Source organism: Chlorocebus sabaeus, chromosome 17, assembly GCF_047675955.1.
Source record: "Chlorocebus sabaeus isolate Y175 chromosome 17, mChlSab1.0.hap1, whole genome shotgun sequence".
NCBI classification, from domain to species: domain Eukaryota; kingdom Metazoa; phylum Chordata; class Mammalia; order Primates; family Cercopithecidae; genus Chlorocebus; species Chlorocebus sabaeus.
The window spans coordinates 1,241,282-1,312,427 of record NC_132920.1 but is presented as its reverse complement, the minus strand read 5'-3'; the positions used below and the strand labels follow the sequence as shown (position 1 = coordinate 1,312,427).

At 47.9% G+C, this 71,146-nt stretch overlaps 2 protein-coding genes across 2 annotated transcripts; one reads left to right on the top strand and one right to left on the bottom strand.

The window, feature by feature from the left end:
* Nucleotides 1-31,648: 31,648 nt before the first annotated feature.
* FOXF2 (forkhead box F2) lies at nt 31,649-37,670 on the bottom strand. Its single transcript, XM_007973864.3, has 2 exons — nt 36,131-37,670; nt 31,649-32,566 (listed from the first exon to the last, which is right to left on the bottom strand). Exons 1-2 carry the CDS (start codon nt 37,296-37,298, stop codon nt 32,403-32,405), a joined length of 1,332 nt encoding a protein of 443 aa, XP_007972055.1. The 5' UTR covers nt 37,299-37,670; the 3' UTR covers nt 31,649-32,402.
* A 124-nt stretch (nt 37,671-37,794) lies between these two features.
* Nucleotides 37,795-48,191, top strand: LOC140708812 (uncharacterized). The gene is given in 7 exon segments (XM_073005614.1): nt 37,795-38,267; nt 46,377-46,521; nt 47,406-47,507; nt 47,509-47,576; nt 47,579-47,718; nt 47,721-47,756; nt 47,759-48,191. Coding segments are annotated over 6 exon segments (450 nt in total). The 5' UTR covers nt 37,795-38,267; nt 46,377-46,462; the 3' UTR covers nt 47,804-48,191.
* Nucleotides 48,192-71,146: the final 22,955 nt, after the last annotated feature.

The following is a 71,146-nucleotide window of genomic DNA, read 5'->3' as shown; positions in this document are numbered from 1 at the left end:
GTAGGCAAGATATTGAGACCCCTGATTTCTACATTTAAAAAAAAAAAAATTGCCAGCCATGGTGGCCTTCACCTGTAGTCCTAGCTACTCCAGAGGCTGAGGCAGGAGGACTGCTTGAGCCCAGGAGGTCGAGGCTGCAGTGAGCCCTGATTGTACCACTGTACTCCAGCCTGGGGGACAGAGTGAGACCCAGTCTCTACAAAGAAAAGAATTCTATGGGGTATACGCATTTCTCATTGAAATAATTCTTTGTGCTGTGGTGAACTGCAGAGTCAGCCAGCAGCTCACGTTAAACTCAGCCCCTCTCCTGGGTGACTGGCTCATTGTCTCACCCGGGCTTGCGTGCTCATGGCCCCGGCGGTGTGTGGCGTGGCTTGCTTCCCTGTGCACCTCCCTGAGGCACAGCCACTCCCTCTGAGACTCCGTCTGTTGGCATCAGAGTCTTCATATATGAGCACACAGGAAGCATGGAGCAGAGGAGTAGCACATTATGTAAAATAAGACGTATGTTGGCATAAACTTCGCTGATTTTGTGCATAAGAATAGAGGGCTATGTCCTGGATTTTAAAAGTCCTACGTTAAAATCTGTCATTTTATTTTATTATTCTTATTTATTTATTGAGACAGTCTTGCTCTGACCCCCAGGCTGGAGTGCAGTGGTACCATCACGGCTCCTTGCAGCCTCGACTTCCTGGGCTCAAGCGATCCTCCAGCCTCAGCCTCCGGAGTAGCTGGGACTACAAGCATGTACCACCACACCCAGCTAATTTTTTCTATTTTTAGTGGAGATGGATGGGGTCTCACTGTGTTGCCCAGGCTGATCTTGAACTCCTGGGCTTAAATAATCCTCCCACCTTGGCCTCCCCAAATGCTAGGATTATAGGCCTGAACCACTGCATCCAGCCTTAAAATCTGTAATTTTGGCTGGGCACGGTGGCTCACGCCTATAATCCCAGCACTTTTGGAGGCCGAGGTGGCTGGATTACCTGAGGTCAGGAGTTCAAGACCAGCCTGGCCAACATGGTGAAACCCTGTCTCTACTAAAAAATACAAAAATTAGCCAGGTGTGATGGCGGGCGCCTGTAATCCCAGTTACTCAGGAGGCTGAGACAGGAGAATTTCTTGAACCTGGGAGGTGGCAGTTGCAGTGAGCTGAGATCTGAACATTGCACTCCAGCCTGGGCAACAAGAGCAAAACTTCATCTCAATATATATATATATATATCTGTAATCTTAATTGACTTCTGTTATCTGCACAATGTATGTAAAAGATGTTTCAGTGAATTGTGTGTGACTGTGCATTGGTGAATAGGAGCACTGTGAGTTGAATGATTAGTCCTGGCCCTCAGTTTCTCAATGAGCACTTCTTCCACTCAGTGAGTGTCACAGAAGGAGAAGGGAATATTTCACCTTACAGGCTCCACGCTTACTTGGAATGTCTGAGCTCCTTCTCTCCCAACATCTTCTTCAGGGGCTTCTCCCAAATGCTTGGAGAAGTTGGAATTCTGGCTCTCCCACTTACCCACTCACCAGCTGTGCAGTTGTAGATTTGCCTGAACTCTCTGACCTTTAAGCCCAAAGGGGTGAGATGAGGATTACATGAAATAACATGTGCAAAGCATTTGGCGATAGAATGTGCTTGCTGTTCTGTCTGGAGGGCAGCTGAGATGGTTATCCTGAGAGTGGGCCTGAGTGGCAGACTGGCTTCCAGGAATATGTTGTCGTGGTTGTCCACGGTCACCAGGCGGAGCTGGGTTTAAAAACACGTGGATGAACTCCTTGACTTTGGAAGTGTATTACGTAGCAGGGAGAGACATGTACGGCTTCTCAGGTCTCCGTACCCTTGGTGGTTTCGGGAAGGATCCTAGAGTTGCAGAGTTGTGAGGAGCTGTCTCTTGGGTTCTGAAAGGAGGAGTTGTGGCTGGGAAGCCCTGGCCTCAACTTTGGTGGCCATGGGCACAGCTCTTCCCATGGATGGCCCAGGCTCAGCTCCTGGGAAGGGGTGGTAACCAGGAGGTAGGGCCTGGGCGGCCTGAAGCATGTCCCCTTCCTGTTCCTTGAGCAGTGAGTCCATTTTTGGATAGGCTGCTTGTGAGGAACCATGGCCAGTCTCACACACGGAGAGTGGTGGAAGAAAGGACTCCTGCCACTTCTTTGTCATCTCTAACAGATGTGGTAGACGGGATGCAGCCATTGGTAAATGTGACTGATTTTGTAAGCATTTAAGAGAAAAATTAAACAATTGAAAGAGGGATGATACTTCGGATACTTCTCTACAAAGTGGAGTTAGCTACTGGAAACACAGTGATCTTATTTCTATAATAAAAGACTCACGCTTCAATTATAGTAGGTGTATACATGTATGTGCACATGTATCTGTATATGTATACATGCATGCATACATGCATGTGTATGCATGTGTACATATTTTATATTTGCACATGTGCACACATGTATGACATGCACACATACACAGAGGTATGATTTGTGCACATATATGTCCACATGTATGTGCACGAGTATGGTATGTATACAAGTATGTGCACATGTATGGTGTGTATACAAGTATGTGTGCATGCATGCATGCATGTATACTGGAATGTATACATGTATGTATACATGTATGGCATACATGTTTGATATGTATACATGCATGTTATACATGTATGGTGTGTACATGTATAGTGTGTCTACAGGCATGTGTGCATGTATGACATGTATACATGTGTGCATGTATGGTGTGTACACATGTATCTATGTATGCATGTATATACGTATGGTGTGTATACAAACATGAATACATGCATGTATATGTATGATGTATACATTCATGTATACATGCATATATACTATGCATACATATTTGTATAATATATGCATGTATGTATGTCTGATATGTGTACATGCATGTAGCATGCATGTGTGCATGTTTCATATGTGCACATGTATTTATACATGCATGTTTACATGTTTGATATGCACGTGTGTGCACGCACATGCATACATGCATGCACACATGTGGCATGTGAGCATGTATGTGTACATGTATGTGCACGTGCATGCATATTCACACGTGTGTGCATGTGTAAATGTGTGCATGCATGATCTATGCATACATGCGTGTGTGCATGTATGATATATATCCGTGTGTACATGCATGAGATATATACGTGTGTGTACATGTATGAGATGCGTGCATACCTGCACACATGCATGTACACGTGTGTATAGTATGTATACTGGTATGCATGCTGGTATGTATACATGTATGATATACGTGCATGCACATATGCACGTACACATGTATTGCATGCAAAATGCATGTACACATGTATGTACGCATGCATATTTATGCACACATGCATACGTGTATATATGTATACATATGTACGCATGTATGTACACCTGTATGTACACGTGTATGATTCATATTTACACACGTGTATACATGCATGCATGCAAGTATGCATATGTATGCTTGCATACATGTATTTATACATATATAATGTGTATGCACGTATGTATACATGCATGTGTACATATTTATACATATAGCATGTACGCATTTATGTTTACATATGTATGCATATATAATATGTATGTATGCATGTATGTATACATATTATACATATATGTATACGTGTATATGTATACATTTATAGTATTTATACACATATATTTATATATATTTATACATTCACATACATATATACATACTGATACATATATTTATACATTTATATAAATATATACATATTTATACATACACATTTTTATAAACATATTTATATGTATATTTATATAAATATATACATATTTATACATATGTAGTATTTATATATTTATATAGATATACATGTATAATATGTATATATTTATATAAACATACTATACATATATAAATAATAAGATATCAATAAATTATATAAATACATTATATAATATAAATATTTATATATAATATAATATACATATTTATATTTGTTGCTATTATTAAATAAATAATATATAAATAAATAATCTGAAAATGTGATTGATAAAAGAATTTCAGTTACATGAGTATCAAAAAGAATAAAATACCTAGGAATAAATCTATGAAAAGAAGTGTAAAGCCTATTATTCTTAAAACTATAATACATTGTTGAAAAAAATGAAAGACCTAAATCTTTAGAAAGGTATCTCATATTCATGAATCAGAAAACTTATTAGTGTTAAGATGGCAGTAGTCCCTAAATTGATGTACAGATTAAATGTAATCCCTATCAATATCCCAGCTGGCTTTGTTATGTAAATTAACATGCTAATCCTGAAATTTATATAGAAATGCAAGGACTGACTCAGGATAGCTAAACATTATTGAAAAAGAATAAAGTTGGAGAATTCAGACTTCCCAATTTCAAAACTTACTACAAAATTACAGTAATCAAGACAGTGTGGTACTGGCATAGCGACAAATGTGTAATCCAATGGTACTAAATTAAGAGTCCAAAAATCAACTTTTACATTTATGGCCAATGCCATAAGAGACTAGCCTTTTCATCAAATGGTGCAAAAGAATAGGGTTGGACCCCTACCTCAGGAAATGAATAAAAGACCTAAATATAAGTGCTAAAACTGTAAAACTCTTAGAAGAAAACAGGTGTGAACCTTGTGCTCAAAAAGCCTGCGTAGGTGTGACTCCAAAAGCATAATTGAGAAAAGACAATGGATGAATTGGACTTCATCAAAATCAAAAACTTTTGTGCTACAAATGATATCTCCAACAAAGTAAAGAGGCAACCCACAGGAGAAAATATTTTCAAGCTATGTATATAGAAAGAATCTTGTAGCCAGAATACATAAAGAACAACTTAACAATAGAGAGATAATTTTAAAAGGGCAAAGAATCTAGACATTTCTCCAAAGAAGATATACAAATAGCATATAAGATGCTCAGTGTCAGTAGCCATTGGGGAAATGCAAATCAAAAGCACAATGAGATGCTGCTTTACACTCACTAGGTGACTATAAGCAAAAAGACAGATAATAACAAGTGTTGACGAACACTTGTGAGGAAATCAGTACTCTCATACATTGCTAGTAGGAATGTAAAATAATGTAGCCATTTTTCAAAAGACTGTCAATTCCTCAGAAGATTAAACTCTTCTGAGTAACCATATGACCCAGCAATTCCAATCTTAGACATATACCCAAGAGCAGTCAAAATAGGTGTCCATACAAAAACTTGTACATGAACATTTATAGCAGCATCGCTTACAATAGCCAAAAGGTATAAACAACCCAAATGTTCAACAACTGATGAATGGATAAATAAAATATAGTATATCCATACAATGGATTATATGGCAATAAACAAAAGTGAAGTACTGATGCACACTACAACATGAATAAACCTTGAAAACATTATGCTAAATGAACTAAGTCAGACCCCAAAGCCCACACATTGTATGATTTCATCCCACATAGAATGGTCCAGAATAGACAAATCCACAGAGACAGAAAGCGTTGCCTGGGGCTGGGGTTAAGATGTTGGGGTGATCTGGGGAGTCACTGCTAAAGGGAACACTTTTGGGGTGATGATGGTGTTCTAAAATTGACTGTGGTGATGGTTGCACAATTCTGAAAATACTAACCACCACCGAGTTAGTTACTTTCTCTGGTAGGTGATTACAGCAGGTCCCCCTTATCCATGGGGACATGTTCCAAAACCCCTAGTGGATGCCTGAAAGTGAGGATAGTACAGGACCCTATATATACTATGTTTTTTGTGATACATACCTATGATAAAATTTAATTTATAAATTAGGCATAGCAATAGATTAACAGCATCAACTCACAATAAAATAGAACAGTTATAACAATATACTGCAATAAAAGTTACATGAATGTGGTGTCTCTCCACTCCCCTCAACAGCAGCTTATTGTACTGTACTCACCTATTTTCAGACTGCAGCTGACCATGGGTAGCTGAAACCGTGCATACAGGGAGGCTGACTGTATATGTCAGTAAAGCTGTTACATTTCAGTTCGCTTGTACTTGACACCAACTGCCTGGCTTTGTGGTGGACATTTTCACATTGTATTCTATAATACACTCGAAAGCTCCCAAAAGGAACAATCATCACCGCCATTTTGGAGATGAGGAGGCTGAGATTCAGCGTGATATGCCCAGAGTTCCACAGCAGGTGTGGGGGGGGCAGATGAAGACTCTGGTTTTCGTTTGCCAATGGGGGCCAGCCTGAGTGTGGACTTGGAGCCCATCTGTCCAGTATGACCCCTCCTGACTCTTCAACGCTGGGCAAGCCAGTTGTCCTCCCCTAAGCCTCAGTTTTCTTCATCTGTAAAGTAGGAATAATAATAGTAGTACCTATTTCAGGTACTACTATTATTGTGCAATTGTGCAGTTTATTGTTTAATTACTATCTAAATTTTTATTTTTAGGATACAAAAATGAAACAACCTGCCAGCCAGGTTGAAGTGCAGTGGCTCTGTCACAGCTCCCTGCAACCTCGAACTCCTGGCTCAAAGGATCCTTCCCACCTCAGCCTCCCACAATGCTGGGATTGCAGGCATGAGCCCCCACACCTAGCTTGTTGAGCAGTTTAAAACAGTAAGTCCCCTACAGTGCATATAGTAAACACTCAATAAATGGCATCTATTAATATTCTGTCACCATAGCATTATCTGTTGTTTATTCAACATACTGCAGTATTCCCATTGTGATATGTAGGTATAGATACCTGAAAGCTACATGTTAGGGCTGATAGTCAACATTTGAAGTGCACTAATCAGCAGTTTGCACTGGTTCACTTTTGAAGGATCGCAATCAAGAATCTACCCCCCAGAGCAGGGCTGGTAGGCCCACTTTTGTAAACAGCATTTTGTTGGAACGCAACCAGGCCATTTATTCGCATATTGTCTGCGACTGCTTTTCCACCACAGTGGTAGGGTTGGCTGGTTGCAACACAGACCGCACGTCCTGCAGAGCTAAACTCCTTGCTAGCTGATTCTTCACAGAAAAAGCTTGCATGTGCCTGTTCGACAGCAAGCCTTTCAAACGCCACCATCTAAATCTGCACCTGAGAGCTTGTTATTTAGCAATAAAGAATGTTAAAAACTAGTTTCCCTGGTCAACTGAATGGTGGTCAAGATACGTGTTAGTTGCAAAAGTCCTGTGAGCCCAGAAAGGACAGAGGCCGAGGCAAGCCCGGGGCCTCACACTTGGTGAGAGCACCCTCAGCCTGGCCTCTGGCCGGCCCTGCATCCCCAGACCCCCAGCCTCACAGGGACTCCAGATGCCGCTGGGGAGTTAGTCCACGTGCTGCCAGGCCTCAGAGCGTCCTTCCCTTCACGGGGCCAGTTCACATGTCTGGAAGGACAGAACGCAGGGACCTCATCAATCTGCAGCAAACTCAGGAAGACTAGCTAATCAGTGTGTGTCTATGTGTGTATGTGGGGACAGAATGTGGTAGAAACTGGTTCAGGGCAGCCTGACGTAATTGCCTACCAGTTAGTTGTAGTTACTAGGCACTGAGCACCATGGGAGGAATTGTTAAAACGTATAAAATACAAGGCCTGGCATGGTGGCTCACACCTATAATCCCAGTACTTTGGGAGGTAGAGGCCAGAGGATTGCTTGAGGCAGGAGTTTGAGACCAGCCTGGGCAATGAAGTGACACCACTGTCTCTACCAAAAAAAAAAAAAAAAAAAAAAAAAAAACACACCGGCCAAGCGTGGTGGCTCACACCTGTAATCCCAGCACTTTGGGAGGCCGAGGCGAGGCCTGAGGTCAGGAGTTAGAGACCAGCCTGGCCAACATGGCAAAATCCCGTATCTACTAAAAACAGAAAATTAGCTGGGCATGGTGCAGGCGCCTGGAATCCCAGCTACTCGGGAGGCTGAGGCAGGAGAATCCCTCCAACCCAGAAGATGGAGGTTGCAGTGAGCCGAGATTGTGCCATTGCACTCCAGCCTGAAAGACAGAGCAAGACTCCATCTCAAAAAATAAACAAACAAAAAACCACACACACAAAATCTCTGCAATCAAATTATGTAATAGTTGGAGAATCGTTCAAGGTGGGATTTTGAGACCAGCCTGGGCAACAAAGTGAGACCCCTGTCTCTACCAAAATAATAATAATAATAATAATAACAACAACAACAATAAATAAAAATAAAAAACCAAAAAAACCACACACACACACACACACACACACACACACAATCTCTGTAATCAAATTACCTAACGGTCTAAGTGAGATCAAATCAGCACAGAAGAGACGGTTGGGGGCATTTCCATGCTCACCTGTGCAAGGCACGTCACTGACGTCTGCAGTGCAGCTGGAGCTGGGACATGGAGGTTTGGGTCTATGAAGCAAGTGTCCAGGGGAAATGTGCGTGCTGGGCTGGAGGTGAGGAGGACTGCGGGAAGAGAGAGGAGGCTGCTGTGACGAATGATAGCAAGGTAGGCGAGGAGGATGTGCACAGGGACAGTGGGATCACGGAGGCCCTCCGAGAAGGCAGAGGTGCCGGGTTTTTGAGCCTCTGAGGACATGAGAGGCCACACTGAGGGAAACAGGCGGGGCAGGGCACTGGAGGCAGAGCCGGGAGTGGTCCTCGAAGGGAAGCACAGTGGGTGGGAGGTGGCGGGGAGGCGGAACACCTGTGCATTCTCCAACGTGGAGTAACAGGACTTTGTCCACAAGACCAAGGGGCCCAAAGAGCAAGACAGAGGCTCCCTTTCTAAAAAGCAAACTCTTGCAATGCCTGCTGGCACCCCAGTCCCTGAGTCCCATCAGCCGCTGGGCGCCCAGTCTCACAGGACTCTTGGGGAGCACTGGGCCAGGCCTCGGCCAATTAGAATTGTCCCTTTGATTGTTTAGCTTTTCCTGTGTTTAGGTCTGTTCTCCTGTGATCTAGAAGTGAGACAGCCAGACGTGGCCCATGGTCACGGCTAGATGCCCGGTCCCGCCACTCGCTTGCTTTGTGGCCCTGGCAAATGCGCTCCCTCTCTGAGCCTGTCACTTCCCCTGAAGACCCGGCTAGCGGACACCGCCTCAGGGGGCAGACGCCCCGTCAGGGTCACAGTGGGTGCTCTGTAAAGATCTGGTCATTTAGGAGTTTATGGAAGAGTCGAATCATGACCTCAGGCTGGGAGAGTGGAGTGACAGCGTGCAGAGCCAGAGGCTAGCTCTGGGGAAGAAAAGGGAGATTTTTGTTTGTTTGTTTTTGTTGTTGTTCGTTTTTTCAGTAGAGATGGGATTTCACCATGTTGACCAGGCTTGTCTTGAACTCCTGGTCTCACGTGTTCTGCTCACTTCAGCCTCTCAAAGTACTGAGATTACAGGCGTGATCCATCGCACCCGGCGGAAAGCGAGACTCTGACTGAAGGGGCTATGACCCTGCTCTGTGCCTCTGGGGGGAGTTACCTGCAGGCCTCCGGGCCGGCACCCCGTTGCATTCCCCCAGCAGCTCGCTCCCTGCTTGTGGGAGTTGCCTTGGGCTTCTGCCCAGAGGGGAGGCATGGAAAGCATTTCACAGAGGTGACTTCTTTGTCAGGCGCCCCCGTGTCCTCCGTGCTGGGAAGCCTGGTCCTGATTAGGCCATCCTGTGGGTGGCCCAGCCTCACAGGCCTCGGGCTCTTTCCTCCTTGGTGGTGGATGGTACTGGCAGCCTTGGTTTTTCCAACCATGAGACGTTACACGGGGTAAAAATTTGAGAGTGGCTTTTCCTCACTGCACAGTCAGCATCAACAGCCTCCCTGCTCACCTTCATGGGTGATGACTCCCCCAGGGGCTGTGTGTCCCAAGCTGCCTCCTCCACGTGACGGGTCAGTCCATGCAGCTCACAGCACATGGTCCCCGTCACCCACACCCACTCCTGGGAAGCAACTGATGAAAGTGGCTTAGTGTATTGTCATTTGGTGAACTTTAATAAAAATTCCTCCTGTGAAAACATTCAACAAACCCTTGAGGCCCGTGACATGGTGAAAAGAGAGCGGCTTTGGAGCCTGCAGACTTGGTGCAAATCCAGCCTGCACTACTGAGCATGAAGGTAATAGCTGTGTGACCTTGGGCAAGTCACTTGCCCTTTCTGAGCCTTGTTTCCCTATCTATAAAAATCTGCTTGACATATTATTGGGAGGATTAAAGAAAACATACATAAAACACCCACTGTGGTATCTAGCATGTGTTAGAGTATGGCAATGATCATAAAAATAAAAACGATTATTTATGTAAGGGTGACGAATTATGAATTACTCATTTTTCTTGCCTGGTGAATGGAGGACCAGTTGATGCTTTCTGTGATCTGTGTTGGCTGAGATGCTTTATGCCCCCACACGAGTCAGGGATTGTGCTGGATCTTGGCATCCCATGAGTTTGTCTGAATCACACTGCCGCATTTCATTCTGCAGCTTGAGATCCTCGTGGGGAATTGGGCCTCTGCCATTTCAAAAGAAATTTCTGTTCTGAAAGCCCTTGAAATGGGCTCTTGTCCTCAAGTTATAGAGTTTTAGAGCTAGGAAGACATTTAGAGATGACCTGGCCCAGTGTCTTTGCTTTTAATGAAGACTCAGAAAAGTGAAGTGACTAGTCAGGGAGGGCTGAGTAGGAATGGTCTTCACGGCTCAATGCATCGGGCATTTGCCGCGTCCCGGGAGCGGTTAGAAGCACCTGACCTGAAGTGTCTTCTTGAATCTTCTCCAGTCTGTTTTGTCCCCATGGTATGGTGAGGAATAGGGACAGTCAAGTCTTCAGTCTTCAGCGCCTGTGTTTTTCCTGTCGCAGATGCCACCTCTCTCCAGCTTCATGGAAGCGACTCGAACGTTGCCGATGTTCAGCTGCTGTGTCCTCGGCTTTCTTGTAGCTCCATAGCTGTGCTGCGGCTGTGGAGAAGGAGCCCCTGAGAAGCGGTCATCCGCACGGTCTCTGGCAGCCCTGCTAGGATCATATTGTGATTGGCCACGAAACAGCCCAGGGAGGAAACAGCCAGATTCTTGTTTAAGATCAGTGTTGGCTGTGAAAACCACACAGCCTAATTCTCGCCTCCATTCATGAACAAGACGGAGGGGAATTACAGAAAAAGCTTCACATTTCAGTCCTTTACATGCCTGGAGTTAGCGTGAGGAGGCTTTACGGCTCAACACTCCATAGCACCTCATCGACTATCCCTAGCTCAAAGCATACATAGCAGGAAACAAAAATAAATCTTTATTTGGGTATGCTCCTGTTTTACGTTCAAGGGTTAGTTGTCCATGTGTCTTCAATAGCAAATCATCCTGGTGATGATAGATCATAAGCTCAAGAGGAAATTGCCTCAGAAGAACAGGTACTTAATCAATCGCTGGGGTTGGATGAAGGTTGCCTCATCCTAGAGTCTGGGGGTGGGGGATGACCTCCAAGGCCTGCTCAGGACTAGCTGTCTATTCTAAAGCACCAGCCTCTGTTGGGACTTAACCGGCCCAGCAGCAAGAGTCATGGTCACTCTGCCCCTTCACCCCCAACCTGCTATGTCATTGCTATGGAAAGGGATGGTCACTGATATCCTCTGGTTAGGGTATCCTGAATCTGTTTCGATGTGGTTATGAGTGGCTTCTTTCAAATGGTGTAATTGATTTTAATGTCAGCATGTACATGATTAACAATGAGGCACTCACCTTCATACTCTCAAGGCTGTCCCGCTGAAGAACCTGTCTGCCTTTACTGCCGCAGGCAGGAGTCCTGGGCTGTGGAGTGGTGGACGTTGCAGTACCAGCCCCCATGGTTGGTTGTCCTGTTTTTTTTTTTTTTTTTTTTCCCACTTATTTTTAGGCTGCTTGTGCAGATGGATCCACAGGCATTTCTATAGGCTGCTTGGTGCCTCCTTTGCACTTTCCACTTTTTCAGGCTTATCTAAGTATTTGGATACTTGTCTTTATTTCACTTTTTCTCTACCAGATCACGTGCCCTATCTATGGTGTTCATCTCTATATTCCCTGGTTTTAAAACATCAAGGATGCTCAAAGAGTAATGAACAGGTAAACAGTAGTTCCTGAGTGAACTCGAGTTATGAGGAAATAAACGTAGAACTCTATGCTATGGCAGATACCCTCTGCTGTGTGTGCCTGAAATGGCCAAGATTGTTCCCCTACAGTGAAAATGAAATCTGTTTGCAGAAGTGAGTGTGCAACACAGTTACTTGATAGTTACATTCACTTCTGAAGTGGGCTATAACTTAATTCCTGTGTCTTGAGCATTGAAAGGGGATTTTTATTATTCCTGATAATCTAATAATCCTTCAAAGGTATTCTATTCAGTTGTGTTTGCACCAGGATCCCTGCCATACAGTATTATAGTGACTTCATGCTCAAGAATCTTCTCAATTTCATCCTCGGTTAATACACATTTGCGTTTCTATTAGGTTCTCTTGTTAAAGATAAATTTATAATTCTGCGCATGTAACTATGTTGGATCGAGACATGTTTTCCTGGTAAAAATACGTAGTAAGGAGTTTTGATTCACCAACATCTTTTCTTTAGCTACATTATTATTTCAGTATCCTCTTAATATGTTCGAAAGCTGCAACCCATTAAGATTCTTGAGAATATTTCTTCAAATATGCTCTGATTATTAAAAGTGTAAAATATATAGACTCACACCAATTTCTTCTGTTCACTCTTGTTTGGATGCAAAATTATACATGAAGGGTTTTAAACGGTGGCCTGTCATTTGCGTTCAATCTGCAGATGTGTTTTATTTAGCTGGCATGGTGCTTATAAACTATGAGTCAATATTTAAAAAGCAGGAGATTTTGCATGAGAATCTAGATTGCTGGAAAATTTTTGTAAAGTTGCCCTGCCTGTCCACAGCAGGCTGTGATGGAGGGAGCTGCGTCGGCTTTGCAGGCTCACCTCCTGCTCCTTGCTCCTTCTGAGTCTCTTGTTTAAATTCCCGGAAATGTGGGATTAGGGGTGATCTAGGTTTTTTTTTTTTTTTTCCAAATTTTATTTAATGTTGTTTCAAAAATTTTTATGACATTAAAGAAAAATAGCTTTGGAGAAGCTTAAGTTGTTGCCTGAAGGATTAGTCTGTGTATATTCTTCTTAGTCAAATTGCACTTTGAGAATTTGTGAAAATTTTAGAATGAAACAGTGAGAAGAAGAGGAGCGAAAAGGTTGTGATTACATTGCCAGAGGCTTTCTTGGTCATTTGTTTGTGAGCTAGTTGAGTTATTCTGTGTTTGACTTGCGGTTTCTAGTGTTGCCAGATGTAAGAATGCCCCGAAGTGCTGAGGTGGGAAGCAGCTGCGTTAGGAACATCTCCTTTTTCATCTGGGGCAGGATGAGCCATCACTGTGCTGGGATTCCGCCTGAGTCCCTGTGGGTTTGTTCACCTGGAGCAGCATCCGCGTCTGGGATGGATGTGGAATGACGATGAACTAGCTGCCATGGAGAAGTGACGTTAAAATGTGCAGTAAGCCCAGAGAGCTCTGGAAACATCATTTCATCGAGTCCCAAACAATTGCTATCATTCGAGGTTTCAGTGTTTCAAAGTCAGCGTGCTTCCCACACGAGCAGTGCCCTGTCATGCGGGTCTCCCGTCGCTTCTCTTGCTGAATGGCTCAGATCATGGCCAGCTGGCATCCATATTCATGCGAAACTCCACTGTTGGCACGTTGAACACATTTGTAGCCAAACAAGGATTTTTTTTTCTACAGGTAGATGTCACTGAGAATATACTTATTTGGGCAATAAGGTCTCCCATGACAGGAGATGGCAGGAGCACACCTTTCACCAAGAGACACAGAAAATTTAATTCTTGGAATCCAAGGTGGCCACAGGATGCATTTTCTCCTTAAGGATTTATAATACTTTTTTTTTTTTTTTTTTTTTTTTTGGAGACAGGGGCTTGCTCTGTCATCCTGTCTGGAGTGCAGTGGCATGATCATAGCTCACTGCAGCCTTGACCTCCCAGGCTTAAGCAATCCTCCCACCTCAGCCTTCTAAGTAGCTAGGACTACAGGTGTGTGCCACCATGCCCAGCTAATTTTAATTTTCTTTTTTTAGAAATGGGGTTTCACTATGTTGCCCAGGCTGGTCTCGAACTCCTGGCCTCAAACAATTCCCTTGCATCTGCCTCCCAAAGTTCTGGGACTACAGGCATGAGCCACCACCCCCAGCCTACAACACTTTTTAAAAAAAATTTTTTTTTGAGAAAGGGTCTCACTCTGTCACTCAGGCTGGAGTGCAGTGGCTCGATCACTGCTCACTGCAGCCTTCACCTCCCTGCCTCTAGTGATCCTCTCACCTCAGCATCTTCTCTATCTGGAGTAGCTGGGACTCAACTAATTTTTTTTTTTTAATTTTTATTTTTGTAGAGACACGAGTCTCACTATGCTGCCCAGGCTGGTCTTGAACTCCTGGCCTTAAAGAATCCTCTTGCCTCAACCTCCCAAAGTGCTGGGACAATAGGTATGAGCCACCTTGCTTGGTCAACACTTCTTAAAATGTGTTGCAACAGTTATAAGATATGACTTTTTAATGGCCATAGACCAGAGCTTCTCCACCTCTGCCAACCTCTATGCTGTTTTGGGCAAACTATTGTTTTAATGGCTGTGCTGTGCACTGTGGGATGTTTAGCAACATCCCTGGCCTTTAGATCCATACACGCCAGTAGCCACCACCCTCTTCTGCAGTGTCACAGTCAAAACTGTCCCAGCGTTGCCAAATGTCCCCTGGTGGGCAAAATCGTCCCAGTGAGAACTGCTGTTGTCAACCTTCTGAGATCTTTCGATTTTGCCAGAATGGTTCAGAATTTTTCATCAAAGATCTCAAAAGGGACTTGGAAGTCTGAAGAACTGTGTTTCCTCCCTGGATCCCTGAAGGACAAGGGGCTCACTTTCAGAATCAAAGCACGGAATATGCTTCCCTCTCCTGTTCCTTTGGGAACCAGCCCTATTTCTTCTGTGCAAGTTACTTCATCTTTCTTAGCCTCATTTCCATTTATTTATTTATTTATTTATTTATTTATTTATTTATTTATTTTGAGACAGAGTCTCGCTCTGTCACCAGGCTGGAGTGCAATGGCGCAATCTCCGCTCACTGTGACCTCCGCCCCCTGGGTTCAAGCGATTCTCCTGCCTCAGCCTCCCGAGTAGCTGGGACTACAGGCGCCTGCCACCACGCCAGGCTAATTTTTTGTAGTTTTAGTAGAAACAGGGTTTCACCTTGTTAGCCAGGATGGTCTTGATCTCCTGACCTCGTGATCCACATGCCTTGGCCTCCCAAAGTGCTGGGATTACAAGCGTGAGCCACCATGCCCGGCCCACCTCATTTCCTTTTCTTAAAAAATTTAAATACCACGAGCCCTATCTGAGAAGTGTTAAGGGAAGCCTCAGTGAGATAATGTATGCGAATGGCTGCCATGTTGGAGGGCTTGGGTTCTTCGCACTCCTACCCCTATCCGCTCCCCATCAGCTCCAACATGGGAATCACCTGTTTTTCAATCAAGCACAGTCCCCCAGGTTAGACAACAGGGTCCTATCTCCACTTCCAGGCAGTCGAATTTCCTGGAACCTGGGTGACACAGCCACCCAGACTAGGAGACTTGAAGCTCTTCTCTCCTCAAACCTGGGCTGATTTGCTTGTTATTTTCTCAAAGGGTAGAGTAAGGACTGCTGACATGCTCCTGGAACAGTCACCGTGATGATTCAGGGCTCTGCTGGCACCCTGGGTACACAGGCGGTGCTGTTGCCTGCCCTCCCGCACCCTCCAGAGATTGCCATTTTCTAACGCAGTTCAACGGTTTCTGCATCTACATATAAATAAAGTGTATTTATTTTTCTGATTCTCGTAAGAAAACCCAAAGCCACAAGACCGTGTTTGAAGCTCCAAAACCCATGACTTGAGGTTTCCCTCCCATGGTGCATTTCCTTCCACCGCATGGACCGGGGCTGCACAGATCTCTGCTGTGCTCTAGAGGGCCCGAGGCTGAAAGGCGGGCAGCCTGAGGGAACACACCAGCTGCAAGTGTCCTTGCACTTCCTCTGCTTCTATTCAAAACCACCACGTTTTCAGAGAGGCAATTGCTTTTGTGATCTGCAACCGTGGGAGGCTCCAGGGGCCATGGGGCTTCCTTTGCTTCATGTTCCTCTCCTTTCTTTTAGAGATGAAATATTGTTTGGGTAACAGTTCAGCAGAAAGAGTGTTGACCACTTCTACACGCACAGAAGTGATTTGTGTATGCTGTGTGTATTCAGGAAAATTTACAGCTCTTTTCCATTAGGCATTTAAGACCTTATCAGTCAGTGCATCAGAGTAAAAAGGAAAGAATAAAGAAGTTAAATTCATTTACATATATAGGCTTGTATACCTGTAGAGTATTTTGGAAGGGCTCACAAGAGACAAAACAGAGATTGCCTCTGTGATGGAGGAAGGGAGATTTGGTTTCACTCTCCATGTCCATGCATATAAACCATTGCATATCCACAATATGCATGTATTTATTAAAAGGAGAATACAATTTCAAACATAAAATAACAAATTGAAAAAACTAAAGACCGACACACAAGCTTTCTAAGATAAGGAGGGAAAAAAGAAAGAAAGAAAGGTTGAGGCAGCTTTTGGAGATAATTTAACAGCAGAGAGGAAGTCGGGGGCGAGGGAGATGCACAGGACCAGTCTGACGCAGCATACCAAAGAACTCTACAGTTACAGGAGGCCGGGGGTAGGGGGTGGGGGGTGGGGGGGCGCTGAGTGCAGGGATAGCAGACTCTGAGATGTGACCACTGCTTACGTGATTTGAAATCCACTGGTTAGAAGCACACTGGTGCCTAAGGGCACACACAGGGACATTACAGAGATGACTAGGCCTCCTCCAATATGCCAGTGAGCATCAAATAGTCATCTCTGTAATGCCCCTCCACGTGAGCTCAGGCTCAGGCCCAGGTTTGACTCAGAGAGGGCAACTGTGTGTGCCAAAAATTCTTCCCTGAGGACTTAGCCCTCTTGTGGGTTTGTGAGCAAAGGATAGGATTTTCAATAGATGGTACATGTCTTTGGGTACACTTTCATGGATGTCATGATAGTTCTTAAAAATCAGCTTTGTGGTAAGACCAGGCAGCAGAGCTTAAGATTCTATTCTTTGGCAGCAACCTCAGTACGGAGGAGACTCAAACCTGCCAAAAAATAGCAAATCCACACCCTCAGATGATCGACCGCAGCCCACCTCGACTGCACAGATTAATGTGCAGCTGTTGGACTTTCCCTCACATGGAGAGGTCCAAAGTGGAAAGCGTTCGTTTTCTTTTCTTCTTTTTTTTTTAGATGGAGTCCCGCTGTGTCACCCAGGCTGGGGTGCAGTGGACCAGCTCCGCGCACTGCAACCTCTGCCTCCTGGGTGTTCAAGCGACTCTCCTACCTCAGCCTCCCGAATAGCTGAGACTACAGGCGCCCGCCACCAGGCCCGGCTAGTTTTTTTGTATTTTTAGTAGACATGGGGTTTTACCGTGTTAGCCAGGATGGTCTCGATCTGCTGACCTCATGATCTGCCCGCCTCAGCCTCCCAAAGTGCTGGGATTACAGGCGTGAGCTGCCGCGCCCGGTCAAGTGTTTGGTTTTTAACCTGTCAAGGGCAGGCCTCAGAAAGCTCTTGACAACGTGAAAAAACCATGCTATGCTTTTTTTCCACAACGCTGGCTTGAGCCAGATGCAGGAAGCTTTGACCAGGAGCTGTGCGTTCACACGGTCCAATCTCCTTTGACCGCACACCCTTGCCCTGCTCAATCTTTTGCCCATACAAAGCCCACTCCCTACCAGTGAATCACTGTCCCGCCCAGCTTTCCCTTGCCCGTCAAGGCAGCTGTACTCCCAGGTGAGTGTTATTGTAAAGCTCAGATCCACCCTCATCAGGCCCCCAGGTCCCCGAAGGACAGCCTTTGGCTGTTAGTCCACACTGCCCTGTGCTGTGAAGTGGTCACAACCACGATTGGGATTCCAACAGCTCTGGCAGTTCCTAAGTGCCAAAGGGAAGATGGAGAATGTAATCGACCTCAGTAGCCATTTACTGCTCCATATGTTACAAAACAGAAGAGATTATGTCTTAATTACACGCCCTTCATTCTAAAAGGCCATGATCATCTGTGGTGGCCACTAGCATTTAAATAAATCATGGAAAACATGTGTCTGGCCTCTGAGGTTAATAACGTGCTGGCGATCTTTCCAGGAGCCAAGAAGGTTTTTGTAATCATGGACAATTGCTGCATGGGCTTAAATCGAGGGCAGAGCTGAGTCACTTGACTGTAAACACGTGGTGGAGAATGTCTGGGCTCATCTCGACTTTCTCATGGTGCCGACGGTGGGAGTGTGGGTGGGGGGCACTGGGGATCCGGTCCCAGGGAGGCAGCCACAGAGGAGCTGGGGACCCTGCAGGGCTGTGGCCACGGTGCTGGGCTCTCCCACAGGCCCTGGCTTCTCCTCTCTCGGAGGAAATGCAGCAGACATTTAAATATTTCCAAACCAAACAAGACACCCTGAAGGACGCTCGTCCTGCAGTCCCATCATCTGCTTCAGGCCGGATTTGGAAATATCAAACAACAGTGACAGAGGCAGCTTTGCTTTGCAGAGGATGAGCAGGGAAGAGAGGAAAACAGAGGTGGTGGCTGCCACTGTACTGGGCTGCTGCCCTCAGACTGGGGGGCTGCTTTTAAATACAGCAAAGTCAGGAATGCAGGTGGTCTTCAAGTCACAGTTCCCTGAGTGTCCCTCACCCTCCTCCAGCATCCAAAATAACCTGGAGGGGCCTTAAGGATTTCCATGTGTCATATGAGTTCTTTTTGACCTGGGAACACTTCCTTTCAGGTTTTTCATGGCTCAGAGAGTATCCTTGTACTCTCATTCATTCTAAAAAGGCCCTTCGTGCTCTTTCCTGCACCCAACAGGTTAATCAGACTTAACATTTTCATGTGGTCTTTGATGGCGACACAAATACAAGTACTAGAATCAAACCATCCTTCCCACCCCATCCCCCAACCCCGAAGTCACCTCTTGTCCATTCCATGAGACTACAGGCTGCTCCAAAATTCTGAAAAGCCTCATCTAATGTCAGCACTGAATTTGGGGAAGGAAAAGGAAAGTTGTAACTCTGGCCTTGTTCTGCACATAATTGTTAATAGAATTGCGGTTTCTTTCTTTCTTCTGTAATCTTGTTTTCCAAATTAAAATCCCTCAATGACTCAGCCTCTGCTAGGGGCTGAGAAAGAGTCTTGCAAGGGCCATCAAGAGAATGTCTGGGTGAAAGTCAGAGGGCAGTGCGGGAAAACTGCAATCCCCCATCTCCAGAGGGCCTCACAGATTTTGCCTCCCCAAGCCTGGTTCCGTTCCCTGGGGGAATATGACAATGGCACCCCCACCCTCACCACAGGGAGAGGGGCTTGAGTCCTGTGTAAGGGAGTCTGGGCCAGACTCTGGTTTTGAACATTGAGGGCAGGTCCTCCTCTTCTCCATGCATCCCTGGAATCCCCCTTCTTACCAAGCCCCCTCCCGCCAAGCCAGATCCCTGCCTGGAGATTCCAGCTTTCCTCCTCCCCTGTGCCCCGGGTGGGAAGCCACCTCTGAGGGCCGGGCCTGAGCTCCCATCCCTCCTGCCTCACTCCCGGGGAGCCAAGACTGGGCCTGGACATGCCTGGCTCTCACTTGGGGTTAAGCTGATGGAGACACGGTCCGGGGCTCTCAGAGCAGCTGGTTCTATCCCATGGGACCTCAGTGGAAAGGGCAGGAGCTCTGGAGGCCATGCAGGCTGCCTCTGCCCAGCTTCCTCAGATGCCAGAGTCAGTTTCGTTCATCCTTTTTTTTTTTTTGAGATGGTGTCTCAGTCTGTTGCCCAGACTGGAGTGCCGTGGTGTGATCTCGGCTCACTGCAACTTCTGCCTCCCGGGTTTAAGTGATTTTCCTGCCTCAGCCTCCCGAGTAGCTGGGACTACAGGCATCCACCACCGCACCCAGCTAATTTTTGTATTTTTAGTAGAGACAGGGTTTTACCATGTTGGCCAGGCTAGTCTCAAACTCCTAACCTCGAATGATCCCCCTGCCTCAGCCTCCCAAAGTGCTGGGATTACAGGCGTGAGTCACTGTGCCCAGCCAAGGGTCAGTTCCATTCTTAGGGGATGAGCGGATGACGTCTACTCCAGTATGGGCTGTGTCTTGGGCTGTTCAAGAACTTAGTGGACAAACACCCTCGCACATGCTGAGTGTATCTCACCAATTGTCAAGCTCAAGGGGCACACGGCTCCTGCCAGGAAGCCTCCCCCGTTGTGGCTGCCACCCCATCCTGTCATAGACCAGCCCGATTCTGATGTGTGGAGTCCGATGGAGCCAGGTTGGGGTTTCAGCAGTTCCAGTTACCAGGCATGTGACTGCAAATGATCTTACTCCTCTAGGAGTGGGTTTAGCAATACTTGCCTCCTAAGACTCTTCAAGATCCCACTCAGAGACGGCTGGCAGAGAGCCGGGGCCCACAGAGAGCTGCCCTGTGAATACCCAGTGCTCCTACCGTGCAACAGTACTAGCTCATCCCAGTTCCAAAAGGGGAAAAAAATCTTTATCCTGTCTTCTTTCTTTTTTTGAGAAGTGCGCATCTCGATGCAGAGACAATGTCTGATGCAGTTTCAGGGGCACTGCTTCCTCTCCCAGGGACTTGTGGAGTCCATAACTATAGGCTTTGCCCTCCCCAAAAGAATGCAGCCCCGCTGGGGGCTAGAGCTCATTTGCATGCTGGCTCTAGCATTTTCTCTCTGCAGGAAATAAAATCTAGCTTCCAAGCCACTCCAAGCTCAAGGCACAGATGGAGAGAAGGGATGGGCCTCGCTGGTCTGGCTCTCTGAGAGCCTATTTAATCTGGAGCTTGCTAGAGCAGGGGAGAAGGGCTGGGGTTGTGGACCCAGAAATCAAGTGTATTCCTGTCCAGCTGTGCGCCTGATTTATAACTGTTATGGCTGAATTATGTTCTTCACACTCCCAACTCCCCCAAAAAGTATGGTGGAGTCCTAACTCCCAGTGACCTCATTTGGAGATAAGGTCTTTACAGAGGAAATCAAATTACAACAAAGTCATTAGGGTTGGCTCTGGTCCAATATGACTGTGTCCCCATAAATAGGGGAGATTAGGACAGATACACACCTAGGGAAGAGCATGTGGGGACACAGGGAGAAGACACCATCTGCAAGTCAAGGAGAGGGGCCTCAGAAGAAACCAACCCTACTGACACCTGGATCTTGAACTTCCAGCCTCCAGGACTCAAGATGATAGATTTTGGTGTGTAAATCACCCAATCTGTGGCACTCAGTTGCAGGACAGCCCTAGCATATGCCCTGTGGCTTTTCTGGGCCACAGCCTCTTCGGGGCTGCTGTCTGGAAGCAACTCCTGGGGCTGAGGGTGGGAGACAACCCGCAGCCATCTCTGGGACATTATCTTTAGTGTGTGTAATTTTGTTATTCCCAGGACACACTAAGGAACAGGGCTTTCCCTACAGCCTGGAGTGGCCTGTCTGTGGGCTTCATGGATCTGGTGGCCAGTACCCACCGTGAAGACCTAAAGCCGGAGCAGCCTCCTTACTTGGCACTGCTGCTCAGCCACTCCTTGGCAGAGATGCACATCCGGGTGGAGGACTCCCAGCCCGGCTACCTGCCCCGTTCCTCTTGGAACGGGGACTTGCTTGAAAAGGAGGGGTCATCTAAGAGGAAGAAGGATTGCCCTTGCTGACCAAACCCTGTTCTTACCATTGCAAGGGGACACCCCATGTTCAGAGCCTGCGTCAGAGCCCTAGGACCTCACCGCTTCCTGGAGCCCCCAGGTCCTCTCCACACTCCACGCAGACAGCAGGCTGGCCTCGGCTCTGGGCTCCCTACCCGTTTTGGGAGACGTTGCTCTATGCTGTGGTTCCAGCTGGGGGCCTTGTCCATGGCCAAGGGGCTTGGGTTGGCCTCTGAGAATAAAAGCAACCTTTTAATTTAAAAGAGGTAGTTCTTTCTGTTTCTGGGATTAGAACAGGGTTGTGATTAGAAAAAGGAAACTTCAGAAGATGAGGAAACCACTGTGGCTGATTTGGAGATTTGGGGGAATGGCAGGAGTGACGGGATGTCAGCCTTCAGTGCTTGCAGATAGACCCACAACTGAATAGCAGATTGTGTGTGTTGAGTGTGTGTGTGTGTGTCTGTATGCATGTGTGTGTGTCTCTGTGTATCTGCATGTCTGCATGCCTACATGTATGTCTGTGTGTGAGTATGGGTCTCTGTGTGTATGTCTATGTGTTTATGTGATGTGTGTCTGCGTGTCTGTATCCACGTGTTTGTGTGGCTCTGTGTATCTGTGTGCATGCATGCATGCTTTTGTATCTACACATCTCAGCATATGTGTGTGTCCATATGTCTCTCTGTGTTAGATGTCTGTGTGCATGCGTGTTTGTGTGTCTACATGTCTGCCTGTCTATATCCTTGCTTGTGCATGTCTGTGTGTGTATCTGTATCTGTGTCTATGTGAGTGTCTGTGTCGGTGTGTGTTAGTGTGTGTCTGTGTCTGTATTTACAGCTGTGTGTGTGGTGTGTTTATGTCTGTGTGTGTCTATGTCTGTGTGTTTGTGTCTGTGCCTGTGTGTCTGTGTCTGAGTGTCTGTGTATCTGTGTCTATGTCTCTATGTGTGTCTGTGTCTGAGTGTCTGTGTATCTGTGTCTATGTCTCTGTGTGTCTGTGTCTATGTGTCGGTGAGGGTCTGTGTGTGTCTATGTGTGTTTATGTGTGTCTGTGCCTGTGTGTGTCTGCGTCTGCGTGTATCCATGTCTACGTATGTTTCTGTGTCCGTGTGTCTATGTCTTTGTGTGTGTTTGAGTGTGTCTGTGAGTCACTATGTGAGTCTGTGCATCTGTGTCTCTGTGAGTGTGTATGTGTGTCTATGTGTTTGTGTCTATGTGTTTGTGTGTGTCTATGTTTATGTGACTACGTGTCTATATCTGTTTGTGAGTTTGTGTATATCTATGTCTGTGTGTGCCCATGTCTGTGTGTCTATGTCTGTGTGTTTGTGGGCGTGTGTCCATGTGTATGTTTGTGTGTCTATGTGTGTCTGTGTGCATGTCTTATGTGTGTCTGTGCATGTGTGTGTGTGTCTATGTGTATATGAATGTGTGTGTCTATGTGTGTGTCTGTGTATGTCTATGAGCGTGTTTATATGAGTGTGTGCATATGAGTGTGTGTCTGTGAGTGCGTGTATGTCTCTGTGTGTTTTCTTTTAAGTCGTGGCTTCCCTGTGCTTGGCCTGGAGCCCTGGACATCCTTGGCTTTGTCCTCTCCCAGTCCTGCGGGCGGCCCCGGCGTGGCCCTTACTGTTGGACTACTCTATCTTAGTGCACAGGGCTGTGAACTGCTTCTGCCATCATGCCAAGGAGCATATGGACACCTGCCCTTGGAAGAGGCTCTGGGCAGGTGAGGCCAGGTGGCTGGGCTGCACCAGACATCCAAGGCGCAGAGGGACATGTCCCTGTGACCTCAGTCCCCACAGCCTCACCCTGCCCTGGTGCATTCGTGCCTTTCCTGTTCTGTGTCCCTCCCTCCTTGAGCTCCGGCCCTCAGGCTCGGCTCTCTGTTTCTTAGGAAAGGGCCTGAGTAACTGATTAATGGGGAGCTATGCCTGGTGCCTGCTGGGCTGTGCCTCCTTCCTCTGCAGAGTCTAGGAGTTCAGTGGCTGCTCCCAGCTTGAAGAATATGGATCTAGAGCAGCCGTCACCTAGGGAACCCCAGAAGCCCCTGCTGCCCCAGGCGCATCCAGAGATTTTGCTGTTAGGGTATGGGGTGAGTTGGGGAGTCTGCTCCAGTGTACCGGGGTATAGAAAGCTTGACAGCCAGGAGAATGTGGCTGTGGCCATAAGTTTCCCCACCTGTCCTGGAATGAGGGCGACTGGAAAACATGAACACGATCCTGTTCTCCAACAGCATGGCCTGAGCATTGGAAGAACCAGGGGAGCTTTTTTCTTTTTAATTGACAAATAATTTTGTGTATTTATTGGGTACGATGAGATGTTTTGAGCTACGTATACATTGTAGAGTCAATCAAGCTAGTTAACACCATCACCTCACCAACTTACCGTTTTTTTGTGGTAAGAATGTGAAGAATCCCTTCCTTTAGCGTACATTATTATTAACGGCGGTCACCATGGCACACAATAGATCCAATAGATCACTAAAACCCCTGAGACTTTGTGCCCTATGGTCAATACATCCCCTTTCCCCATCCCCTCTTCTCCCCCAGCCTCTGGTAACCACTTTCCTACTCTGTTTCTATGACATCAACTCTTGGATTCTCCATATAAGTCAGAGCATGTGGTAGTTGTCTCTCTGTAGCTAGCTTACTTCACTTAGCCTTATGTTCTCTGGCTCCACCCATGTGGTCTCAAATGACAGAATTTCCTTCTTTTTTAAAGCTATGCCCTCTTCCAGGGGTCCCTGACTCCTCTGCCCCAACTGTGGAAAAATTATCTTTCATGAAACTGGACCCCGGGGCCAAAATAGTTGGAAACCACTGTCATATTCCATTGACTGTACAGGGAATTCTAAAAATCTGTTCACCAGTTGATGGGCACATGGTTTGACTGCATGTTGTGAACAGCGCTACAGTAAAGCCGGGAAAACAAACATCTCTTCTGCGTACTGCTTTCAGCTCCTAGGGAGCTTTCTCCAGCAAGAGGGCTGCTGCTAGCAGTTCTATTTTTAGTCCACTGAGAAGGGGCCATACCATTTTCCAAAATGGCGATGCTAATTTACATTCCCACCAACCGCGTGCAAGGGTTCCTTTTCCCCCACATCCTCGCTGATACTTTGTCTTTTTGATAAAAGCCCTTCAGGTGGGTGTGAGGTGATCCCTCATTGTGGTTTTCCTTTACAGTTCCTGCTGAATAGAGATGGTGAACATTTTTCCATAGACGTGTTGGCTGTATCCAGGGAGCTGTTAAACTAGGCCTTGGCCTACCCCAGATTGTGTCCGGAACTGGTGGGTTCCTGGTCTCGCAGACTTCAAGAATGCAGCCGCTGACCCTGGCGTTGAGTGTTACGGTTCTTAAAGATGGTGTGTCTCGAGTTCGCTCTCTCTCTGATGTTAAGATGGGTCCCAAGTTTCCTCCTTCTGGTGGGTTCGTGGTCTTGTTGGCTTCAGGAGTGAAGCTGCAGACCTTCCGGGTGTTATAATTCTTAAAGGAAACGCATCCCCAGTTGTTTGCCCCACCCGGTGGGCTCATGGGCTGGCAAGCTTCAGGTACGAAGCTGCAGACCCTTGCAGTGAGTATTACAGCTCTTAAAGGCATGTGGACCCAAACATAGAGCAGCAGCAGGATTTAACACAATCAGCCAAAAAAAAAAAAAAAAAAAAAGAAAAAAAGAAAAGAAAAAAAACATACTTCCACAGACATCCAAGCGGGTAGACACTGCTGGCTCGGGCAGCCTGCTTTTATTCCCTTATCGGGCACCACCCACATCCTACTGATTGGTCCATTTTACAGACAGCTGATTGGTCCATTTTGACAGGGTGCTGATTGGTGCATATACAATCCTCCAGCTAGACATAAAAGTTCTCCAAGTCCCAACCAGATTAGCTAGATACAGAGTGCTGCTTGGTGCATCCACAAACCACCCCCCCACACACACACACCCCCAGCTAGACAGAGTGCTGATTGGTGCGTATACAATCCTCCAGCTAGACATAAAAGGTCTCCACGTCCCCAGCAGACTCGGGAGCCCAGCTGGCTTTGCCTAGTGAATCCCAATTCCTGGCCTGCAGAGCTGCTTTTCTGTCCCACAGTGTATGCCCACACTCCTCAGCTCTTGGGCGGTTGATGGGAACGGGCCCTGTGGAGCTGGGGTTGATGCCCGTCGGGGAGGCTTGGGCCGCGCCGGAGCCCATGGGGCTGGGGGCGGGGCAAGGTGGGGTGGGCGGTGTTTGGGCATGGCCGGCTCCAGGTCACGAGCTCTACCCGCCTGGGAGGTGGTTGAGGCCCAGTGAGAATTCCAGTGCCATGCGGGCGGGCTGGCAGTGCTGGGGGACCTGGTGCACCCTCCACAGCTGCTGGCCCGGGTGCTAAGTCTCTAAGCCCCTCACTGCCCAGGGTGGCGGCCTCAGCTGGCAGCTCTGACTGTGGGGCCCAGCGCGCCAGCTCTCACCCGGAACTCGTGCTGTGGGCGCCGGGTGCAGACCCCGGTTCCCACGGGCGCCTCTCCTTCCATACCTCCCCGCAAGTGGAGGGAGCCAGCTCTGGCTTTGGCCAGCCCAGAGAGGGGCTCCCACAGTGCAGTGGCAGGCTGAAGGGCTCCTCAAGCACCACCAGAGTAGACGCCAAGGCCAAGGAGGCCCCAAAAGTGAAGGTTGCCAGCATGCTATCACCTCTCAGGATGACTGTGTGAATTAGCTGGGTGGGCCACAGGATGGTTGCAGGCCGTGTGTGTGTGTGTGTGTGTGTGTGTGTGTTTTAAAGCTTGCTGGGCTACTGTGCACTCACTCAGGCTGTGAGCAAGTGTGTCATCCAGAGTGACTCTGTCAGCCGACTTGGTGTCTTTGGAATCCTTATTGAGATGCCAGATCCTGGCCTGGCTCCCTGTGTCTCAACCCAGCTAAGCAATTCTGTTCTAACAGCAGGTTCAGTTCCTCCCCTCCTTGAAGAACAGCTCTTAGCGGGGATTAGCACACGGTGGCGCTGGGGCCGAGTCAGTCAATCAACACGGTCTACTGACACTTCTGCTCTGTGTTGCATGGAGCTGCTGAAGGAGGAGTGAGAAGGCAGGTCCTCCTCTCACCACACTCCAGGCTTGGATTCCACCTAACTTATAGCAGTTTCCAAATCTGAGGGGGAGGTGCTCTGCCGGTTTTGGGAGATGATACAGTGCCACCCAGCAGACAAGTCACTGCCCAGCTGTGACTGAGCCTCCGTTGCCAGGTTGGAGGGTGGGATGGGCCCTTCAGAGGGAAAGCTGTCCGGCTCTCTGCTCCATCTGTGCTCTTGTGAATACAGTCAAGCCCAGAGGCCTGGCGATGCAGCCGTGGGATGGCCAAGGCTCCGTATCTCACACACGTCCCCCAGGACATGGAGAGCTGAATATGTATCAGTTGGATTGCTGTGGACTTGGGGCACTCTGAACTCAAAAAGAACTTTCAGGACTTTCATTTTTTCCCCAATGACCTTGACGTCTGTGTGCCCTGGCCCTCCCTGGCCATGTCTACATTTGTGGTGTTTTTTCTTGCTGAGATAGTGTTTCATAGAGGCAGGTTTGGTAAAATGTATTTCCGTTCGGCTAAAATATATTAAAATATATTTCCATTCTAAATAAGTCAGTGCCTGTTTTGAATTAATCACCATGATGCAGAGTAATTAAGTATAATACAAATCTACAAAAAGAGTGTTTCTTTCGGGAAGGAGCTGCTAATTCCCTTTAATGCCATATCGTGGCCTATCCTAGGGACCTGAAGATTTTCCCCAGAAATCCGACTTCCATTTTATAAAATCTAAGTCAAGATTGTTCTCCCTAATTCTATATAAGTTGCTGTGACAGTTCAGAAAATTTGAGCATGCACAACTAGAGAATTCACTTACTTCCCTAGACTTCAGGCCAAGCCAAGCAAAACAGGAGTCCATGGTTCTTTCAACTCGTGGGTTGGCACTGGGGACCTGGAGAGATAATGTTGGCCTCAGAGGACAGGAATCCAGCTTCCAGGGCCACCGCTCAGCTCCAGGGACAGGAGCTCAGGAAATGTCTGCAGACTCCTCCTCTTAGACCTCTTTCCCTCCTTACCTCCCTCCCTCCCTTCCTTCTCCTCCGGCTTTCACCCTTTCTCTCCCTCTGTCTCTCTGCCTCCTTCCTCCTCCTCCTTTCTTCCCACACCCTCCCCCCGTCTTTGCCCTTCCTCTGTCGTTCTCTGTGTATCTCTCTTTCTCTCCCAGTCTCTCTTGTCTCTCTCTTCCTCCATCTCACTCCCTTCCTGTCTCCCTCTCTCCCTCCCTTTCTTTCTTCTGTTTCTCTTTTCTCTTTTCTTCTCTGTGTCTCTCTCCCTTTCTCTCCTTTTTGACTCTTTTCCTCTCTCCCCTCCTTCTTCTCTGTCTCCATCTCTCTCTTTCTCTCCCTCTCTCTTTCTCTTCCTTTGTCTCCCTCTTCCTCTCTCTGTCTCTCACCCTCCTTCACTCAGGGTTCTGTCTACCCACTCATATCTAGGGATCACTATTGCTATCCTCTGAGATCACAGCCTCCTTTCTTTGCCTTTTCTCTGTTCTACCCTCAAAAGGTTTTATAACCAATAAAGGAGTTTCTTTTCCTGTCTGCTCCCATTACTGCCTCCTTCTGTTTGTAGAATTCTGACCGGCTGCTGTGTGCAAGTACCTAGACTTATTGTTCCACTGAGGCAGGTAGACTTCAATGATTCCACCTGACTCCTCTCTGCAATATTTACTACAATAAAACAAGAGGCCTCACTGCTTTGAATAAAAATGGGGAGCTCCTACTTTCTGACCTAGGGTTCAAAATTAAGCCTTGCATTTTCCTAGGGGCCAATAATCAATCACAGAGGCATTTAGATGGATAAACTATTTGAAAAACCTCTCCAGATCTTTGCTTAACCAATTAATAGGCTATCCTTAATACCTATCCATTAGAACCTATAAAAAGATCTGTAATTGAAACTGCCTTTCAAGGGTTGTGGTTTTCAGAGTGTGGTCCCTGGACCAACATTATCAGCATCACTTTCTTTTATTAACTTATTAGGAATACACATTTTTTAGCACAACCCTGGGCCCACTGAATCAGAAACGAGGGGTAGGGATGGACCCACAGCCTGTGCTGAACAAGCCCTCCAGGTGATTCTGATGTGGACTCAAGTGTGAGAACTGCTGCTTCAGAGGGAAATTCCTGCCACTCAAAGATCTGCAGTGTCATTTGTAAAATTCTTAGAGGCAATGTTGGAGAAACGAGGGAAATAAACTGAAATCAGAAGACACGGGTCAAACCCCCCAAAGCCAAGACCTAGTCAGGAGCTAGTGCAGATCTGTACATAGGGTCAATATCAGCACATCAGAGGGATACTGACAGGATTAAGTGAGATAGCCGTGTGAGATTTAGTAAGGTAGCCAGAGTGCCCAGCACTTGTTGCATGATGCTCAGTAGTTACCTGGTCTCTTCTTTATGTCTACAGCTCTAATGAAACCAGAAACAATAATTATTATACAAAACAAATATTTTAATATACCACTTTATTCTGGCAATGAGCAGAAACTCTTAAGTTCAAAATCCATTTGACAAAAAAACAGTTGAGGCATTTATCCCTAGTTGAGTTAGTTCATTTATTTTCACTTAGAAAGGTGTAGCACTTTCTTTCAATTTAATCACTAACATTTGAGCAACTTTTAAAGCCAAGCACTGCATGTTTCTCCAAAACAAACAAAAAAGGATGAATATAAATGAGTCTGTGTATATATGTGTGTCTTTGAGGGAGGGACAGTTAGGAGAGAAACAATTTTGTCTCAAAAGGAAACAAAACAACGGCCTCATTTGGGGAGAAATCTAGAAATGAAGTAGATATGTAGCAAGTCTGGGCTTTAGCACCTGCTGAGCATGGTCAGGCCTGTTCTTACTGAATTCTGATCTGGTTTCAGGATGAGACAGCAGGAAAAAAAGAGTAAAATAGAAAAAAGCCCACGCCTGGGCAACAAGGCAAGGCCCTGTCTCTACAAAAATTAAAAAATTAGCCAGGCATGGTGGTGCGTGCCTGTGGGCCCAGCTACTCAGGAGGCTGAGGCAGGAGGATCACTTGAGTCCAGGTGGTGGAGGCTGAAGGGAGCCGAGATCACGCCATTGCACTCCAGCCCGGGCAACAGACCACGACGCTCTCCAAAAAAAAAAAAAAAAAGAAGAAGAAGAAAGAAGAAAGCAAAAGTATTTCCTAAACCTGGAAACCATAGCTTATGAAAGTGAGATACTTAAAAACGTCTCTATTGGAAAGCACCACAAAACGGGTCATTTTGCTCCTGCACAGCTTGAAAGAACCGTTGAGTCGCCTTGGGCGGATCTCCTCGCGCCACCAGGGGGCGCGCTGGGCCTCCCAATGTGGCCAGGCGGGCAGACGCAGTTCTCGTCTTTGAGGTCCTGTCATTCTCTGTATAAACAAGTTACGTTCAAGTGTTTAGGATATAAATTACGACCATGCCGGCTGCCTCGGAAGGAATGTAAACACAGCACTGTGGTCGGAGCAAACTCTGAAACTGACTTCATAATTTATAGCAGGCCCCCGAGTAGCTCACTATAAAAGAAAATAAAAAGGCCTTATTTAACTGCAAATACGATAATGGAGAGACAAAAAATGTTTAAATCACTTCTTAATTTTAGAAGATACAGGAAGGAAACCTAAAGATTAGAAAGATGGTTAAGACTTTTCGAAACAAGATGTTTCACTTAGGCGACTCTCTCTGCAGTGAAATTCACTTAGAATACAAAAACCCTGGGGTGGGGAACAGCTCCCTAGAGTACCAAGAGCCCGGTGACTGACTGGGAGAAAGACCTTTTAACGGATGGAAAACAAAGGTGAGTTTTCCCATCAGGAAAGAAAAAGCAAAAAACAAAAACAAAAATCCTGCCCTGAATTGGAGAGGAAAATGCACAGGGTGATTGGGGCAGATAATTTCTTTTCTCTGCTTCTCTCAGACCCATTGTCCCTTTAGCTGGTGACGCTGAAGGGCTGCTGGGACAGGTCAGTCCTCCTGCCTAGTTGGCCTATTTTGCTCTTCCACCCTGAGCGTCACCAGCTCTGCCTGTAACATTGGTGATTGGAAAACCTAGCAAGAACAGAAAAAGGGGCTGAGGGGCTCCCTTGTTAAATCCCTGGTTAAAAGCGAGGAGTGGGGAGAGGAGGCCAGGAGGAAGGGAGGGATGAACGGGCTTGCTATGTGCCGATGCTGAGCAGGGCCAGCCAAGCTCTGAATTGGAGGGTGGGACAGGCCGCAGCCACAAAGCACCATGTGGGGAGTCCACCTTCTGTATTAAACTCCCAAAGGAAGTTGAACCTCCCTGCTGGGACCCTGCCCCCTGCAGCTCAGCAGGGCTCCCCCTGCATTCTTCAGATCTGAACCCCATTCCTGACAGCATGCGACCGCCACCCATAACAAAATTGCAACATGCAAAGGGAAGAAGCAGGGTGCTGTTCTTTGGGTATCCAACCCTGGAGGGGGGCTTACCACTGTGCCCCACATCCGTCAACCCGTGCCAGTGGGGAGGGAGAGAGGACAAAGGGCAGAACACTCCCTGGGCACAGGAAAGAAAACAAAAGGGGCACAAAATTGGTTTCCTCAAAACCAAACCCTTGCCTTTCTGTATCTTGCCTGGTTTTCTTTCTAGTTCCTTTCACCTTCTGGTTTTTGTTTTGCCAGAAAAAGCTAGGGTGAAGTAAAGAAAGAAATAATAGAAAACGTTTCTTCCACTCTTTCTCCTGAGAAGACTCACAATCAGAACCTGGCCTGTGTTACTCAAGGCACAGACCCCACACCATGTCAATTACACCACTGGAGGGGGTGTGGGTAGAGTTGCACAGCTGCCTGCGAGGGAGGGGAACCTGGCATCCATTGCTCTCAGGGTGCCCGAAGACAAAATCAGCCCCTAAAACAACTATTTGTTATATACATTTTATTGAAAAAAATTTTACAACAAAATATTTTGGCAAACTGTAAAAGTATACATAAGTGCAAATATATCCTCCTTTTAAAATACAAGCAAAGTGTGAGTATACACGAAGGTCATAAAAATATCTTTAAAATATGGTGGTAGAAAACAACCTTGTAAAAACGTTGTATTGTCACAATACTGAAAACCACTTTCTTAAACTAGACACATTGTTTCTAAATAATTCCTTAATAATGTTCTTTGGCACCTGTATCCAAATGTAGTGTTTGGGGAAAATGAGTCTCCCACTCAGGCAACAAGAAGAGGCTTTCTTGAAATCTTGTGCTTAGCACTGCCTTTTTGAAAAGCACACAAGTTTTCTTAGACAAACACACACACACACACACACAACTTGTCTGCTTTTTTCAGACCCTGATTACTGAAGGCAACGAAGATCCCAGAGTTACACGTTGATGCCTGACGCATGGCACATTTTCCAACCTCCTCAATCTGCCCTCTCCCTCATGTGGGAGCCTGCAGGTGTTCAGACTGGGAACGCTACCTTGCCGACGGTTGTCCTTCTTTCAGCAGTAGGCAAATAACAGTGACCAACGCGATCCTGGGCATTCTGGCTAAGTGGCAGGTGTGTGGCTTACTGCTATCCATGTGCATGTGACGTGAATCCGTCCCAGTTTCTATCTGCCCCCTCTGAGGAGGGGAGAGGAGAGAGCGGCCTTCACTTGGCCTCTTTCCGTTCACGTTCACATGACGCAGGGCTTAATATCCTGACAGACGCTCTGGTGGTGATGGTGATAATATGACCCGCTAGCTGAGGGATGGAAAGAAGAAATCCCATTGAAGTTGAGGACAAAATCTTTTCTGTCACACACTGGAGTAGAGTGATGCTGGTAACGGGGCAGTCCCACTGAAAGAAGAAAGAAAGAAAGAAAAAACCTCTTCAGAAACAAAGTCATCCAGTTGATGGTGGGGTGTCTTATTTTGCCTCAGGGTATAAAAGGAACTGCTGTGCCTTTTAGTACATTGCTAGACAACTGGTAGAGAAAGCCCAGCTTTAGAAGTATCTCAAACACGACAACTGCAGGTCATAGAATGGCCTTGGAATCATTATGTTTTGTTTTGATGCTCACACAAACACAAAGCAAGGTCTCCCTCAAGGGGGGTTCTTATGTCCTGGAAATCCAATTTTATTCTCTGAGGCTGGGGTGTGCACTTTCATCTCAGAATGAGCACAGGTACCGGACAACTAGACCCAGACTCCGGTTCCGGGTCCCTCCTGGCACGGCCTGTGCTGCCCTGAACCCTGGCTGCAGGGAGGGCCAACCACCCTACCCCAGACACACCACTGCGGCCTTCTTTCTTGTTCTGAGCCTTGTTTCCCAACTAACTGGGCCGGTCAGAGCCGTGATCGCAGAGGAATGCTCCCTGGGCCAAAGGGGACGATAGAAAACAACCCAAATGCAAGATGAAGGGATGGGGCAGAAAAGCACGCCTCTTCTCCTGCCCCTCCGCAGGCATCTTCGTGAGTCCCGAACGTCTTAGATTTCGTCTAGGGAAGTCAGGACTTCAGGGCGCAGAGAAATGCCCTTTGGTCCCAAGCATCTGGCAGCGCGAGGAGTCCCTGCGGTAGCCCCAGGCTGGAGGGGTACAGAGAAGGCCCGGACCCTGCTCTCCCGGGACGGCTCCCCGGGCCCGGGCCTGCGCCCGGCCGCTTCACTCCCACCCGCCGCTGGCTTTTGCTTTTGCTTTCTCAGCGCCTCCTGGCCCCGGGGCACAATCGGCCTGCAGTGCCCTGCGCACTGGGCCCCGAGGCTACTGGACCCGGCCCTCTCGGCACCGGGCTGCGTTAGGTCCATTCGCCCGGGTCTTTTCTTAGTTACCCGAGTGGTGTGGGGACCATAAAGTGCACGTCGCTTCGGGCCGCACTCAGTTTTTCAGTGCAAGAAAACGGTACCCAAGGCCCGCCGGGCTCGGGCCCTGCTCTTGTGGCCTCCGCTCCGCCGTGCCCCCGCAATGACTGAGCAAGGAGGCTGCTCAGTGGCCGCCGCCTACTTCCTTACCCGCAACACCTACCCGAGCGCGCCCGGCGCTGCTCTAACGCAGCTGCCCTGTCCCGAGAGCACCGATGTGTGCAAGGAGCTCTGCACACTGGTGCGTTCGCTCGTCGGGTTTAAGCAAGCTCTGATGGCAAGTCCTGGACCACAAAATAGCAGGCTGGGCAGGACGGAGGGCGAGCGCTCACACCTGCCCACGAAGGCGGCCGTCGGCGCTTTGATGTGCTGGGCGGGATGATAGAAGCCCGAGCTCCTTCCTCAACTGCTCGCAGGGCTTAATGAAGAACTCCAGGGCAGGCCCTGCGCTGGCGGGGGGCACATGGACCCTGTTTACCAGGCCCAGGAGCGGAGGGTGCGGCCCTTGTGGTATGCTGGGGCAGGGAGGGTCGTGCTGGGTGTGTGAGCGTGGACATGTGCCGATCTGTGTGCTGGGGAGACCACCTTGGCCACCCCCGCGCCTTGCCAGGCCCCCAGGTCTCAGTGGGCCCCAGCCCAGTGGGCAGCGCGCTCCCAACGAGGCCCCGAGGGGTCCTGGTGCATCCGGCCGGCTCCTCTGAAGCCTCCGCCTCTGGCGCTCCAGGGAGATGGCAACAGGGCTGGGCGGCTATTCCATAGGGACAGGAGCAAGAGAGCGAGGAAGGAAGGGCAGAGGGTCCCTGTCGGGCGTCCGGCCTGAGCTATTGTCTCCCCTGAGCGTTCCCAGACTCGGTCGGGGGATTCTGCGAGGCTCTCAGGGAAGGCCGGCCGCGGGAGGCCGCTGGGTAGGGGCACAGAGGCCGACTTGCTCTGCTGGGCAGTTTTCACCCGCTCTAAGACAGTAATGTATCCAGATTCCGAAGTTTTGGGAGCTTGTGCGTGCGCCCAGTGTATGAGGTGGGGCGAGAGCTGCCTTGAAGAAGGGTCAGGAGTCTCTTTCCTGTGTGTTTTTCTTCTTCCTTGAGTACAGTTTCTCCAAGGCTGCTTAGCCTTAGAGTCTGGGTTTGAGGTGAGTGGGGCCTGCCCGGAGAGGAGGAGAAGGGGAGCCGGGAGGGCAGCCGGCAGGCTGGGAGAAGAGCAGGCAGGCCAGGAAGGGAAGGGGCCAGTGCACCAAGGGGTGTGTGTGTGTGTGTGTGTGTGTTTGTGATTGACAGCCGGTCCAAGGGGATATAAAAATAAGAGGAGAAGGCCGCCTGTATTGGTTACTTGTTGAAATTCCCATAAAATTGAACAAGATTCTGTTCTCAGTGGGTTAAGTCAGGCTAAAATCCTCTCCCGTGTGGTCCTGCCGAGACTGTCTTTGTTTGGTTAACCTCTGAGACCCACATTTAAAAGGCCTATTTGGGAAATTTCACCGTCCAGGGAACCAACATCTTTTGCCCATTTCTGGGCTTCCCTTCTCCCCTGGTGCTCCCGGCCGCACACCGGCTCAGGAACACATAAAGCATGCATCACCCTACAAGCCACTGTTGTCTCATTGCTGTGGGAGGCCAGTGTGAGAGAGCAGCCTGGGGCCTTGCCTTTGACTGGCAGGCCCATGGGATTTTAATCTGCAGCCCTAGATTCTCGGAGCGAGGGGTTAATGTAAGGGTTTATCTCTGTTCTCCAGATTAACCTGGTCAAATATTCAAATTCCCTCTTCCATCCCCACCATCTCCTCCCACCTTTCACTGCCTTCAGCAAGTCAATAAATTTTCATAATCTGCAACCAGCACAATGTAAACCAGGCACACTACAAGTGGCATCCACAGGGCAGGCGTATTTCTCAGGGGAGTCCCAGCAGGGCCCTTCAGGTCCTGCCACCCAGGACCTCTATCATCAATGTGGGTCCATTTTCGGGGGGAGGCAAGGAAGGGGAGGAGACTTCAACAGTTTGGTGACCCCCTCCACTGGTGAATGTCCCTTTAGTGAAAGATCCTGGGAGCCAGCTCTGTCCCTCCCACCCCCCTGCTCTTAACACTTGCCCAGCTGCAAACATCTCCCTACAGACACCCCAACATAGAACATCTCTGATTCTGACATTTACTTTGGGACAAAAGTACAGCAAAATGAACTCAAGGAAAAAAAAAAAAGGACAAAAGGAACTAGACACAGCTTCCTGACCAAGCTCCCCAAAGGTCACATGCCTTCTCTCAAAGCTAAGTCAGACTCTGAACGGGAGACCTGCAGTCTCCTGCACAGGGATCCCCATAGAGTCCAGGAGACTTGACACCATGCTCACAGCAGCCAGACAATTCTGAAGGTTCAGCTGCTGGCCAGGGAGTAAGACCCTGATCCCTGCTCCCGCGAATAAGGTACCGGCTCTCAGCAGCATCTGCTTTTCCCAGTGCCCTCAGACCTCCTGGCTTGGGGTCCCTGTTTGTGGGAGTGGCAGCGGCCGCCAGCCCTGGAGGCCTAGAAGCGGTGCGCCCAGTTAGCTGCGCTGGAGCGTGCTGCGTTACCTGAGAGGTCCTCGCGGGCGTTCTGGTGCAAGTAGCTCTGCTCCAGCGAGTAGGAGGACATGCTGGAGTGCAGGCCTGCGGGGGCTGCGGGGTTGCTGCTCGGCGTCAGGGCAGGCGGCTGCTTGAGGTAAGGCGAGGCGCCAGGCGAGCTCCAGTGCGCCGCAGGGCTCGTGTAGGGCGAGTGGCATTCGATGGCGCTCGCCATGGCCGGGGACGAGGGCACTGGGCTGCTGCTGCTGTCCGGCCCGTAGTCGCCGCCGCCGCCGCCGCCCCCGGCCGCACCGACGCCCCCGGGTCCCGCGGGCACCGGGCAGCTGGCCATGTAGGTGGAACCCGGGTTGGGCGACATGTGCGGGACGTGGTGGTGGTGGTGGTGGTGGTGAGGGTGCGCGTGGCTCGGGGCGCCGGCGCCGCCGTCGTAGCCCGCGGGCATCATGTCGAGGCCGCCGTAGCCGCCCTGGCTGTGGCAGCCGAGCGGCGCCGACGGGGGCGCCTGGAAGTCGAAGCCCTGGGGCAGCAGCGAGGCCCCGAAGCCCAAGCCGCTCACCACGCGGTGGTACATGGGCTTGAGCGCCTGGCACTTCCGCCTGAAGCCCCGCGGCCGGCGGCGGAACGAGCCCTCCTCGAACATGAACTCGCTGGCCGGGTCGATGGTCCAGTAGTGGCCCTTGCCGGGCCGCCCGAGGCCCTTGGGCAGCTTGATGAAGCACTCGTTGAGCGAGAGGTTGTGGCGCACGGAGTTCTTCCAGCCCTGGTAGGCGCCGCGGAAGAAGGGGAAGCGCGCCTGCAGGAACTGGTAGATCTCGCTGAGCGTCAGGCGCTTGCTGGGAGAGCTCTGGATGGCCATGACGATGAGCGCGATGTACGAGTAGGGCGGCTTCTCGGGCCGCCGCAGCCCCGAGCTCGCCTTCTTGGCGCCCCCGCTCCCGGCGCCCGCGCCGCCGCCGCCCGCGCTCTTGCAGGCAGCCGAGGGGGCGCCGGCCGAATTGGAGGAGGACGAGGACGAGGCGCAGGAGGCGGAGGACGACGACGAGGAGGAGGAGGTGGTCTCCAGGGCGGCGGCGGCGGCGGCGGGCGGCGGGCTCATCAGGGCGGCCTGGAGCGCGCCTGGGACCGGGCTGCACGCACGGCGGAGCGGGGCCGGCGGCGGCCCGCCCTCGGTGGTCATCTGGGACCCGGGAGCGAGGCCGGGCCGCGAGGGCGGGCCCCGGGCGGGGAGCGGAGGCTCCGGAGCGGGGTCGGCCCAGAAGCCCGGCGAGCGCCCTAGCCCGCCGCCCGGGCTGCAGCCGTGGCCACTCCGGGCCAGCGCTTCGGCGTCGCCTCCCTCAGCTCCTCTGGGGCTTCTGGCGGCGGCGGCAGCGGCGGGCGGGAGGCAACGCCCGGCGCATCACTCCCCGAGCCGCGGGCCCTGCCTTGCGCAACGGCCTCCCAGGCCGCGGGGCCGAGCGGCCGGCTCCGGGCAACTGCGCCCGCGAGTGGGACCGCGGCCTGGACCCCGGGGACGAGCCCGACGTCTCCCTTCAGGAGCGCTCCTCGCTCTGTCTCTCGGACTTCCTCCCTCCCTCGCCCTCCCCGGCCGCCCTCCTCGCTCCCTCCCTCCCTCCCCCTACCCCGCCCTGCCCCCTCCTCGCGCCGCGCCGCAGCAGGGAGGGCGCGCTCCGGCCGCTGTGCTCACTCCTCCCCCTCCCAACCTGGCGGCCGCCTCCCTGTCTTATCTGCCTCCCGCTCTCCAGGGTCTCCTCGCTCTTTTCATTCCTCTCTCGGCCTCTTCCCCTTTCCCTCACCCACCCTCTTTCGAACCGAGGGATCACAGACTCTCCCGTTTGGCTAGGGGGACGACCCCCACCCCTAGCAAAACTCGACCACCTCTGACTTCATGAAATCTTCTTTCTGTTTGCCCCCTACAGCAGCCCCCGCTGCCCATCCCAGGACCCTGCCGCCCCCAGCGGAGTGGACCCAGCCCCGCCCCTCCGCCCCCCTCCTCCTCCTGGCCCGCCGGGCTGAGTGGTGCTGCTGCGGGTGCGGCTGCTCGGAGCCTCCCGGGCCGCCCTCCCCAGGGCCGATACTGACTCCATCTGTCAACTTCGTTTAGACTTTGCCGCCCTCAGCCACACGCCGGGGTGCCAGACGCCCAAAGGTAACGTGCCAATCCTCTCTCTTTCTGGCAGGGCCAGTAGGCTCCCCGACAATTGTTAGGGCGACTGCGGGGCGCCGCAGGGTTGCGGGCCGCTGGCGACCGTGGACGTTTTCAGAACTTTGAGCAGAGGGATTTAGACTGAGAAACCTAAGCCAAGTTTTAAAGACTGGAAACCTGGATCTCATGGGACTCATGGCTGCATTTGCTTCCACTTCTTCCCCCCACGCCCCCGCCCCAGTTAGTGTTTTGTAAGAAAAAAATGCAAAAAGAAAAAAAGAAAGAAGGAAGGAAGGAAGAAAGAAAGAGAAAGACCCAGAGATAAGCGAGATAGCTATATTTATATGCAGTCCTGAGGGGTGTGCTGTCACTAGATTTACGTCCTCTGTCTTAACATGGCCCACCCAAAACTGTGCCAGTTCTCAGCTAACTCCTGTCCGAGAACACTTCTCCCCAGTTGTGGCTAATTCCTCCCTAAGTAAGAGTCGGGCTCTGAGAGAGAGGTGCCCTCGGGAGCAATCATTTCCAATGAGACCCGACAGTTAGTTATTGGATTACACGTGCGGGGAAATGTAGTCCGACCAGGGATAGGAGCTGGAAGAGGGAGGAGGAGAGCAGGAGGCCGGAGCTGACGGGGCCTCCCAAGGGCTGAAGGGGGAGGCCCAGAAAGAAGGTGCTGCAGACCAGGGAACCAAATGGGAGGCAGAGCTGGGCACCCCGCTGCGTCTAGGCTGAAAGGACAGAGGTGCAGGGGTGTGCCTGCTGGGGAGCCTGGGGAGTTGGAGGAGGCCGGAGAAAGGGAGGTTGTGCAGTGATCGGGAGGGAGACACCAGGGAAATAGCCTTCAACTTTCAGCCGCACAGCCGAGGCAGGCCCCGTGGGGCGGCAGGAGCCCGGTGTGCCCCTGGAGTGCTGGGGGACTGCTCCTGGCTGACTGTGCTGGTGGGGCTGTAGATGCAGAGAGGGCGGGTGGGGAGGGGAGGGGAATGTGGGAGGGGGTGGGCCGGGGCTGGCCCCAGACAGTGACCTGAGGTTGAGTGGAAGCAGGCTTTTTCCATCAGACCCTGCCTGGATACCACACACAGAGACCGAGTGTCAGTTTACTGCCCTGAGCCGGCTCCTTCTCCCTAAGCTCCACAGTAATTAGACAAAGAAAACCTAAATTAGCTGAACAGGCGTCGACAGCTTCCTCCAGAGCACCCCTGGTACCTACATGGGAATGTGTCCGAAAATGGCTTGATTGTAGCCGAGAGTCAGCTAAGAAAACACCGCCAAACTGAACTCAGTTTACCACTCATTTCCAATAGAAAAAAGAAACAAGTCGCTCTTTTCCGGGTGGGATGTTTTGATTGGGTTGGGGTAGGGGCTGTGCAGTTGTTTCCACTTTCTAAGAATTTCTGACTGACTGCTGAGCGTTTGTGGGGGGTGGGTCTCTATGTATTTCATGATATTTTTTCTCTTGCCCTCATTTGTCATTTTATGTGGAGTAACTAAAAAATACGTAACTAAATATAAAAGTAAATATAATGTGTTCACTAAACCAATGCTCTAAGTGCCTAAAATATAATTATTTTCATAAAATAGAAGCTGGAATGGGGAGGACAGATAGGATCTTAAAGGAGTTCTACTGACACAGAGTTCTGTGTGTGTGTGTGTGTGTGTGTGTGTGTGTGTGCACGCATCAGCCCAGGGGAGAAGCTTGTGGGGAAAAGGACAACTATCTCACTTGTAGTTGGGGTTGGGAGGCAATGGGCTTTGGAAACATTCAGCACTCATTGTCACTTAGCCACGGACCCTCTCTGTTTCTCTGTGCCTGAAAATTATATGTATTTGGATCTTAGGGAATACAGATCCAACCTTTTAAGAGCAGGCCTTAAAAGGTTTTAGGACCTGGAGACTGAAGAATAAAAGACGCTAACCCTAAAATCCAGGCAGGACCAGTGATAACCTTCTGTACTAGTAGCTCCCAGGTTTCAGGTCATCCTCTGAGAATAGGATGGACGCTATGGAGCCAGTTTCCGGAAAAATACTTCCAATTTGCCTGGGATTTTAGGAAGTCCACAGGTACGCACGCATTAAAACAAACCAACAAGCAACAAAACAAAACAAAAACAAAACAACAAAAAACCCAGATTCTTTTAGTTTCTACCAATTCAGCTGGTAAACTATGAGGGATTTTTAAAAGGCTCCTGTCTCCATCCAAGTAACAGCAGTATCCATTTTACCGAAACTCTAAACTTGCAAGAAATCCCACTTAGAGTGTGGTGAGTGTTAGGAGGGCCAGCCAGGTCGTGGAAAGGCAGTGGACATTGGAGAGCTGTTAGGGCCAGGAGCCGGTCTGCTGACTGGAAGCCTTCCCTCTCTGCAGGAGTCTGCATACTGCTCCTATAGACCCTGAACTCCAGAAAGATAAGCAGCTTGGGGCCTTCTTAAGCTATATCAGCAGGAAGGCTCCCCTCCAAAACTCTTTCTTGGATACCCCACTTCTGCCTCTGGAAACGACTCTCATGGCATAGACCACCACTGGGTCTATAATTACTAAAGCCCTGTATCTGTGTGTTACAGACCTCGTAGGTACCATCTTGTCACCCAATAGCTGGCCCAGATAGCCTCCTCCTCCTTTTGAGATGAGGAAACTGAGGCTCGGAGACTGGGTGACTGGCTACAAGTCACACAGGGGCAAGTGACAAAGCTGGCCTGCAGCCTGGGCCTGGAACTCCAAAGTCAGTGTTCCTTCCACTGCATTACAGCAAAACCTCTCTGAGCTTTGTTTTAATCACTGATATATACAAATCTCTTGAGGAAGAATGTATGTGATAGCAAATTATGTCAATTTCTGCATCCCTGGGAGGAATACCTTAATTTCTGGTTAGCAGACGGTTTAAAAGGAAAGTTGTGTTTGTCTCTGAAACAGAGCCTTGCTTAGGATGGCTCCCCCAACCCCCACTGGGGTTCCTTCTTATGAGGATGAGCTCTTCACTCACTTTCACTCCCTATAAATAACACGAATCTTGATTTTTTTTTTTTTCTTACGGGAAGGGAAGGTATGGTTCATATAAATGAGTCTAGATTAGCCAGGCAGTCCTTGGTTAACCTAAACTATGCAGCCTCCGGCGATGGGTCCTCTCTCCATGCCTCTTTGGTTGACTGTCCCGTCTGGGCTGCGGGTTCCTTTCCCCTCCAACCCTTTAGGTCCCACCCCTGCCCCAGCGCAAGGGAATGTAAACTTCAACAAGCTTGGGTTTCTCCGATTTTGTTCTGTAATCGGCGTTTTATTCTAGGAAATCTCCTCATTATTGCGGTTTAAATTTTGTGTTCTTAGCATGCTTCTTCTGCTTCGTGGGTTTTACATGAAATGGCTTAGACTAAACCAGTTACCGACAGGAGAGACGCATCCGCACCGCGCTGTTTGAGGCCAGCTAAGACGTCTCCTCCCGGCAGTTCGCGCCTGCAGCACCCCTCCCTTCCTTCCGCCTGGGCCCGGGCGGAGGGAAGCCTCTTCCCAATTCAAAATGAGACTGACCGCTGTTTTCGCTCTGTATTTAGGCGCAAAGTTAAGGTGTGTAGAGGATTCCCGAACTCCTGCGAGGCCTCTCTAAATGTGGACGGCGAGAACTCAGTGCTGGGGTCTGGGGGTGTCAGCGTGATTGAGGAAATGCTGCAAGAGCACCAGCCTGCACAGTGCAGAGGCCTCTTTAGAAACTTCGAATAACAACAGAAAATGCGGACGGGAACAGCATTAGGAGGACGCGCAGAGGCAGGGATTGGAGAGAATAAGGTGGCCCAGAGTGGGAATTTTACACCTCTCCTGGGGTCTGCTCTCCTTCCTCAGTCCAGAAACCCCCAGACCTCCGGGTTTGAATACCAGCCACCCAGTTCCAAATGTTTATTTGGATAGAGCCTTCCGCTCTCCAAAGGCTTGTGTCCCGGTCAGGGCTCTTTACAGCCACCTTCCTGAGAGATCCCCCAGTAGCCCCAGATCTCCTGGCCTCGGCGGTGGGCACGACTCGCTGACCAACTGGCTAGGTCTGAGGGTGCTTGGAAGGGGGGGGAAAGGATCCAATCTATGAGACCCTCAAGCGAAGACGGGCCTGACCCCACTTCCGCGCTTCCCAAATTGCGAGGCCCCTTCGATTGCGAGACGAGAACCTTGGGATGATCCCAGGAGCCAGCCCAGCAGCCTGCAGACCCCGATCCCCGTGCGGAGGCGACAATACCAGGCGGAGCACCTCTTCGACTTCGCCTACAGCCCGTTGCGTTTAGGGGTGGAGAGTTGCGGGGTTGCGGGGAGTGGGCTGGAGAGCAGGGACGGCCCGCTTTGTCTAAAAGGCAGAGAGAAGGGGCTTAGGTTGGAACAGAGTCGGTCTGCGTCTCCCAACGGGGCTGAAGAAGGGGGGGCTCCCAGCGGCTAAAGAGAATCAGTTGGGAAGCCTGTACCGCAAGTATTCCTGGAAGCAAGTGTGGGTGCCCTCAGCATGTTAACTTATCGCACACTGATGCTGCTGGAAGGGACGTCCCCATGCTTTAGGTCGCAGGACAGAGCGTGCAGATGCCTTGGAAACCGGTAGGAGCCAGGCTGCGTCCTAGGAGACCCGCGAGCTCTGCACACCTTCCCTCCGCGCTCCCGGCTGTGGCAACGCTCGGGGTCCTTTAGGGGTCCGCGTGCCTTTTGCTCCGCAGCCCCAGGCCTCAGATCCCCTCCTCCCGCCCGCCCTCCCAGGCTGGGGAGGAAGATGGCTAGGCCGCGCGCGGACACCGCTGGGCAGGGCTGGCGGGGCCTCGGGGCCCACCCAGGAGGCGCCCGCGGGGCCTGGAGAGGTCACTCCGGGCACTGCACGCGGGAGGGTGCGCGCCCAGGGCTACGGAAGACACCAACCAAAGGCGCCCGGAGGTCGCCAGGCCGCGCCTCCGATGCCCCCCGACCGAGACCAGAGGCTGGCCGGCTGCGGCCGCGTGGGGAAGCGCCCTGGAGGTCCCAACCCAGCCTGGGCAGGCTTTCTTCTCCCGTCTGGCTGGTCTCCTCCCCGCTGCCCTCCCTTCCCCCAAATAAATAAATATTTCCGAGGGCAGCGAACTCCGCGGGGCGCCGGGTCCTGAGCGCCTGGGCGATAGATGAACTTCTGGCGCATCAAAACTCCCCTCTCGTCCTCCCCGCCGAGCTCAGGATATGGCGCGCGCTCACTTCTCTTCAGAAAAGGAAACGTAGCTCTTCCAAAAATATAAATCAGCTCTGACGTCCAAATATTTCTTTTGTCCTCCAGCATCCTCTGTGGGGATAAATAAAACGTGCTCGGCGCCCAGAGGCCGACTAGGGACCTCAGGGCGCCCAGACGCCGCCTCCGAGGAGCGGCTTTGGGGACCCCCCCACCTCGACCCCTCCCCGCAGCCTGGCCAAAGGCCCCGGGCCCCGGATGCGGCCTGACCCTCGGGCGGGCTGCGGCGGCGGGAGGGAGGGACCAACCCCTCCGCGGAACCCCGGCGGCCTGGGAAGGCCAAAGGCGCCCGAAGTCAACCCAGAGGGGGCGGGGAGCTCGCTCGCGATGGGCCAGAAGTGGCCGGGGAAGCTCCGGGAGCGCCCTAGACGAGTCTGGGCCCCAAGGCTGCCTCTCCAGGCCGAATTGTGTCAGGGAACCTGCCCCCCCCCTTCATTTCCGTCGGAGTTCCCGACCCCAGGGCAGCCGCCTCCTCGTGAGGACCCAGAGAAGTTCAAGTTTGGAGCAGAGAGGGCCCGACTGGGTCTTCTCCCAGCCAAGGCCGAGGCTGCTGCTCCTCCAGAAGCCGGGTGGCTTTGCGACCTCAGAGGACACCGCCGGCCTAGGGCGTGGCCCTTGAGGCTCTCAGCCCGCCAGACCCGGGGACGGCTTGAACCAGGTGACCCTTACCGCCACCCCCGCCTCCCAGCTCCCTCCTCCAGCTCGGGGGAGGTGGACAGGTTTTCTGTAGCGGCTTGGAAATCTGTGCCAAGGGAAACCACATGCACGAGGGTGGTTGAGAGGTAGGGTTCTACAGGGACAGAAGTAAAGGTGACATTCTCCTAGGGGAGCACGGTGGCTGGAGGCGTGTCCGCCCCTCCACTGTCCTTCCTGCTCCCCTGACTCCAAGGCGCTGAGAGCCCACGGGCCTTTCTGCTGCCTTCCTTTCTCAAGAAATCGCCCCATGGCACCCACGCGGCCAGTCTGCAAGGCTTTGGGGGTCAAAGGGCCCAGGCAAGGAGAAATCTCCATCTGCCAGCTCATCCTGCCCTCAGGCCCTGTGCCCCACACCGAGGATTGTGTTCCAGGCCTGGGGCCTCGGGGCTGCGCGGCGGGGGCTGTTCACCGACCGCCCCTTCTCTCCAGGGGGGTCTTTATTGATGAGCTGCCTCGAAAACCCCCGCCGAGAACGTCCCAGAAGGGTTTAGACAATCCATCACCCACCACTTCAAGAATGCTTCCTCCCTTTCAAACACAATCCTCGCACACCAGACGGGCTGCGGTGGGGAGGGGCGCGCACTTGAAAAGAGAACAGCTATATAATCAACGTCAAAGCCGTCCCGCAACCTTTCGGAAACAGGGACTCGGGCCAAACATCCCTCAGGATGATTTACTGGGCCCCTCGCCCTCTCCGCCTGCCTCCACGTGACTCTCGCCCGCGCCCGCACGGCCGCCGCACACCCTGCCCGGTGCCAGGCAGCCCCGGGCCCCTCCGTGGGGAGTTCGTGTTTTAGGAGAAAGTGCTTTTCTCTCTTGGGGCCCGGGGGGAAAGGGGTCTCGGTCTGGCCAGAGAGCTTTGGTGGCTTGGTTACGGTCTCCTCGTGGGTGAACTGCGAGGGCCGGGCCTGGCCTCTCGGAGCCGTCACATGCAGGTCACCCTCCCTCCTGCCGGAGCCCCGGGATTGTGCAGCCCGGGCTGCGCGTCCCTGTTCCCCTCCGCGTGGGAGCGGGAAGACGCCGCAGTTCCTCTCGCTTCCGCGGGGTGGCGCCAGGCTCTCGGGAATCGCGGCCCGGCGCGGCTGCCACCTGCTCGCGGCTCCTGACGCCCGCGACCCGTGTCCCCGCAGCCCCCGCAGCCCAGGCCCCAGCCCCGGCGTTTGTTTCAGACCCGCAGGCGGCAGATTCCTGCAGTGTCGCCCGTCTCGCACTCGGTTGGCCCGCTTAGGGCACGTCCTGCTTTCCTGCCCTACCCGGACCCCCGAGAAGAAGGGGCAGCCGAGTCACGGGTGGGCACCTCTCCACGGGACACGAGCGTCTTTAGGCTTTGCTGAAGAAACGAACATTCGGTTCCGTTATTTTGGTTCTCCGAAGCAAGGGGCAGGGGCTCGGTGCCTTCCTTTGCAAATTGTCTTGGAGCTCCTGGAGGTGTCCTGCGGTTTGGGGGAAAACGAGCAAGTCAACACATCGTCCCGCGCACCTGCCCCTGGAGAAGCTGGATTCGGCTGGCTCAGCGCAGCGTCAGCGTTCTGTCCCGGAGGACGTACCTCGTCTTTCGGTGGTTACAGTGACAGAAAGACAACGATTTTTTAAAAAATATCATTTCTCATTTCTTTTAGCTTCTTAAGAAAAGCCTTGCAGCTGCCTAAACTCGTCCTGGTAGAAGTCTGCAAGATAGGAAGGAGCTTGAGGGGTCGTTTTGGGGCCGGCTTGATACAAAGGGGAGGCACCAGGTGGATAGGGGTGGCTCAGCCGGGGCTGCAGGATCTTTTTTTGTATTTGTTATTATGAAAAAAGTTTCATAGTATACCCACGTGGAGAGAGTATACAGTAAGCCCTCTCATACGCTCATCACCTACATGTAACAATGATCAAGGTTTTGCCACACTTGCTTCATTCATCTTTCTGTTTTCATTTCTTGCTGAAATATTTTAGAGGAAATCTAGACATCATGTTTTAAAAGTGCACTTTGTAACTCCTCTCCACATCTCCGGTTCTAGCTCTCATACCTAAGATTACATTTTGGCGTAGATACGCACACCTTCCGTATCTGGGAAGGCTGGGACATTGTCTGGATGTGTATTTTACAAACAGAACTCTCCGTTTCCCCAGGTGACTTTCAGTTCTGAGTTTCTTGGTTTTCTTCTGGCTGCTGGATCTCCAGAAAGGCTGGCAAATGTTCCCTCCCCCCCTCTTACTGCAGAGTGGGAGCACCGCAGTGGCTGTAACTGTGAAAAGGAGTGCTGTTTCCTTCAGTCACCAGAGTTAACCCCAGGATGCCTTCCATATATGCGTGACAACATAATGTATCGCAAGAGCACGTGTCCTTTGAAAATATCTGCAGGTATGCATTGTCCATGTGCATAGTACAGCAGTTTCCAAGTCATTTTTTCCTTACAGTGGCTAGCTGTGGGAGAACTTTTCATATCATCTGAAAGTGCCTGAGGGAGAATTTTGGACTAGGCTGGGGGGGTGAAGGAGTCATGGGGAGTGGACTACGGAGCATGGGAGATAAGGTTGGCTTTATATGCAGCCCCCTGACCCCAGGACTCTGTACACGTATTTCACAAATAGTTGTTTATTGATTTGATGTTTTTGCTCCCTCAACAATCCACGTTGTGCTCTTAGCATTTCCCTCACCCCCAACACCACCCTGCTCAGATAAGTGGCGATGGGGTGGTCAAGAGTAGCCCTAGATTTACAGTTTGAGAAGTGCACCTGCTCCTGATTACCTTAAGTCACTTAACAATGTTGCTGGGCTTGTTTCTTTTTTATGGTATAATGGGGATCAGGAAAATAAAAGAAAGAAAAAATGATGCCCCCTCCCACAGTTATTATAAAGGTGAAATAACGGTTATAAAAGGGTATTAACATTCTGACATACACACATTTATAGTTATTTTTGGTTCAATCCAATAAAAACACTGTTTAGTTTTAAGGCACCCTCTAAGTTTCACAGTACTTGGGATCTCTCCTTCCCTGGGTAACCTCTCATAGGCGGATTTGGGTTTGTCTTTAATGAAGAAAAGGTGGGTCCATTGTCTACAAGTGTAAGGCTGCCTATGAGGACTGGGGTCCCTGGTCTCCGGGTGTTTTCGGCCTGCGGGTTGGGTCTCTAGGGCTCCACTGCAAAGAGGGAACTCTGGGAGAGGGAGAAGGAGAGGGGATGCTTCCCTTGGTGGGACCTTGAGGTTGGTTCCTCCAGGTAGATCAGATTCCTTTGCAGCACTAGGGGGGCTGTCCAGCCACAGACAGCCGGTCTGCATTCGAGGAGTCCTGTGCCCCCGAAATCCCATCCGGCAGAATGTGAAAGTGCAGTGGAAAGAAAACGCCCGCGCAGCTCGCAAGGGCGCCTCGCGGGTTCCTAGCGGACGTGGCCGACCGCAAAGCCGCCCCCGCGTTTGTTTCAGGCGGGACTTTCTTCCTCTCCATCCTATGCAAGAGAAACAGGCTCTGGACCGTCCTGTGGGAGGCGGCGGGACAGCGGAGGACCCTCACCTTCCACCCGCGCCACAGCGTCGCAGGAGTCCGCTGGCCGGCGACTGTCTCCCACCCCCAAGTACGCCAGGAGACCAGGGGCCGCCGCCCGGCACCCCTACTCTACCCTGTGGGCTCGCAGCTTGGCTCTGAAAATGAAACCTGCCCTGAGAAATGCTAAGGTCGTCAACGCTTTTTCCCATTTAAATTTTTTTTTTTTCTCCTGTGCTTTCCACCCTCCCTCCTCCTCCAGAATACCCTGCACTTGCCACCTACGTGATCTGGAACAAGTTACTTTGTTTCTGCACCTGTTTTGTGATTTCTACGATTGGGATCATTATAATACCTAACAGTGTTGTTGGGAGGATTAAACGAATTAATACAAGCCAAGCTCGTAGAACGGCGTGCGGCATGTGGAAAGCGCTCTGGAAACGTAGGCCCTGAAACTGACGGTGCAGAGTCCTCTGAACTCGGTCCCGCGTGGGCCGGCGAGGCCCTACAGCTTTCCCCAGGGTGGTTTCGGCCGCGGCACGCACAGCTTGGGGAGAATTGGGTCCCTGCGCCTCTCCCAGCCCCAAGCAAACTCCTGTGCTTTTAGGATTTGGTTAAGAATTGAATTAGGCACGGAGCCGGGAGATAGTACGAAAAGTCGGGGCCGGACCCAGGGGCCGACTGCTTAAGCCGGAGCGCGGGGAAGCGAAGCAGGTGCGCGCGGGCGGGAGCGCGTGGTGGCCGCGGCGCTGGCCGGAGCCGGGGTCCTGCGTGCTGTGGCCTGTCTAGTTCTCCAAGAGGGGCCTGGTGGCCGGCGTCGGACTCAGCGCTGCTTCTCCAGGCCCCGGCGGCGCCACCCGCGCCAGCTCCACGCCTCGAACTGCTGGAGGTGCGGAGTGCTTTCTGCAGCCGGGCGCAGTGGCGACCCCGGCGTGGGAGAGCGCCCTTCGCGAGGGGTGTCACCGAGGGCGGCGTCTGGAAGCTGGAGGTGGAAAGTGGGGAGGGAATTTCTGTTTTAGCATCTTCTCTTCCATGTCTGACCCTTGGCCAGGTTCGTCCCCGGGTGGAACTTGTCTCCAAAGTTTGCTTGGAAAAAGCAGACGACAAACGGTCGCATTTCCGCGGTCGTCTTTTGCCTCGAGGCCGGCGCGGGCCTCTCCGGGACTGGCGAGGCGGCGCAGGGCCGGGAAGGGCAGGCTGGTCTCACTGTGGGCGAAACCGGCCCGGCAGCGGCGGCCGCGGGGCGCGAGGCGCGAAACCTCAGGCAGCGCAGCCGCCGCCGGGCACCGCGGGCTTGGACGGCCTTCGCGAGGGTCCGGACGCGGCCGCTCTGCCGAGCTAGGAGGGCGGAGAGGGAGAGGGGAAGTGACCTCTGAACCTCATCAAATGCAAATGTTACGAGAAGCTTGTTAAGGAAGGAAAAGCGGAAGGGCAGGGAAATGGAGAAACGTGGAGTCCACCTGAGGCTTGAATGGCCTTTTTAGAGTTCCAGGCCCCCGGGATTTGCAGACTGCTCTGCGGTAGACCGACTGCTGGTGATGGACTTTGCATTTTCCCGCAGGAGGGTGAAGCTACCAGCCGACTTCCTCCAATAAGCATATTTTACATATATAAACACCTTTGCAGTTTTATAGCCATTTAAATAAACCATTCATATAAACTCTTACTCTTAACACGATCCTCACGAAATAGCTTTTATCTCAGATCATTTTCACTCTTCTTTTAATTACCGGCTTTTGTAGCTTGGGTTTCACCTCCGGGCTGATGGCCAAAGTGTTTTTACGTTCAACTTGGCCGTCCGTTCCGTGGCACCTTACTACCGCAATAACTTTCCCCATCAACGTGGACACAGAACAGATTCAACATTTAATTTTCCCAGTTGGACGGGTAGTATACTTTCGGGAGAAGCAAACGTCCCTTTCGTTTGGTCCTTGCTCCTTCTTAGTTAGCGAGGGAGAACGCCGGTGGGGCCTTCAGCTGCAGTATGCTAACGAGTGTTGCAGCTGTGACTAGTTTTTGGCTTTAAAAAAGACTGACCGGCCGGGCGCAGTGGCTCACGCCTGTAATCCCAGCACTTTGGGAAGCCGAGGCGGGCGGATCACGAGGTCAGGAGTTCGAGACCAGCCTGGCAACATAGTGAAACCCCATCTCTACTAAAAATACAAAAAATTCGCCAGCATGGTGGCGCGCTCCTGTAATCCCAGCTACTCGTGAGGCTGAGGCAGGAGAATTGCTTGAATCCGGGAGGTGGAGGTTGGGTGAGCCGAGACCGCACCACTGCACTCCAGCCTGGGCAACAGAGCCAGACTCTGTCTCAAAGTAAGTAAGTAAATAAACTAATTAGTTAAAACAAATAAAAAAAATAAAAAAAGACTGATCTGCTTGATGAGCCAGATATTCACCTATTTACTCTTCAAGTCTCTAGACCTATTATAAAACGTGTCAACCATCTGAGAAGCTGTGAGCGGTTACCATATGTCAGCTTTTCATTCAGCAAAAGGGGAGGGGGGCTCCTAGTTTTTTTTCTCCCTTGAAAGGGAAGGCTGTTTGGGGACCTGAAAATATAAACAAACCCTCCAGAAACCTATGTTTTGGAACAAAATGTGTGTGGAAAGCTATGCAGGCCAGTTGGGCAGACAGGATTTGGGGATGGAGGCTGAGGGAGGCAGGGAACTGTGTAGAATCTGTGGGCAGCGGTGCCCCTCTGAGTGAGGGGACAGAATGCACTCAGGGCTCTGTGCTGGTGTCAGAGAAAGGGGCAAGCGAAAGAGGCAGAGAGTGGCAGATTCTCTTTAGGAGAATTTTCCATCTGGAAAGGAGGTTTATGCATCCATCACCATCTCTGGTAAGATGCTTGGTGTAGGTGGAAGGGCATATGTGGGCGTTGGCTGAGGGAATCTGCCTTACTGAGCTTGGCTAAAAAGGAACTTAATAAACTTCTTTTGTTTTGTGGTTTCTACCTATGGAAAACTGCAGTTGGAGGGCTCTCAGAAGAGATCCGAGACCGGAAACCTTTCCATTTGTAAATCAGTTACAAAAAATATGCAGTTGAGTTAAGCATTTTATGGCAATAGGAATTTAATAAAAAGGGAAAGAATAGAGCTGTATACAGTAGATAAGCATGGCTGGAGCATAAATTTATTACTTTTGTTTGTTTCATTTTGTTTTTATTTTCTAACACCAGAATGTGTAATTTCATAGCAATGGAAAAATGATAAGCAATTTTGGGTGTTTCCAATTCATTATAATGTATTCCTGAACACTTTCTAACTAGGATATTATTTTGAGGCCGATTGATTGATGTCTAGACTTTAGATGTTTCTATAGAGTGAGAATTGGAGCTGGCAGTGCCGGTAACACCACTTGAAGACATTTCTTCTGACCTTTATTATTTACACTTTTTCTTCAAGTTTTCATTCACTTTTCTAATTTTTTAAAACTTTCCTAGCACAATGACATAGTGCAATTTACTTTTATACCTTGAGTTAAAAGTGGAATTTCAGTTGATGAAAATAGAGGAAATAAGGTTACTCAAATAATGCCAAGGAGTTCATGTGCATCACTCAAGTTACCTTCAAGACTGCCATTTAAATGAGCTCTTTTTTAAAAAGTGAGAGTAATATATTTGTCTTTATAGTAATGCCTTCAAAAATATGCAATTTTTAATATTTTGGGGATAAAGTGACCCTTGAAGGCATAAGTGCCTTGGTCCATGAGCATCATAATGAAACCAGGATTTATCTTTTGTTTCTCTGCATATAAATATAAACACATTACAAAAGTAGAATTCTTTCTCCATCTTTCCTTAACCAATTTTTCTTATGTAACAAAATATCATAAATATTAACTAGTTTTTAAAGTTTTAAATATTACTTTGAGAATTTAATTTATTTTTAAAGATTCTAAATTTATTTTTCTTTGTATGTGATAACCTGCACAGCACTTACTTGCTATTCACTGTCTTTTCTAGAAAACATAAACAACTTGGCAAATCTCCCATTAACCTTCATATTAATCTTTTAAAGAGGAAGAGGTAGAAGTCACCCTTGCTCTTTGGAACTAAGAAAAGTGGAGTCATTGGAAGATTGAAAGTCAGCCCTAGGCCAATGCAGTTTGACATTGACATTAATCATGGGGAATTTGGAAAGAGAGCAGTATGCTGGAAGATAGGATACAAATGTAAATATCTTGCTACACCTGGAGAATTTTGCAGATGTGTGGTTCTTTGGTGTGCCTGACATTTCTTCCTTCTACTGGCGAGAGCATGTTCATATCCTTAGAGAGAACTCTGCCTCTCCCACTCAGTGTTGTCCCAGTGCAGGCACACTGCTATGACCCCCTAGACGGAGAGCGTCATGTGACCTAAGCCTGTCTATTCTACCTGTCTTCTGGCCACAGTACATGGCCAAGTCTAGGCACAGGGTCACCCTCTGTCACATAGAGTCCTTCCCTGGGATTGTTAGTAAAGGCAGTGAGAGAGAGGCTCACTCTTTTCTCTCTGGGATTATGAGCATTAAGGATACATGCTTTGAACTTTGCATGGCCACATCATCACTTCTCTGGTTTCTAGGTGAAGCCCATTTACAGTGGAAGAGACTGGGGCCAGTGCACAGGAGGGAGCAGAGGACACAGACTTGGGGGGCTGACAACATTTTTGGAGGCTGGGGCTGCCACAGGCCCAGGATTTCTCATTTTATCATCCAATTCCTTAGTTCCACAAATATTTTTTAAGTGCCTACTTGGCCAGACACTGGTCTAAGTGCAGGGCAAACATTCAGAGAAAACATTCAAGGTATCCACTTTCAAAGCTTAAATTTGGGGGATTGGACAGACAAGCAAATATGCAAAAGCTTTCAGATAGAAAGAAGTGGTGTGAGGACGGACAGCACATAAACAAGAAAGTCCATGATGATGGTAAATGAGGGTGATGTGATAGACAAATGGACATTGGGGGTGATCAGGAAAGCCTTCTCTGGGAAGACATTGGTCTGAGACTTGAGAATGGAGAGGAGCTAGCTGTGGAAAGGTCCAAGGCAGAGGGAGCAGGACATGCAAAGGCCCTAAGAAATGCCCTTGGGACATTCAACAGCCATCAGAGGACCAGGGAACCTCCCCCATTGCCCTTCTCCACTCTAGATGCTGGTTGTTCAGACAGAGAGAGTGTTGATACACAGTGACCATGTCTGACTCTTGGACTCTTCTTTTCCTAGGCAGTCACCTCTGAAATACCCACCATTCTGTTACAGCCACAGTAACTTGCTGAGCTTTCCACAGTACCTGACTGTCTCCATTTCCACATGAGCCACTCAAATGTAAATGGCACCTGTTTGTAGATATGTTGACTTTTTCCGTTTCAGAGTCACATTATTGCTGAACTCTGTGGCCCCTGAAATCTGGCCATAGCATTAGTATATGTATGTGACAGAGTGAAGGAAATTCTTATAAAGTTTGGCAGTATCCAAACTGTGATAGATAATGCATCCAGTTCTGGAATTCAGCATCCTAGGGGAGGACCTGGAACCTTGCATGACACAGAAGAGAACTGTGACTGATTAAAGGGACAAAGGAGGGCACTTATGATGAAAGCTTGCAGGGTCGAGAAGCATTAGGTTTTGAGAGGGCTGAAGAGAGATTTTAGTTTTCTGAGTAGGTGAAAGATTCATACCTCCCAAATACAAAGTGGCTTGTTGAATGTTTAACCCACAGTGAAAGAGAACGAAGCGTATCAGGTAGGATGCTTTAGGCTGCAATCAACAGAAATCCTTGCTTATGGAGGCAGGAACATTAAGTCATTATCTCAAGGAGCAGGAAGTCTTGGAGTTGGGCAAGTTTTGAAGTGGGTTGTGTTAGCAGCCCAATGGTATCACCAAGGACTGAAATTCTTTCTAATTTTCTACTTTGATGGCTACAGAATCCATTTCATCTTAGAACTCATTTATGTTCTGGTTATAAGATAGTGTCGGTGAAAGTATGTGCTTTTGTTGTTTATATCCAGAAGGTTAAAAATAGGAAAAAAATTCTATCTTTTAACAGTGGCATGAAGGTTTCCTCTCTTTACTTTTTGGGGCCAGTTTAGATCCAAGCTTCTCCCTGGACCAGCGACAGTCTCCTGGGAAAAGACACTTGTAGGTTACCTATGCCAATCATAGACAAGTGTGGTGGGGCTGACCTGGACTACTCAGAATGTGCCTGCGAAGGGGGGAATGGGGTTAACCTCCCCTACATCACACAGTGTCAGGGTCTTACATGTCTCATGGGATTAATAAATGGAATCTGAGTTTTTAGGAAGGAAGGAGCATGCATCTGTGCATGTCAAATAGACAGTGATGGGTTGATATATTAGCTTGAGGCATTTAGGGTAGAGATAAGGAAGAGTAATCTAATATAGATGACCTCGAATGTCAGAAAAACTTAGCATAAGAGGATGTGAAATCTCTTTCTTTAAGATGTTAGGATCCTATTTGTCTGAAATTATACATCTGAAGTCTGATCCTGTGTGAACATGAGGGCCCAGTGGAGTAGGAGTAAAGGAGATTGTCTCCTAAAATTGTCATTAGAGTTCCCTGTGGTGTTGGTTACACACAGATGCTAGAGCCTTACCTCAGAGATTGAGATGCAGTCGTTTTGGGTGAGGTCTAGGGCACTCTGTTTTTAAACAGTGATTCATATGAGTCTGATGTAGCCTGTCAGCTGAACTCACTTTGGAAACCAGTGGTAATGAATACAGACTAGGCATATTTTTTTGAGCACGTAAGAAATGCTCAAAAAAATTGACCATATACTAGGCTACAAAGGAAATCTCAATAAATTCCAAAGAATTAACATCATCTGAACTACATTTACTCATCACAGTGCATTAAATTTAGATGCTTATTACAAGGACATAAAAATAACAGCCTAAAAACATGTTTGGGGGCACTCCTTCTCCGCCAAAAAACCCCCAAATCATGAAATAACAATTGAGTTTAAAAGCTTATCACAAGGGAAATTAAGAGCTGCTGACACAGAAAACACATCATGTCGAAGTGCAGCTAAAGCCTTACTTCAAGGGAAATTTATAGCTTTGAAACCAATGATCAGAAATTAAGAAAAATTGATGACAAAGAAGCTAATATTTAAATCCAGAAGGTAGAACAAAGACAGCAGAACAAACCCAAAGAAACAGCGTGTTAGTCTGAGTTCCTACTTAAAAGCAACAAAGCCCATATTGGCTAGATTCAGCAGAAAATGCACTTACTAAAGGACACACATGCCCTGATTCTTTGGGAGGACGATAGAGTCAGTTTTCAAGTCTGCATCACCAGGAATAACACCAAACTCGACCACAAAACAGCTGCAGAAATATCCATCTATAGTCATTGCCACCACCAAGCACTGTGAACACTGGCTGTCGATGCCAGGGTCCCCTAAGGTCACCCTGGCCAGCATGGAGATTCCACATGCCAGGGATGGTGCCTGGCTCCTCATGCTGCTTTCTTTTGAGCAGAAGTCTCACATGGGTGGGTCTGATCAGCAGAGTCTGGGTTGCATGTGTGAATTCTGATTGCAGGAGGCTGGGAAGGTGAGTTTCTGGGTTCCACTTTGGGAGACAGAACTCTTCATGTAGAAAATTCCCAAGACAGTGGGGAGGTGGCAGGGGTGCACGGTTAACGTCTTCTGTATTCAGGAAGGAAGAATGTAATAAAGATAAGGACAGAAATAAATGATATGGATAACCTCCCTCTGTATTATTGAGATAATTATTTACAGAACCAAAAGATTTTTTGAAAAGAATCCTTAAATACCCCTCCGCGAGACTTACAAAAGTGTGTTATTACACACATGCACACACAGGACATTGATAGAGGATTTATAATTTGTAACTAAGAATTCTTTACTCACTCAGAATTCAAAGTGCTGGGATTGAGACAGTGACTGGGCAAATCTGCCTTGGATGGCTGCCTCTGGCTGTTCTGGGGTGAAGAAAAGCTCTGCTCCCCTGGTTTCTGGGTGGGCCGGCACTGCCTTCCTATAAGACTGCACACAACAGGAAATACCTCAATGGGGTCATCGACAAGTGACAAGTATCCAGTACCTAGAGAGTGAGTTATGTCATTGATTTATGTTCTTTCCAGTATCTCATTACTATTAAAAAGCTTCAATAAACATCTTTGTCATTTTTTTGTTTCTTAGACATGAAATTACTGGATCAGCAGATGTGAATAATTTTAAGGTTTTTGATTAAACTGTCCAATTTCTTTCTCCAACAATGGTAACAATTTCTAGCCTCGCTAGCCCTGATAAGAGAGGACCCATCTGCCTTTCCCGCTTTGATTATTTTATAACAGAGGTAGTATCTCATTGTTGTTTTAGGTTAAATTTTTAAAAATGCCCACGGATAAGTAATCATCTATATATAATCTAAGCTAATAGTCACAACATTTTGTAAGGTAGATATCATAATCTCCATTTCACAAATGAAAAAATCGAAGGTTAAGAAAGATGAAACTACCTTCTCTCTGTCCTTTAGTCAGGAAAGGATGTGGATTTAAATCCTGGTTTTTGTGACTCTAAAGCCCTTGTTCTTAACTACAGCCTTTGTTCACAGAAGATAGGTATATTTGACTAAATACATAAATGAAAATATCTGAAGATCAAAAACAGATGTAGTTGGAGTTTCCCAAAGAGTGTTCCAAGGAACATGAGACTTTTAATATTCTCTGGGACAAAAATCAATTCAATGTTAAAAAAGCTGGGAGGCACTGGATAACATTTCCCCTCTTGGAGACTCATAGCAAAAGCTGGAATAGTTAAGGCCTTGAGAAGTCTTACAGCAAAGAAACTGTTTGACTCTATTTAACATTCCAGAGAAGTAGTGTTCCAAAGAGCATGTTTTGGGAGATTCTGCCAAGCATTGTGCCTCTTATTTTTGTTTCATGTTTTATTGCATTGGCCTAGACAGTGGTAAATGATATTGGTGACAGTGAGTATTTTATTGTCCCTTGATTTGATGAGAATGTTCCTAGTACGTCATCATTAAGTATTATGTTGGCTGTGAGTTTAAGATAGACACAGATATTATTTATTGTCTCAAATAAGAATATTTTGTTTCATATTTTCTTGCTTAAAGAAGCAGAAATGGATAGTGAATATGAAGGAATCAGCTTATCAGACAAGGGGAAAATCCAGTGGTAGGCTATTCATTCAGTAAAGAGACAGTATTTTTGATGGACTAGGGATAATTTCCAATGCTCCCTCAAAAACACTGATGGCTGGGGAAAAGCACTTGCATTTTCTCCCAGAAGCGTAGTGTTTTTTTATTAAAGATGGGGTCTCACTCTGCACACCAGGGTGGAGTGCAGCCACATAATCATAAATCACTGCATCCTCAAAATCCTGGGCTCAAGTGATCCTCCTGCCTCAGTCTCTTAAGTGCCGAGATTACAGGTGTGTGTAACCATGCCTGTCTTAGAAGGGTGGTATTTGGATATATTTGTCACTGATATGGTTTGGCTATGTCCCCACCCAAATCTCATCTTGAATTCCCACATGTTGTGGGAGGGACCCGGTGCGAGGTAAATGAATTGTGAGGGCAGGTCTTTCTTGTGCTGTTCTCCTGACAGTAAGTCTCATGAGATCTGATGGCTTTATAAGGGGGAGTTTCCCCACACAAGTGCGCTCTCTTTGCCTGTTGCTATCCATGTAAGACGTGACTTGCTCCTCCTTGTCATTTGCCAGGATTGCAAGGCTTCCCCCACCATGTGAAACTGTAAGTCTGTTAAATCTCTTTCTTTTGCAAATTGCCCAGTCTTGGGTATGTCTTTTTCAGCAGCATGAAAATGGACTAATACAGTCACCTTTACTTTAGGCTGGAGAATGGGGTGGCATTTCTTTTTCTTTTTCTTTTTTCTTTTTTTTTTTTTTTTTTTTGAGCTAGAGTCTTGCCTGTCACCCAGGCTGGAGTGCAGTGGTGTGATCTCTGCTTACTGCAAGCTCCACCTTCCAGGTTCACGCCATTCTCCTGCCTCAGCCTCCTGAGTAGCTGGGACTACAGGTGTCCGAGGGGTGGCATTTCTTTGTTCACCATTCATTCAGCAAATATGTTTTGAGTGCCTACCAGGTGCCAGGCCCAGTTTTGGGTGCTGTGTCTCTAACATACTACATGGTGGTGCCTAATAGATATTGTCAGTTGAAACCGAGTTTTAAATAGTTGGCCTTGATGAGGGGCTATTTGCCTGTCCCCATACCAAGAGGACTAACAATGTGGGGGATGTTCAGCCTCTGCTCCCTTCCTTTCTTACCCTTCTCTCTCCTCCTCCCACTTCTCACCTTAGCCATGTTGAGTGTCTGCTGGGCACAGCCGTGGGGCTCTGGACAAGCTTCTTTCCCTGAAAGATGTACCCTTCAACCTGGCCCAACCCTGGCCTAGATATGGCATAAGTACTCAAAATAGAACCGGCCTGGGAGTTTTTACTACCCTGGACACAGGACTTTGCTTTCGGCCAAAAAAGTCCTTGAAGATGGACTTGGTGGTCCTTGGGGGGAACTGCCCAATGAATGATTGCATTGAAGCTTTGGGAACCATTTTTCCTCCAACAATTTCCCTGTCTACAAGTTTATGAGGCAGTAAATAGCCCCTGTGTGCATAATGAATTCTGACATCATAGTCCATGGCACTTACAAACAGCGGGCTGGCCTGCGCTTTTATTAGCAGCACAGCCTGAGGCGGAAAACTACCCTAGCCGGTCCCAGTGTTCTATTATAGACCTTACTATAAAACCAACCCTGGCTTTCCCCATCTCAGCAAAGATGCTTTTTCAGGGTCCAAGTAATTTCCTCTCCCCTCTCCTTGAGGACTGTCAGAATGCAATGCAGTCGGATTACACAAAGCCTGGGTCATCCTCAGTTTTTTGACTGTGGGTGCAAAACGTGGTTTTCAGGAGATCTGGGTAGTCCTCATCTACAGAGGGTGACAGAATATGAGCAAGTTTCTCAGGTCTCTGTGGCAACGCCTGGCGACTTCTACCTTCTTTCTTGCCATTCGTCCTGACCTGGAACCTGTGAAGTTTTGGCAATTTCATTTGAGTGAGTGAAGCAAATATATTGAAAAATAGGTGAGGGAGGAGGGGCTGGAAATTGGGGATGAAGTATTAGTTCTTAATGTGTCTCCTTTGGTCAAGTTGAAAAGATTTCAAAGAAACTAAGACAGAAGAGTAATACTTTTCCTGTGAGTGGAGGAAGCTTCATTTTAGAAGCAATGGTAAGGAAGGTACAGAGAGGGCTGGTGTGTTCTGATTTTTACCATGGAGCTTCGTTTTCCTGTCCCTGAGGGTCTCTGGCACATGGATGGAGAGACCTGATGACGGGTTACAGTTTATGACACTGGGTCTTATTGGTATCTATGAGGCATTCACGATCCATCTGGCTTAATTATTATAACTTAAGGGGGATTGGGGGAATCGTTTTATGGTTCCACTGCATGGGGTGGACCATCGGTCACAAAATGTCTAACAATTACCAGTAAACTGCTTAGAATATAAACATTGGTTTATTGGGGAGTGACCATAAATCCTTGTTTCTCTTTTCCAACTTGAGAGTGCTTCTCATTTAACATATTACCCAGAAGGTCTGTGTTTTACAATTCCAAGATTGTACTATCTTCCTCTTAAACTAGAAGATGTGGCTGGGCATGGTAGCTCGTGGCTGTAAATCCCGGCACTTTGCGAGGCTGAGCAGGGAGGATCACTTGAGTCCAGGAGTTTGAGACAAGCCTGGGTAACATAGCCACATCCCATCTCTACAAAGAATTTTAAAAAGTTAGCTGGGCATGATGGCGTATGTCTGTAGTCCCAGCTACTTGGGAGGCTGAGGTAAGAAGATCACTTGAGCCTGGGCAGTTGAGGCTGCAGTGAGCCAAGGTTGTGCCACTGCACTCCAGGCTGGGTGGCAGAGCCCCTGTCTCAAAAATAAAAAAAAAAAAAATAAATAAAAGATAAATAAAATGGAAGATGTCTGCCCTAGGGACCATCCTTTAAGGAGACTGCTGTGAGTGGAGGATCATCCTTTAAGGAGACGTCGGTGAGGTGTGGATGGGTGGTAGGCTAGCTCAGGGCTCACTTTCATCAGAAGTGGAAGGGGTGGGGATGGGCATCGCAACCTTGGGACGCTCTCTTCCCCCAGTGGACTGAGCCATCTGTGGTTTGGCCTGGGCTGGGCCATGTCTTGTGCACCTGGTTTTCTCAGAGATGAACACCTTCCAGAGTGAGGGGTCACTGGTGTTGGGCTTCCACCACCCAAGGGACAGCCTGGAGGGGTCTCCTCCCTCTTTAGGTCTTTAGTATTTGGCAACTGATGACACAACCAGTGCTTTTTCCTCTAGAGTCTTCTCTGTTCTCTGGACACCCTCATTTTTGCTTCAAATCTCTCTCATGTAAAAAACTTCTTTAAACAACTCTTAGGTTTTCCTGTTTTGATTTTGAGTGAACACTGCTTCTTTAGGCTTGTTATTCCAAGGCCTAGAGCTGACCTCTTTACTTTGGTATAGATATTAATACCTTGATGAAAGTTTACTAATTTCCTTATTTTATTTTATTTATTTTTAGAGATGGTATCTCTGTCACCCCGGCTGGAGTGCAGTGGCACAATCCTAGCTCACCTCAGCCTCAACCTCCTAGGCTCAAGTGATCCTCCTGCCTCAACCTCATGAGTAACTGGGACTCCCAGTGTTGCACAACCCTGCCCAGATAATTTTCAATTTTTTTTGTAGAGATGGGGACCTCACTAGGTTGCCCAGGCTGGTCTTGAATTCCTGGCCTCAAGTGATCCCTCTGCCTTGGCCTCTGAAAGCGCTAGGGTTACAGGCGTGAGCCACCATGCTTTGCTATTTTCCTTATTTTAAAAAAATGCCTGTGTCCCTGGAGCAAAGAGAGAAGTAAAACAAACAAACAAGTCAAAGTTTTTGTGCTTTTCTAGGTCATCATGATTTGAATGTGGAAACAAAACTCTGAAATACTTTTTGTTTTGAATGAAATTCAGCATGGAGGGGCATCTGGCATCTGCCTTTCCATACAGCCGACGGAGGGCTCCAGGAAAAGTCCACATATACTTGATTTTTGCCCCTGTTGGTGTCTGGAACTTCGCCTCCTGTGGTCTGCACTAAGAGCCATGGCAATCTTCTTTCTCTGAGGTGTCTTCTTACTGGGGAAGGGCCCACAAGCTCCATAATTTTCTTTGCATGATTTCCTGCAGTGCTTGAGCACTTAGCAAACAACCACCTCGATGCTCCGCTATGCTTTCGAGGGGAAATACAACTCGAGATTCGTCTGTGTCCTGGAGACCTGATGCTCTGCGTTAACTGTGTGTGTGGCATTCCCTGCACTTCAGAGCCACGGTGCTGAGCTGTCCTCCACAGTGGCTTCCATAGAGCAGGTAAATTACCCAACGGGACTTCAGAACCAGAGCAGACCCGTGAAGGCAGGGATGTGAAATATCTGAGGTTTTGACTTGGTTCCTGAGATAGGAAAGCCTTCTTTTTCCTCTGTAAGCTTCTTTTCCCTTTTACTTTTTTCACGTTTCATTGTTGCTGAATAGGTTATCTGCAGGTCAGTGGGTTGACAGGTTGTTTGGATTTCCTAAAATTGTGTTTTTCCCTAAACGTGGCACGAGAGATTGTTTGCAGGCTGCTGTGAGAATGGGACGGCCCACTGTGGCCGACACAATGCTGCTATTTCTGTTTCTCTCTGTTGCCCCCAGTGAAGGTATTTTAAGGCTCCCTGGTATTTAAGAAGACTAAAATCAGCAGGGAAAAATCCTGGACTTCTTCAGTTTCCTGCCAATTCTGCAGAGTTCAGAACAACTGTTATTTATTTATTTTTTTAAAAGAATTTTTTCCATGACATTCAAGAAGCCAGCTACATTTTGCAATACTTTTCTTTGTGATGAATAATTTTCCAGATACAGCGTGCGGACGAATTTCAGTTTAGATACGCAGGCCATGTAATTCCAGATGCAAATGCAGATGTTTATGAGTTCATGGAATAGAAGATATAAATGTCCTGACTTTGCTGTATGTCTTGAGAAAACTTAGAGAGGCAGAGAAAAAAACCCAACAACCCAGATTTGCTTAATTTCCTGCTTTAAACATTTACGCTTTAAAGGAGCTCATTCACATAATAAATTGTATTGCTTGAGAGCATATGTGGGGAAATTTTGACCCAAAACTCTTTTCCCTTAATCTGCACATGCCGTGGTTTGTGAAAGTGTGTGTTCACATGCAGAATTACTTATCAATATGGAAGGCTTTAGTCCATGGACGGCACAGTTTCAAATAAACTTGACTTCAGTTAGCAACCTGGTAAATTATGATTCATTCTGAAAATCAGACTTTAAAAGTTTATTTAGTTCTCTTACCTTAACAAAGGTAAAGACATTAAGTAAATTCATAGAATTGTTTTGAGTTACCACTCAGAAAATAATTTAAAACTTAATAATTGCATCGTGTAACAATCTTTCGGATCCAATTATCTGGGATGCTTTATATGAGAACAGAAGATTGTTTCTTACTATAAAATATAGAATGGAGTCACTTGAATAGGATTCTGAGGCTTTAATATTTTTATGTTTGTGATGCCGATGAATCTACAAATGAACATTCATAAAACTTTCATCTTTTCAGCAAATATTTATGGAACCGTTGCTACATGCCAGAAATCTTTGCCAAGGCTGTTGATTCACGGTTGATAACGTTTGCTACCCAGCCTTCCCTGAGAAAATGTACGAGAACACTGAAGGGTACAGGAGAGATGATGTTAGGGGTTAGATTTGGCCTCCCGGAGCTCATACGTTGAAGCCCTAACCTTCAGGACCTCAGGATGTGACTGTATTTAGAGACCGAGTCTTAAAAGGGGCAATTAAGTTAAAATGAGGCCTTTTGGTGAGCTCTAATCCAATGTAGATGCTGTGCTTATAAGGAGAAGAAATGAGGACACAGACACACAAAGAGGGAAGGTCATCTGAAGACACAGAGAGAAGACGCCATCTGCAAGCCAAGGAGAGGAGCCCCAGGAGAAACCAACCCTGCCCACATCTTGGTATCAGACTTCCAGCCTCCAGGACGGTGAGAGGATAAATGCTTGCTGTGTAGAGGAATACTGCTTAAGGAGACTGGGTTGAATGACGGCTCACTGTCCTATGCCAATAAATTGCGGAATTTTTAAAAAGTATGTGCAGAATAAATGCTAATGCTCGATGACTGTGCCTACAGTAAGTGACGCAGACGTGTTACTGCTGCTTTTCTGCTACGCTTGTTAATATTATTATTTGCAAAACTCCTGAAGCATGGGGATGACGCCATCTGCTGGACCGTATCCTGCTCCCGTGCCTAAGGGCAGAGGGTAGAGGAGGTGCTTGATACTGATTCTAAACTAAATCATTCTTAAAACTGGAAGAGTCTGTCGTGAGCCATGGGAAGTTGTTTTCAAGTAAGGGGAAAGGGAAGTTTTGTATTATGAACACCGTCCACAGCATCTCTTTTATCTGGGAAGAAGCTGAGGTTCTGCTTTGCAGTCACATTTTTGTCCATGGTAAGTGGATAAATGTGGTTTGCATCATTCGGTGCCTTGGGAATGTCTTACGGGATATTTCTGGAATGGGCAAAGTTCAGCACAGTCTGGAGCCAAAATGTCCCCATTATTGAGCCAATATAGTTCAAATGTTTATGACCCATCTCCAGAATGGCGTGCACATGTGAGGGGTTGACAGTGAGGTGGAACATGTCCCCAGGAATGGAGAGAAAGCTGCAGAGAAGCAAGCGTGTTGTGTGGCTGCCTTGAATGTCCTTTCTGGTTTGGAAGCCTGCAGCTGCAGAAGGCCTCTGAGTGTGGAGGAGGCTTGTCCTGGTGAAGAATGCACCTCCCAACCCTGGTTGGAAGCCGCAAGGCTGTGGGAAAGCCCAGGCTCCCTGGGCCTTGATGGTTTTTTTTTTCCTTTTTTTTTTTTCTCTTCCTGGATTCTGCCTTTAAGATCAAAGGAAGTCATCTAGGATAGTGTTCTCATGATGTGGTCTGTGGATCCCTGGGGTCTCTATGACCCTCTCAGGGGTCTGTGAGGTTGAAACTATTTCATAATAATACTAGGACGGTATTTCCCCTTTTCACCATCAGTCTCACATGAGAGTGCCCTAGGGTTTTCCAGAGGCTACGATACGTGGCATGTGAAGATATTGCATGATGGCTAGTGAAACATGTGCTTGTGTGTTCTTATGTTCTCCAGAACCTTCTTAGTAGGGTTGATGTGTTCAAGGCACATTTTCAGAGATGAACTCAGCTTGTTCTTAGTACCTCCACTGCGTTCTTGCGATCTGTCTTCCCTGTGCCTACCATCATCTTTATAAATTGTTATTTTGAAATCCCAGCAGTTTCTTTGCAACTGTGCAGAAACATGACACAAAGTAAGTATGATTTTTGTCTTGTTTCAATAGCATTCTCCTATTTTTTTCTGAACCCTTTTATAAATTTTATAGTTCTGTCTAAAACTGTTACAATTCTAGAATCTAATATCTTATTCTAAAATAAAATGAAATTTATTTATAACACATTTTTTGTTATATTTAAGGATGGGTCATGGACTTTCCAAAGGGACATTAGAAGATTTGCTTTCTCAGTGTGCAGCATCTCATGTGTAAAGACGCCGAAAAGGACAGAATTACTGTATCAGAGCATTCTCTGAGTTATGAAAGGAGAAGTCTAATCCCAAGAAACTGTGTGAAATTGTAAATAGGGAATGAAAATGTGATGGGCGTCAGCTCTATAGGCGTTAAGAATTTACCTTATTGTGTCTTACACAACAGAAAAAATTCCAAATTATATTCTGGTGCTAGTTAAATTGTGATATTAGTTTTGGACAAAATGTTCAGAGTTTAAGGAAAAAGGGAATTGAGTATTTTAAACATAGACTTGATGAGCTCCTTAAAAACCCCAAAATTGTTATGGCTTTTCAAAGTAGACATGAAAGAACTGCAGAAGCATCTTACGGAGTAAGTTATCATATTGCATAGGCTGGGTAAGCACACAACAGCTGAACGAAGAATGGGGCCCTGTAGAGCTGGCTTTGCTGAATGTCTACTGGTTGCAAAGTCAGCAAAGAAGTCGTGGCGCTGCCACTGCCCATCAATACTGTGACCTGTTGAATGAAAGCCTCAGCTGCAAACACGAGGACTGTATTCATATCTCCTCTGCACAATTGTGCTTTTGGCTTCTAAGTGGAGGCTGGACTTACTGCTTTTCTTTTTTTTTCAGATTGTGTTTCACCATATTGGTCAGGCTGGTCTCGAACTCCTGACCTCAGGTGATCCACCGACTTTGGCATCCCAAAGTGTAGAGATTACAGATGTGAGCCACTGTGCCCAGCCAAATTTCCTTCCCTTTTTTAAAAAAATTATACTTTAAGTTCTAGGGTACACGTGCACAATGTGCACATTTGTTATATATGTATACATGTGCCATGTTGGTGTGCTGCATCCATTAACTAGTCATTTACATTAGGTATATCTCCTAATGCTATCCCTCCCCTCTCCCCCTACCCCACAACAGGCCCCATTGTGTGATGTTCCCCGCCCTGTGTCCAAGTGTTCTCATTGTTCTATTCCCACCTATGAGTGAGAACATGCGGTGTTTGGTTTACTGTCCTTGTGATTGTTTGCTCAGAATGATGGTTTCCAGCTTCATCCGTGTCCCTACAAAGGACATGAACTCATCCTTTTTTATGGCTGTATAGTATTCCGTGGTGTATATGTGCCACATTTTCTTAATCCAGTCTATCAATGATGGACATTTGGGTTGGTTCCAAGTCTTTGCTATTGTGAATAGTGCCGCAATAAACATACATATGCATTTTCTTGTATTCATCTCGTATCAGATAAATGATTCATCAAAGGAGGCTTCTTTGATGGGAATGATGGGTAACAAACACACACACGGTGCTGAAATAGTCAAATTGATGAAGAACTTTTTAGATGTCTTTTATTCTGTGTTGACATTTATACCACTGTGCACGTGCGGTGGTGCGTCAAACAGCTGTTGTCTCACCATGCATCGAGGCAGTGATACCAAACGGTACTGTACTTGTAACTACTGTGTTCTTTGCTTCTTTGCTGTTACACACTCACAGTCAAAAAAAGGTCGGCTTTCTTGAAGAATGTCTTGGTGAAAAGGTAGAAACCACTAATTTTGTAAAATGTTGGCCCTTGGTTATGTGTCTTTTGAGTACTCTGTGTGATCAAGTGGGAAGTATATATCCATCCCTTCCACTGCATATTCAATTACAGTGGCTGCTTTGAACAAAGCATGCATATGGTTGTTTAAATTGCCAGCTGAATTTAGTGCTTGTTTCATAGAACACCATTTTCACTTGAAAGGAGGACTGTAAAACTGTGGTGGTTCTGACTGAGGTGGTTGGTGGGCTTTTTCTTTAAAATAAATGAAGTGAGCTTGTCGCTTCAAGAGAAACAAGGTAACATATGGGCTTTCTAGTAAAAGTTAGAATTTTGGAAAACCTGGGCTAGGAGTGGCGGCTCACGCCTGTAATCCCAGTACCTTTGGGAGGCTGAGGTGGGAGATTACTTGAGGCCAAGAATTCAAGACCAGACTAGGCAACCTAAGGAGACTTCATTTCTACAAAAAGGAAAAAAGAAATTAGTCAGGAGTGGTCGTTCACACCTTTAGGCTTAGCTACTCCAGAGGCTGAGGCGGGAGGAGGTCTTGAGCCCGGGAATTCAAGGTTGCAGTGAGCGATGATGGTGCCTGGGCAACAGAAGGAGACTGTCTCTAAAAGAAAAAAAGAAAAAGAAAACTTGTATTTCCCACTGTGAGCTTGACAGATTCCCAAAATCTTAAAGAATTTTCAGCCAAAATCAGTGCTGATATTAACAAATATTGTTGAAAAAAAATGTTGTGTTAATTAAAATGTGTTAAATGTAGAAAATCTGGATACTTCGATGAACCAATTTTTCCAAGACATGCATGTTACAAAATCATGCAACCTTGACAAGTAAACTTTTATGTAACAGAGTTAAAAACTTCATGATATGGTTTCAGATTCCACATTGTAACCAATCTTTAAGAAATTTACACTTGTCAAGTTTTGATGTAGGATCAAAGAATATCCACAATTATCTGAAAAGGTGACAGAAACACCGCACCCCATCACCTTTCCAAATACATATCTGTGTGAGGTTGGGGTTTTTTTATATATACCTGAAGCAAAACAACATATTGCAGCAGATTAAATGCAATACAGTTGTGACAGTATATCTCCCATCAAGCCAGACAGTAAAAAGATGTGCAAACATACCAAACAATGCCACCTTTCTCACAAATTTGTTTTTAGAAAATAAATCTTCCATAAAATATTGTATTTATGTTAATATGTAATGAATTTATTTTTTTGTTATTTTAACATAAGCTTATTAATACATGTTTAAAAACAGTTTTAATTTCAAATATAGTAAAAATGGGTAGGTATAAGCCACCCACATAAAAGCTCTCTGAGGTCCTCAGTTTTTCTGTTTTTTTTTTTTGAGATGGAGTCTCACTCTGTCACCCAGGCTGGAGATGAATGGTGTGATCTCAGCTCACTGCAAACTCTGCCTTCTGGGTTTGAGCGATTCTCCTGCCTCAGCCTCCCAAGTAGCTGGGATTACAGGCACACACCACCATGCCTGGCTAAGTTTTGTATTTTTAGTAGAGGAAGGGTTTCACCATGTTGGCCAGGCTGGTCTTGAACTCCTGACCTCAAGTGATCCACCTGCCTCAGCCTTGGATTACAGCTGTAAGCCACCGCACCTGGCAATGTCCTTAGTTTTTAAGGGTGCAGAGAGGTCTTGAGATTAAAAAAAAAATTGTGAGAAACACTGCTCTAGAATTTTGACTAGACCAGACCAAGTCTAGCCATGATAATTTCAGGAAACTGATTTATCTTTGAGCAATCTCTAGCTTGTCTTGACTCAAACTGGTCAATTCAATTCAACCAGTGTACAAAGTTCCCATCATGGTAACTGATGGTACAAAGTCAGAAGTTTGAATTCAAATTTTAAGGAGCTATGAAAAAGGGAGAGTGGCCCTTGGACCTCAAGAGAGAACAGCTGACCACTTTAAGCATTTCAGGTGCAGCACACGTGGGCACACATTCAGGCAGGTCGATGCATTGGTAGTGGCAAGAGGAGGACTTCCTTTTTGGAAGGCTTCTATTTTACAGTGAGAGTGAAGAGCTGGGTATAGAGGTTTAAGAAAAGAAGAGGTATGAAGTAGTCTTATTTCTTGCTTTTTCAAATTACTCAACCCATATTGTAATGATCTAAATGGACATTTCAAGATACAGATACTATAAACAAAAAGGGAGCAAAATCTGTAATGCATAAGCTAGATAAAGGGTTAATCCATCCAGTGTACGAAGAGCTCTCACACATGGTTAAGGAAAAGACAAAAACCCAATAGGAAAATAGGCAAAGAATACAATTTGGGAATTCGTCGTTGGAGAAATCCAGATTATACATAAATATGAAAAGAAGTGCAATGAAAGAGGGAAATGCAGTTTAAGTAATAATGATATTGTTTTCACCCATCTGCTTGGCAAAAATTAAATACAGTGGGACAGACAGAATTCAGAGAAATAAAATTTTCAATAGACTCTTTTTGTGAGCGTGAATTAGAACATCACTTTTGGAAAATAACCTGGCAATACCTAAAATTCAGGGAAAAAACTCCTTAGAACTTTGACACAGCCATCTCACGTTTGGGAATATATCCCTGAGAAAGCGAATCTCCAATTTATAACAATACATGTACAAAGGTGTTTATTTCTACATTTTTCCTTTTACTGAGATACAGTTCACATTCCATAGAATTCACCCATTTAGAACATACATTTATATATTGTAGTCTTACAATAAAGTAAGCTACAGGAAAGAAGATGTTATTAAGAAAATCGTAAGGAAGAGAATATATGTTTCCTATTCATTACCTGAAAGTGGATCATTGTAAAGGTTGTCACTCTTACTATCTTCATGTTGAGTAGGTTGAAAAGGAGGAGGAAGAGGAGGAGTTGGTCTTGCTGTCCTGGGGTGGCAGAGCTGGAAGTAAGTGAACCCGCACAGTTCAAACAAATGTTGTTCACGGACCGACTGCGTTCACAAAGGTGTGCAACCACCATTACTATACACTTCCAGAACATTTTCTTTTTTATTTTACTGTATTTTTATTTTTTGAGGCAGAGTTTTGCTCTTGTTGCCCAGGCTGGAGTGCAAAGGTGCGATCTTGGCTCATGGCAAGTTCCACCTCCCGGGTTCAAGCGATTCTCCCGTCTCAGCCTCCTGAATAGCTGGGATTACAGACATGCGCCACCTCGCCCCGCTAATTTCTGTATTTTCAGTAGAGATGGAGTTTCTCCACGTTGGTCAGGCTGGTCTCAAACTCCCGACCTCAGGTGATCCGCCGGCCTTGCTCTCCCAAAGTGCTGGGATTACAGGCGTGAGCCACCGTGCCCAGCCCAGAACATTTCCATAACCCCCCAAAAAACCCTGTACCCATTAGCAATCATTTCCCATTTCCCCTGCCTGCGGCCCCTGGAAGCCACTAACTGACTTTCTGTCTCTATGGATTTGCCCATACCAGACATTTCATTTAGATGGAATTAAACAATATTTGGCACTTTATGTCTGGCTTCTTTCATGTGGTATAATGTTTTCAGGGTTCGTTCATGTTGCAGCGTGTGCTGGTACTTAATAATTTTTTTTTTTTTTTTTTTTGAGAGGAGTCTCTTTCTGTCACCAGGCTGGAGCGCAGTGGCACGATCTTGGCTCACTGCAAACTCCGCCTCCCAGGTTCAAGTGATTCTTCTGCCTCAGCCTGCCACATAGGTGGGATTACAGGCACAGGTCAGCACACCTGGCTAGCTTTTGTATTTTTAGTAGAGACAAGGTTTCACCATATTGGTCAGGCTGACCTCAGGTAATCTACCCACCTCGGCCTCCCAAAGTGTTGGGATTACAAGCATGAGCCACTATGCCTGGCCCTACTTCATTCGTTTTTTTTTTTTTTTTTTTTTTTTTGAAACAGAGTCTCGCTCTGTCACCCAGGCCGGAGTGTGGTGGTGCGATCTCGGGTCACTGCAACCTCTGCCTCCTGGGTTCAAGCAATTCTCATGCCTCAGCCTTCTGAGTAGTTGGGATTACAGGCGTGCATCACCAGACCTGGCTAATTTTTGTATTTTTAGTGTAGATGGGTTTTCACCATGTTGGCCAGGCTGGTCTCGAACTCCTGACCTCAGGTGATCCGCCCACTTCGGCCTCCCAAAGTGCTGGGATTACAGGCATGAGCCACTGCGCCTGGCCCTACTTCATTCTTTTTAATGGCCAAATACTATTCCATTTTATGGAAGTACCACATTTTGTTTGTCTATCAGTTGAATGATATTTGAGTTGTTTCTACCTTTTAGCTATAATAAATAATGCTATCAATACTTGTGTGCAAGTGTTTGTGTGGGCACATGTTTTCAACTCCCTTGGGTGTATACTTAGAAGTGGAATTGTTCAGGAACCTGGTAACTCCATGTGTAACATTTTGAGGAACTGTGAAAACTGTTTTCCAAATGGCTGTCCCACCAGCAACGTATGAGTGTTCCATTTCTCCATATCTTATCAACACTTGTAATTGTCTGTCTTTTTAATTCTAGCCTTCCTAGTGGGTATAAAGTGTAGTTTTGATTTACATCTCTCTAATGACTAGTAATATGGAACATCCTTTTATGTACTTATTTACTATTTGTATATATTTGGAGAAATTTCTATTCAAATATCTTGCCTATTTTAAAAATGGTTTTTTAAAATTATTGAGTTGTAAGACTTCATTATATATTCTGAGTAGAAGTTCTTTATCAGGTATATTATTTCTGGACATTTTCTTCCATCTCGTGTGCTATCATTCCTCCCTTCCCTTCCCTCCCCTCCCCTCCCCTCCCCTCCCCTCCCCTCCCCTTCCCTTCCCTTCCCTTTCCTTTCCTTTCCTTCTTTCCCTTCCCTTCCCTTCCCTTCCCTTCCCTTCCCTTCCCTTCCCTTTCCTTTCCTTTCCTTTCCTTTCCTTTCCTTTCCTTTCCTTTCCTTTCCTTTCTCCTTCCTTCCCTTTCCTTTCTCCTTCCTTCCTTCCTTCCTTCCTTCCTTCCTTCCTTCCTTCCTTCCTTCCTTCCTTCCTTCCTTCCTATGTGGATTTTGTCAAATGCTTTTTCTGCATCTATTGAGATGATCATATGATTTTTGTTTTTTAATTCTGCTTATGTGATGTATTACATTTATTTACCTATGTATGGTAAACCATACCTGCATCCCTGGTATGAAACCCACTTGATCATGGTGTATTATCTTTTCAATATGCTCTTGGATTTGGTAAGCTAGTATTTTATTGAGGAATTTTGCATCCTGGTATGAAACCCACTTGATCATGGTGTATTATCTTGTTGATACTCTGTTGGATTTGGTTA

What these genes read in the sequence shown, in the direction of transcription:
- FOXF2 (XM_007973864.3), bottom strand. Translation starts at nt 37,298, where the DNA reads ATGACCACCGAGGGCGGGCCGCCGCCGGCCCCGCTCCGCCGTGCGTGC. An exon ending in CGCCCGCGAGGACCTCTCAG is followed by an intron (nt 32,567 to 36,130) that starts GTAACGCAGCAC and finishes TTCTTCTTTCAG; the next exon opens with TGGGACTGCCCCGTTACCAG.